Genomic DNA, 54,246 nt, shown 5'->3' with positions numbered 1-54,246 from the left:
AAGTTGGCATTTGTTTAATAGCATCGGTGAATGGAATGTTAACATAAAGTTTCCTCAAAACTTCCAAAAACTTAGCAAATTGTTCATCAAGTCTAGACCCGGCAAACCTTCCCGGAAAAGGAAGCTTTGCCACATGTAGCGGGATTTCACTCTCTTTTTTTTCCTTTTCAATTTCTTTCTTTTTGTTTTTCTCTTCTTCTTCTTCTACTCTCAACTCTCCATGGGAATCACTCATTTCAATCACTCTTTCATTTGACTTCTCACCTTCTAAGTCATGTTGCATTCCCTTCCCTTGAACTTCCCCCAAGCTTTTTCCACTTCTAGTTACAATGGCATTGGCTTGCTCTCTAGGATCTAGACCTTGGCTAGGCAATGAGGTACTAGACTTGCCTTTAAGGGCACTAGCTATTTGGGCCATTTGATTTTCCAACATTTTATTGTGGGTTTGCATTTGCTTTAAGCTTTCCTCTAAGTCATTTGTCTTTTTAGTTTGGGAGTTCATGAATTGTTCCAACATGCTTTCTAGATTAGACTTAGGAGGAGGAGGAGCTTGAATTTGAAGTGGTGGTCGAGGGACAGGAGCTATGGTTGGTCTTACTCCTCCATTAAAACCGGGTGGGTTGTGAGTGGAAGAGTATTGGCCTTTTTGTTGGTATTTATTGTCATTTCTATAATTCCGTTGATTATTAGACACATAATTACCACTACCACTAGCTTGACCTTGACCACTACCTTGCCCTTGGTTCTGGCCACTTCTCCAACCAAAATTAGGGTGATGTTTCCATCCCTCGTTGTAGGTGTTGGAATAGGGGTCAAACCTAGGATTAGCATTCACGTTATTGACTTGTTCCATGGAAGGGGAAGGGGAACATTGCTCATTCAACAAATAACAATCGGAAGACGCATGTTCTTCACCACCACATACATCACAAGACATCAATTGCATAGACACATTATCATTCGAAGAATTAGATGCACGTGAATTAGGGAGGGGGGAGATAGGAGGGGGAGAAGATTGCATTTGGTCAAATTTAGAAGACAAGGCATCCAATTTTGAACTAAGCATGTTAATAGCATTTACCTCATACTTTCCCCCTCTCCTAGAGGTGCTTCTTTCATCGGGGCTCCAATCGGTGTAGTTTTGGACTACATCCTCTATGATCTTTAATGCCTCCGCGGGTGGTTTGTTCATGAGTGGCCCACCCGAAGCTCCATCTAAGAGTATGCGGTCCGATCTCAAGAGACCCCTATAGAATCCATGAAGCAAGAGCCAATCTTCCATCCCATGGTGGGGACATTGTTGTTGATAGCTTTTGAATCTCTCCCAAGCATCGTAGAGAGACTCATCGGGCTCTTGTTGGAAGTTTGAAATCTTGGACCTCAACTCCGCCGTTTTCCCAAGAGGAATGAACCTCCCAAGGAATGCTGAAGTTACCTCATTCCAAGTTGTCAATGAATTCGGAGTCAACCTATCGAGCCAATCACTTGCACTCCCCGAAAGAGAAAATTTGAACATGCTTAGAAGAATGTACTCCGGAGTCACCCCATTTGCCTTCACGGGTGCTACAATACCGTGTGAATTGCCTTAGATGCGCAATGGGGTCCTCATGCTTTGTCCCGGAGAATTGATGACCCTCAATCAAAGTGATAAGGGCAGGCCTTATCTCGAAATTATTTGCTTCGGTAGTGGGAGTAACAATCCCACTTGATTCTCGATACGGAGGAGGAACACCAAATTCTCTCAAAGTCTTATTTGGAAGAGCCATCTCAAATTGGTGAAGAGGTGGAGAAGTTGGAGAATCTGTCCTTGGTGACTCTAGTGGAATGGTTTCTCCACTAGTCTCACTAGAACTAGATTGATCGGACTCAACTACCACTTGTGGCTCACTTGATGTGGCACCACTAGCCTTCGCCCTCTTTTCTCTTCGATTTGCCCTTACTACCTTTTCAAGCTCGAGATTCAACGGCACAAGAGGAAGTGTCCTATTGCTGCGTTTGGGCATAAACAAAGAAGACTAGAAGGGAGATTAGTAGGTTAGTCAAAGAAAACAGAGAAAAATAAAACTATACAAATGAACTAGTCTCACATATCTCATAAGTAACTCAATGCTTAACGCCAGTCCCCGGCAACGGCGCCATTTTGGTAAAGGGATATTCGGTCGTTGGACGATCACCCTAAAACCAACAATATTTCTACCTAAACCAACCTAAAACAAGTCTAGGGTAAGTAGAGGATCGTATCCACAGGGAATGGGTAAGTACACCGAGAGTATGAAACGATTGCAATCTAGTTCGGTCACAAATTGGGTTTTGAATGGTAAGCTACTATATAAAAGAACGCTAGGGGAAACGGGATTCAACACCAACCAAAGCCAAGGAATCAATAACAGGGACAAATCATGAATACACATAGAGGATAGAAAAGGAACTTAACATTGCCTTCTTTCAAAGTCACAACATAAGTACTCCCTAGATTAAGCACTAACACGATAAGGATTAAGTCTCAAGGATAGGAAGTGGGTTTCTAGCTCGAGTTTGTCTCTCGATCGCTCCGAACTAGCATGAAGCTCGGATAATTGGGATTTCTCACCTAATTACCATACTAAAGCAACCTAGTCAATGAAACCAAACATCCAAAATCATGAAAGTAGCATAATCTAATTACACAAGAAAAGACTCACTCCGAAGCCCCATCTTTCGATGTGAGAAAAGGGATGAACACATGGGCATAATGTGGCCAACAAAATACACATGCAATAATCAATTCAAGCATAAACAACTATCAATCCAAGGTAGCACATGAATAATTCCAAGTCAATTAACCATAGCTTGGTTGGGTCTTTACCCAACCCCTAACTAAAAGACTACTCACTAAACATGGTGGAAATTACTCTAACAATTAAATCTAGGGTTTTCATGAATTCAAATAAGCTAGGAAAGAGATGAAACAAGGATGGATTAAACATGCAAGAACAAATAAACAAGATTAAGGGAGAAATTATCAACTCAAAGCAATTAAAATTAAAAATTAAGAGCAAGAGATAGAGGAAAGAGATTACTTAATAAACTTCAAAGTTGGGAAAATTGTTGAAATTGATGGAACAAACTTCCAATAATTCTACTACAATGATTGAGTTTGAGAAGATCTAAGCTAATTAATGAGGGTTGAGAAGAACTAAGGGCCTAGGAAAACTAAGAGGGAAAAAAAAGATCCAAAACTGAAGCTAAGTCGTCCTATTTATATGCCCAGAAATTACATCGTAAAATCCGTCAAAATTAGTCTTCAGAACAGGAGGAGCACCCGCTCCAGTAAGTAGGAGCGCCCGCTCCTGGGTGTGGAGCGCCCGCTCCTGGGCTCTCTGCACGCCCTCTCCTCTTGCACCAGTTTGAGGCAGTTTGTAGAGGATCGGGGAGGAGCGCCCGCTCCTTGGAGGCTGCACGCCCGCTCCTATATGTGCAGGGGGAGGCAGAATGTGGTGCTGGGATGAGGAGCGGCCGCTCCTCTAAGGGTGCACGCCCGCTCCTGCCTGATATTGCTCCCTCGAGAAAGTCTTCATGCTCACGCTACTTAACCATAATCTCATTGAACCTACAAACACGAGCACACACATAAAAAGAAACGGGAAACCCAAAAGATGCAAGTATGCACAAAAAGAGTTAAAAAAAAGGGATTGAAGTAGGGGAAAGAGTACAAAATTGTGTTTTAAAAAGCCATGATAAGTGGACAAATAAAACACTTATCAAAAATATTTGTGAAAGATTAAATAAACGCAATCAAAATTTTGTATTAGCTTTATTTTTGTGTTTAATTGAAAATATCATAGTTGAAACTAACGCTTGAACATCACTATATAAAATGTACACGACTATGCATATTAGACTATAATTATGAGCTTACAACATTGGAGATACATGTGTTGAAAGGTCTTCCAAACCATATCACATATTTCCACATAAATTGACTTATTAAGACTTGGACCAAAATATTGACCATTATAAGATTACAGTTCTATATGCTCTACTTGGAAAGAATGCCAAAATCATTTTCCAAATATCATTGTTATATCCTGAAAGTTTTGGCCAATATCGCAACTTATTTTCATACAGATATAGAAACAAAAATACTATTTCTAAAATTTCAATTCAACATACCTCTTACAACTTTGACCCTGAATTTCTTGGGTAGAAGTATTAAAACTAACTGTACAATTCATCTCTACAACAACATTTTTAAAGTCAATAACCAACACTTTTATTCTTCCAGGAACTCTGCTGTAGGTATCCATAATAAGCAGGCCAGAACTTAGATCACTAACTAGGCTCGAAGCCTTAAACATCCGTTCTGTAATGATTTCCACAGTTACGTTCATCCTCAAGGTATGCCGGCCCCGGGCCCGGCCGGGTGGTCCATGAGCCTCTCCCACCATGATCCCCTTGCAGTAAATGCTTGTGGTGGTGTTACTGAACCTAAAGGTAGCCCGGTTCAAGTTCTCGACAGAGATGTCAGCAGTCATTGAGATGTTGGACCCTGGCTGGATAACCAAGTTGTTATCGTTGGTGAGGGAGATCTTGTTGAATGTCATGATTGGATCCTTTACCTTAAAAAGTGTGAAATGAAGGACTATGATGGTTATGATCATTACCACTAATGTCCCTAGGGAACATAATATGTAGCGGGTGCAAGTGCAACCCCTTTTTTTGGTGGTTCGGATCGGATTTGGATCAGTGATCGGACTCGCTAGTGGTCGGGTCCGATCCTCCATCATGGCAGGGGAATTTGAGGGGTATGTTTAGGGGAGAATTGGCAAGTTTAGTGCTAAATAAGAAGGTGATGTTGACGTATTGAAATGGGTATTGCTTATTTTATATTTTTGCCTATTAATTTTTAGGTTTTTTCTTGTTTTAGGCTTAGGATATTTTTTTTGTTAGTTGTCATGAGTTTTATCTTTTAAGTTGTTACTTTAAGTTCTGTCAAAAGAAAAAAATTGTTACTTTAAGATAGAGTTCTTTTTAAGAGTTTTTATTAGGATAGAATTATAATTAAGATAGGATATCTTTTTAGATTTTATTAGTTTATTTATAGTCGATGTTTAGAGTTCAGTTTATTGTTTGGAGAGATTATTAATAAAATTTTGATTTATTGCGAATTATTGAAACTTGTGTCTATTAGGCGTAAGAAATGGGGGTGAATTATGAAAGTCAAACCACGTTGTTAGCACGTTTATTAGAAGAAAAAAAAAAGGACAAAATAATAAAAGCTACAGGATGATAACTGCAGAATGATTAAAAATGTAAATATGGAGATGCGGGGTATCGATCCCCGTACCTCTCGCATGCTAAGCGAGCGCTCTACCATCTGAGCTACATCCCCGTTGTCGATAAATTTTGTTTGTGATTTAAATATGACTTGTTTAATAGATTCTGTAACTCGTTCAAACTTGGTTGGGGTGTGCATACTTACATGAGCTTCAAGTGTTGATCAATAGGCAATTTCAATTTTTTTTTTTTTTTTTTTTTTTTTTTTTTGGGGTACTTCACATCGATCATACAATGATGATACAACAAAGAAACCAACTAGTAGGCAACTACAGTACTTATGAACCAACTAAGTTAATTAACCGTTAACTAGTTCGCTGCTCATCTATTATAGAGTAAGTCCTAGGGCAATTAATATGAAGTTTAACTTTAATCACTATCCAACACACTTAGGCTTTTGACAATGATTTTGAGGGATTAATGAAGTAATAAACCATTAGCAATATCTTGAAGCGATTAAGCACTATGTCATATATAACTAAGGCCCTCAATTTTTATGGGCTTTATGCAAACTCCAATATTGCACTGCCTAATTTAAGTACTGATGATGATTTCTGATCAAGCCCAATGTTCCCAACTCTTTGCCAGTAATTCAGTAAATCCAACTAACAATTGTGTATACAATTCAATTCAGAGACATCTACTCATATATATGAAACTATGAAAGCAGAGTTATTCTAACTGAAGTTCGTGGCTTATCTGATGTCAGAGGCAAGAAGCTTAGGCATATCATATATGTTAGCAAGGGGAATAAATCTAAAGACCACAATAGACAGTTTCTCGTATCTGCAGATGCAATGGATTAAGGTGCATGATGATAGACTTGGTAGTTCAGTACGCGAATTCCTACAATGTTTTTATCAATTTCCAATTTAAAGATCCTAGATATGCCACAATAATTAGCTAAAAAATCAACATTGATGACCTCAATTTTTTAGAGGAAACGGTTTATAGGGATAGGCGGATAGCCCACTGAAATGTTGATAACATATAGCACGTAAAAGAACCAATGCGTTTATAAGTACAAGAACTCTAGTACCAAAACAAGCAAAATTCTGGTGATAACACGAAATGTTCCTGTAAGATATACTAGTACAAGGGAGACCCCAAGAGTGAGTTTCCTAAATATAACCAACATGAAACTATGAAATGAGGCATAAAAAAAGGCAGTATGTTTTTTTTCTTTCAAACATCATGAGGTTTATTCCTTCTTTTCCTCCTCTTCTTCTCCTCCACCAAAGAAGTCTCTGATGGACGGAAGCTTGATCTCTCCCTTAGAAGAAAGGGGAATGGTAAAGTTGCCAATGATAGGGAGGTCGATAACAAGACCCAACTGAAGTTCATAATCAATGTCCCAGTCCCTAAAGATATCCCTTGCCAAGCTCACTATGATACTATGTGGCACCTTCATTGGCACGTCAAGCATTGTAGTCTCTTTTCCTCTAATTGATCCTGGGTCTGCAATGGTACCAGATAGTATCTCCCTGCAAAAATTGACTCCATTTCATTAGTTCATCATTCAAACCACGGAATGATTCTCAATCATCGTTCCTCAACTAATGACACCAATACTAATAAAAATGATCTGTGAAACTTAATGTGAGACTAGGGTAACATTTGTTTAATTTCGGAATGACTAATAGCTTTGTGATGGATAGCCTTTAACGTCTCATACGAACTAATGCAGGACAGTATCAACCTAAGACTTGCTCGTACAAGAATAGCATCAATAAAGACGTGGAAAGGGACTTAGCCTGAGATCTGACATATTTTATTCATTCTTCTTTTTCCTGAATCCTTTCTTAAGAATATGTTATCTCTGGCTCTCTACTAGTTGCGTACAAGATTGCAAGTGGAATGGTATTAAGAATATGCCAAATCATGGAGCCCAAATAACCATATTCAAATTGACTTTTCATTGTTTCCCTCCATTTTATAAAATTTGGCATCTTCATAATATAATACCTCCACTGTACTACATAATAGAAGTCTTTGGTAGTACTAATTCTGATCCCTCTATGATTACGCGTTAAACAAGTTTATGCACACTTTTGTTAGTGACTCTAAGTATAATAATTAAAGTGCAAGAGAATAACAGAAACAAAATCTCAAAATCTAGTAGCAAGCTAGCGGCCTAACTAGTGTTAGAGATCGAATGCATAACATTCATGATCATAACGATGATACTTATATATAAGTGTTAATCACTTGTAAATTAAGAACATGTCTAAAATTTTCTGCGCATAATTGCATAAATAACATCGGTGTGCAGCAGCTAGTTTTTCAATAAATCATCAAAATTTTCGGATATTGGCCTTTATAAAATTGATAAGTCTGATTACTCTGATATATCAAACAAAAAAAATATTGACAAATCTTACATAAAAGCACTATGACTCTATGAGCACCTAAGCTACATTATCATTATCAGCGATTACTTTATTTTCCAAATCTTCCCCTGAATTAAAGGCTTTGGCAAATTAAAGTCATGATAGTAAGGAATTATGCCCTTTCTACCTTCTAATATAATCTACCTCAACAACTTTCCAATATTTTCTTAGCAATTCAAATAACTTTAGTGCTTTATTGATTAAAATGTTGATCATATAAACATTAGAGAAATAAAAAGAACATCATACTTTCAAAAAAGAGGGAAAAAAAAGAGGAAATGAGCATCATTAATCCATAATAAATAGGGTATGGAATATGGAATACGACTGTCCGAGTATATCATTTCCTAATATATCCCCAAATAGCCCCATATTATACCTTTATAATGTCCCCGATATACCCTCAAAATCATTTTTAAATTACCAAAAATACCCTTAGTCATTTACGAAGTTGGATTTAGATGCATATCTAGGAGTTAACCGGATGCACCTCAATACAACAATAAAAAAAAAAGTCTTGTTAGGTAAAGGGCATAAAAGATTAATTAAGGAGTCAAACCATCTAAGAAACATGAAATCTATTAACTACTTTGACTAGCAAAATCAAAAGGTTCATATTCAAACAAATCATCAGAAACAATTACACTTCAAACAGGATAAATCAATCAAAAAAAAAAAAAACCAGCGGAGAACAATCAAATATAAAAAAAAAAAAAAATCCAAGAAATAATACAATTACATATATATCACATTGATCAAACGATTGACAAAGTAGAATTTTTTTTCAAAAAAAAATTAAAAACGCAAAAAAAGGGTGTAAAAAGATGTACAAACCTGCCATCACATCTAAGGAGGTAAGTGATCTCACAAATAGGAATAGATTGAGAATAAGGGTTCATAACACCAACTTTAGCGCTGTAAGTAACACCCTCTTTGTTAACTCCTTTCAGATCAAAATCTTCAATGTTTGCTTCTGGTTTTGGCATATCTGCGATCTTCTCTGCTACAAAGTTTTTTGCTTTGTCTATTAATCCTGCCATTTTTTTATTTTATTTTTTTTTTTTTTTTTTGTTCTTTTCAAATTTCTCTCTTCAAATCAATAATATGATCGAGATTAAGGAATATGATTTGCTATTGATCTTGTTTTAGCGATGGCTCTTGTTTTGGGATTGGTCAAGCGTTTATATAGAAAGAGGTTGAGAGGGCTCTCTTGCCTCAAGATGTATAAAGGTGTCACACGTATACCACTTTTATTGCATTTTGATGTGATTTTCTTACAATAATAATATTAAAAATGTTTCCTTTGAAGGCGATTATTGTACTAATATTTAACTCCCTCTTTCCTCAAAACTTCAACCCTTTTGGGTTAATTTCGTGGTTATTAAAAAACTTAAATAAAAAGAAACAAAAATATATTGGAAACATAAATTTACATGGGATTTGTAAAAAAAGTAGAGAGATAAAAAAAAGTATTAAAAATACATGAAAAAATAAAATTTTATATGAAAAAGCTAATTTTGCACAAATATTATTGTAAATTGATGGGTATTTTTAATATAAATTGGTGATCATTTTGAGACTAAAATTAGACCAAAAGGATCGAAGTTTTGAGGATGGAGGGAGTATTACTCTTGACTTTCATTTTTTATATTTAGTTTTTCGTATAAGGAATAACTTTAAACATTTTAAAAAATAAATAGTATAAACATTACCCATTATTTGATTACTCATTTAACTTTTCTTGCTCCATAAACAACTTGATTTGCGTTCTTGTACTTAAAAAAAAGTTAAGGTTGGTGCATAGACCACACACATTAGGAAATGGGTATAAATAAAAGACAATTATGAGTATATCACAAATCACAAGGGAGGTTTATTCCTCGTTATCTTCTCCTTTGCGAAAGAAGTCTTTGATGGAGGGAAGTCTGATCTCTCCCTTTTTCCGAACAGGAATAGAAAAGTTTCCAATGATAGGGATGTCGATAACGAGACCTATCTCAAGCTCATAATCAATGTCCCAATCCTTAAAGATGTCCCTTGCCAGGCTAACAATCACGCTATGTGGTACCTTCATTAGCACTTCTAGATTTGTCTTATCATTTCCTTTAATTGAACCTGGGTCTGGAATAGTTCCGGATATTATTTGCCTGTAAACATGCCATTAGTTTACCTCAAACTTGAACTAACATATTGTCAATCTCAAACTTATCTTAATCTAAAAATTGCATAAAAAAAATTTATACATTACTGTTTTTTGTCCTTAAAATACCCCCATAAATTTAAATTACCAAAATACCTTTCATATTAGTCTTTTAGATACATCTAGGAAATTAACAAAGATGTATAATAATCCTATTATCAAACCATCCAAACAAATGTGACATCATATCAATTTAACCACCTCGACTATCAAATGCAACATATAAATTTAACAACTAAAAGTCTAAAACAACAAGGCCAGGTTCATAATTCAACAAACCATCATAAAACCAATTCAAACAGGGGAATCATTTCTATTAAATAAAACCAAATCTCCATTTATATGTACTTCCTTGACAGTTGACCTACATTTTTTAGTTGTTCCCCCATGAACATATTAATTGTTAATATGAGTACATGAACTAAATTAAATCTAGTGGCGGCCTAAAGGTTATATCATTCCTAACATATCTTAATAGTTCCCTCTATTTGTACATGTTATCCTTGAAAACACCATTTAAATCTCCTACTTACCCAAAAAAAAAAAAAAAATGCACTTGATCTGTCCTAAAAAATGCCCCAGAAGTATTAATCGGGTAAAGGGCATTAGGGGCAGCAAGATCTAACTTACAATTTAAGCAAAATGTGAAGTGAACTAACTTGCTAAACCATCTTGACTAGCAATATATTTATTAAAAAAAAAAAAGGCAACATTTCAAGTACTCCATTTTTCATTAAATCATCCCAATTCATTAACATTTGCACTAAACACGAGTAAAAATTAAATCAAATAATAAAAATAAAATAAAAACAGAGGAATCAATCAGAATTTCCCAAGATCCAAGATTTACAATTTGAAAACTATTATTATTCCTTTTTTCAAAACAAAAACCAAAAAAAAAAAAAAAAAAAAAATGCAAATTATAAAATTACAAACCTGCCATCACATTTAAGATGAAATGTGATCTCACAAATAGGAATGGAATGAGAATAAGGATTGGTAACACCAACATTAGCACAATATGTAACACCTTCTCTGTTGACTCCTTTTAGATCAACATCATCTATGCTTGCTTCTGGCTTTCTCATATTTGCGATTTTCTCTGATACAAAGTTCTTTGCTTTGTCTCTTAATCTTGACATTATTTTGCTAATCTCTCTGCTTTATATAAAATAATTGTATGAGATAAGGAAGATGATTAGCCCTTAATCATGTTGGTCATTGGCTAAATTTAATATTAATGCTTTTAAAGTGGTTGAGGCCTTGAGGGGTTTTAATATTGTCTTATTGGTGCTACACATATATGACTTTAATTACATTGTGATTTTCTTACCTAAGTATTAGAATTGTTTCCTTTTAAACAGATTTTTGCAATGTATTTAAAGATTTTGGGCATTTATTTTTTTCTCAAGAACAAATTATTAATATTACCTAAGAATTATAGCTTTTATTTTTTTTTAATAAAACTAGACTAAGTCCTGTGCCACACACGGGTTTAACAAAATTTTATAATTAATTATAATGTTAATTCAAAATCTACCAAAAAATAATCCACATATTTTAAAATGAAATTGAAAAGGTTTGAATCTTAGGATCTATTCTCTTCAACTTAATTTCAGTTCAGTTCAGTTCAGCTCTAATCAGTTCCTAATTTCCTTCTCTCATAAAATATTCATTTCAATTCAGTTCAATTCCATTCAGTTCAGCTCAGTTCAGTAAATCAGAACATGCCCTTAATTAATACTCGAAATTGAGCCTAAAATCCGAATTAGACCAAAGGTAGAACACTAAAAATAAAGTAAAAAAGATGTAGAATAATATTTTATACTCCATCCGTCCCTTATTGATAGTCTCTTATGTCCATTTTTAAGACCCAAACTGATAGTTCCTTTTGCTTTTCTCAAGTACCATTAATATTAAATTTTTATCAAAATTTCCTTCAATTTGCAATAATATTTGTGCAAATTTAACTTACCCATGTAAATTTTGTTTTTTCATTACTTTAATTACTTCCTCTTTCTACTTTTTTGCATACCCAATGTAATTTTATCTTTTCAATGTACTTTTACTATTTATTATTATGTTTATTAATTTCCGTGAAAATTGCCCATAAGGGACTATTATTAAAGGACGGAGAGAGTAAAATAAAGTATATGAAAAATATGTGAATATTTTATTAGGAAGTGAATCACAGTTATAGAAGTGAATCAATATTATATAAAGAAATGAATATTTTTTTTAGGAAGTTAAAAAATAAAAAAATAAAAAAATAAAAAAAAAAGAGAGAAAAAAAGTTTTGGAAGGAGAAAAACAGCACCAAGAAGTGACACGTGTCATTCTTGATATCTGTTTTAGTAATGTACTAGTTTAGTCCCATGCGTTGCATGAATTAAATAACTATTATTTGTTTAAAATAGTTGTTAATATTCTTTATATGAAAAATAATGTAATCATAATTTCATTAATTTATTTTGAAAGAAGTATTGTATTTATTTAATCATGAAAATTTGAAGAAAAAAAAAAGGGATGATGTCAAAAATAGTTTAGGCGGGAAAATTTTTCATAGAAAGTTGACATGTGTCTTTTAATGATGTCAACATGTTTTGTTTTAGTAATAGTTAATAGATAGATAGATTATGTTATTGATTATTGTACCTTTTTAGGTCATTGGATAATTGTATTGACTTTTTTTCCCCTAAAATCAATTTATTTAAAACTTTGATTCACTATTACTAGTACTAGTTCGTTTAAAATTATAACTAATGTTTAAGTTTTAGCATCACTCACAATCTATGAAGGTGGGTGAACAAACCGCACATATTTATATGTACTTCCTCTATTCCACAAATATTGTAAAAAGGATGAAATTACATATCTTAAATCACATTTTATAAATTAAATATCTATAGTTATATAAGAGTAAAAATTTATCAAAGGTTGATATTGTGAAAGTATTTTATGAGTCGAATTTAACAAGACCTAAATGACTATATTTTACCTTATGTATTAATTATAATATATGGTCAAACAAGCGTAAATAGTGTAATAGTGAAGTTTTTTTTAAAACAATGCTTTGATAAAATGGTTATACGTTGCCATTGTAATACTTCGTATTTTGTAGGCCTAACGAGTGGAAGGATTTGTTATCAAAGTGGGATAGACGTGTAAAATTTGACTTTTCATATGGAGCAGTAGTCATCAAAGTGTAAGTCATTTTTTTGAAAATAAAAAAAGCAATCCTCGTCGATTCTTTACAATTGTTGCCGTACCAAAAAGCAAATCATATTCCCGTGGAATAGACGAGGAAACTTTCAAAAACTCAATAATACACAATATAGTATACTTTATCCTTATTTTAAGGTTGTTTTCACCTTGAGTTACATGTTTATTTATGCTTTATTTAGAATTTTAATAGCGAATTTTTTTTAATCCTCTTCTAGTACTGTATGATAAGAAGAAGGGTCCTACTGAATAAAAATCTCTCACAAATCCTTCTGGTCCGTATCAGCGGGTTAGGAACTTTGAGAGTAGGAGAAAGCATAAGGGAATTTCCATCCCAAAATACCTTTAATGGAGTTTAATCCCACAGCTTCAAGTTATGAGATGCAAATTTTATCACTAGACTAAACTATTTATGCATGATGAAGTTAAATTGTAGTATTAGGGTACGTATATACTGTAAAAAAAATAAAAAAGTATTAGCTCATTTAATAAAAGAAAAATGATAAACGTAACCCTAAGGGCTATGTTTAAGAAATTAAAAAGGGAAATATTGAAGAAAAATTAACATTAATTATACTAATTTATGTATGATTTTGTCATAAATTTTCAAATTAATTCCATTATAGAAAGTATATTTAATTCTTATATAATCCTAAGAGCTACATATAAGACTACTATTATAAAAATATTTTAAAAATTTTAATTCAAATTCTACCAAGTGACTATTTGCTTATAAATAAATAAATAATTAAAAAAGGGAGTATAAGCGGTGGGACACGTGAAAAAACGTGTATACCGGCCGACCCGCGTAAAAGGCGTAACGTAACTACGTAAGATCTCACCTGGAGGACCCATCTCCGTACTATTTATAAGGTGGCCAGGTCAGCTGTACACGTGTACTTTAAGAATGCCGGATCCGTCCGTAAATGTTGAAGGTTTGACCGTTTGAAGGATGTGGGGTTATTAATTATGGATCAGAATGATGGGCCAGTAAATAAGTATTTCGTGTCAATTAAAATGAGGTTTTAGGTATCTATCATAATACAGAAGTGAAGCTAAGTAAGTGTTTTATTGGATCTTGGCCCAATTCTAGATTAGCTTCATTAGTCACCCCAAATTTGAAGTCATAATTCATGAACAAGTGGTGTGTTGGCTATGGTCTTTAGCCTTCACCAAGGCAATGAGTCATTATTAAGGAACGAAGAGAATAATATCTATGTTATCTATCCCAAACTTTTTATCGCATTGTGTCTTGATGGCTGGTTTCACTCTCATATCACCGTTGGTCATGCTACACGGTTTCCATAAACGAGTAGGCATTAAAATCTTATTGAATGTTGAATGGGTGTAGGACCACTAATTTTGATTGAATGAGGCCGTGAACAAAAACATTGGTTAGCCATGCATTCAATGTTAACTTATGGATGGAATAGAACCTATGAAAGATTGAAAATGCCATGCATTGCCGCATAGGTCCCATACTTGCACCCATAAAGTATGAAAAATGTTGGATGATCACTAATAAATTTAAGTGACATTTGATAAAGTATATAAACCATTAAATTGAACATGAAGTTCAATCATTAACTTAATCTTTTAGTTGAAATGAACTATTAACAAAATTATCATTTAAAAATCAATTAAATGCGAAATATGGTGTAAGTAGTGATTCTTGATGATCAATTAAACAAAGACAAAATTTACAAGATCTCATTTTAGCAATGGACTATTTAGTTGTGCGAAACATATTATATATGGGACTCATCACTGGAGCACATATCCAACTAATTCAGGATGATGATCCAAATAAAAAATCACACATGGATCACAATATGATATTCATTTGAAGTAATTTTTTATTAAGAAAAAAGTAAATATTAAAACCCTAATTAAAGATGTTACAATTTAGCTTCATAAATTAAATTGGCCTAACAATTGTTGAATTAACCTCAAGTAAGATAAATTTTTTGACATTATTACGTGTACAACAAAAACTGAGAATGTATTCGATCTAACTTTTAACTTTAAGAAATAACCAGCTACAAGCTTACAAATATACTATTATGTATATATACGTTCATTGATACATGTATATGTGCATTTACATTTTATAGTTAGATTTTGTTTGGGAAAGCTTAGAATAATATGTAGTTAAATAATTCATGAATTAGGGATACTTAGGTTAAACTAGATAGAAATTGCATTTGGTTAAGTAGAGGAGAAAGGGCTTCCATCAACTTCTCGCAAGGATGATTGTGAACTCCCTCATATGTTGTTACGACAATGCTAGAGTCCTTGGACAGTCTCTGCACTTGTTTCTTCACATTACATGTCAAATGAGTGCACCGATAATAGCTCCTGTATGATAACCATAATTTGTTTAGCCTTTGATCATTAATCCAACATGAAAATTAAAACCTAATTAATATAGAAATATCGATCATGAAATTAGAAAATGAAGGGGAACTAGTCAAAGTTCGTTCATGAAGACCTCAAGGAAAAAAAAAAAGGAAGAATAAGAATGACCATAGAGAACAAATATTGATTTTTTTGTAATATTTAATTGCATTAATTATCGTTCCCTAAAAAGCGAAAATTAGTTGTTTGTACACCAAAAACGAACTAGACATGTACGTACCTTGGATAGATGTTATTCTTGACGGATTTCTGTCCATATTTTCTCCATCGATACCCATCATCAAGAATGTCCTCAGAGCTCTTCGTTTGGAATGCAAATCGAGGAACCACCTTGGCCTTCCTCGATCTTGTACTGCCACTACTAATAATACTACAGCTACTTATTCTCTTGCTGCTTTCCAACCTATGATCAATACTTCCTCTATTTTCTTCCACATTATTGCTTAGAGTACTATTGTTTCTACCACTTATAAAATCTGAACCATTGCTCTGACGATCATTTTCAAACTCAGCACAATCAAGTCGTTTATTATTATCATTATTATGACAATATTCATAACTACTAGCTGCCTTAACAGTTGGTGAATCGACCAAAAAGCTAGACCAATCAACGTTATCTGAGACAGTCGCGGCCTCAAAATCATTTGATGAAAACAACAACGGAGGTGAAAATTCCTTCTGCTGAACCTCAACACGTGGGACATTTTGCTGCTCTTCCATTTGATGATGAGATCGAGTATAGATGAAGAGGCTCGGGGTGAATATAAAACGTGTATGGGTGTATATATGATGAGATGGATGGAAGGTAAGAACGTTGGCCAGATATATGAAAAATAAAGAGTTAGAGAAATAGAGGTGGAGAGGATGTTACGTTTGAAGGAGTTTAGAGAGAAATAAAAGATAAAAAAAGGCCAACAAAATTGCACCTACTTTGTTGGTTCAACTACTGGTGCTATATTACGTTTGTGAAAGGTTTTTCCTACAAATATCCAATACATATGTTTGCATTTTATATTGGTTGTGTAGTATTTATTCTGTCGTTTTCTCTAATATGTGTACGTTATCAATGGTGAAAGGCGAATACGTCGACACTATGACGCATATATACAGATAGCAAGGTAGCTTCTTGCAGGAATTTTTAGTGTGTTAATTTGTTAAGTCACCAACCCATATAGTCAATTACTTACCTGGTTTACTACTAATATGGTGATTTCTAATGTGAGAAGGGATTTATTATCAGTCTCTCAATGAAAGTCACTATGAAGCATTAAGGGATTCGTGTCCAAGACCCCTGGTAATTAAAACTTTAATTCAGCCCATACAAACATCTTTACGAATACAGATACAAACTCACCCTTGGAAAGAACACCAAGGGGGAAAGCACTCTGCTGGCCCGACAGAAAGGTGGAACCGGGTAAATTTTACACGAAAACAATTTCGACTAGATTTTGTAAAAAAAAACATGCCATGCTGTTATTCTTATTTCTGAGTATCATAAACTAAAATTATTACATTCTATGAAAATCATCAAAATTCAGACCTAACCCTCTCTCTAATAGCAAGACCACTCTATCATGGTCCTGCGCTTATGAACTCGCTGAAACATGTTACAATCCGCCAATCTGTATATCGATAATAGAAAGAAAAAAGGCTAGCAGTATTTATTAGGTAAAGACATATCTTAAGACTGGAAAATATTCAGAACAAGGGCCTCTTCCCATTCAACATCTCCATCAGATGATCAAAGACGTGACTTCCACCGTCCCGTAAACCAGAATGCATGTATTCATTAGTTATCCACAGCCTAATTCCGGAAATATGTTCAGCAGTTTTCATGGCCAGATTGAAGTTCACAAACATGTCCTCATAGTAGAGCGCAGCTGCTACAGGAACCTATAAGCATTGTCATGCAATATGCAATGTTAGATGAAAAGGCACAGCATTATCTGAAACCGAGGGAGCACAACATGACAGAAACATGTATTCACATAAAACTAGCGAGTAGCGACACAAAAAGAAGTCTAAAATATCAGCAGTATAAGCAAAGAAACAAGCCCCAAATTATGAATCCTGCTTTTCTGCCATTCAAACATCAGCAATACATATCACCAAGGAAGGCTAAGAATCCAGGGAAGACAGAGAAACATTCAGGATACAATCACATGTACAAGGCAGGGTATCAGACCTTGTTGTTCTCCAGTGCTGCTACATCATATAATGGAGGCCAATCTTTTTTCTCTGAAAGTATGTGGGCAACCTCCTTGAGATGTTTCAAGGCAGAAATTTCATCAAACATCCATGGGAATACCATCTGTACAAGTAGAGTGTCAAGTCAGATTAGATCAAATGAGCAGACATTCACTGCAGCCTACTGCAGATTCCAAAATGCAAGAAACACAATGAAAAACAAAGATTGTGGATCAGTCGTTAAATTATTTCTATTGTCAATGACCAACAAAGAAAGCAAATCCTTTACTAAAGAAAGCAAGTATTCTTTGGCCGTACGTAACCAAATAAAACTTCGTTACAGACTTTTTGCAGTTATACTCTCAATACAGCAAAATTCACCGACTTCACTCAGAATTATTGTATGAGTAACTTCTGTGTGAGAAGGTTGTAAGGCAAGGCAAGGGTTACAAGATGAGCTTTATAATTAACTTGGGTATTATGGGGCAACTTTTATAAAGAAATGGATAGACATTTTCTTCTCAAGGCATAATTAAGAAGCTCTCATGCTAGAATTTACCATATTGTAAATTTAACAAGAACTTCATAGGAAGAGACTTGCTGACCCAAAGGAGAAGAAAAAGAGGGTTTCTAGAATAGGAGGGTTTAACACTTGAAAATAAAGTTCAACACTTAACAGCATAAGCAAGAATTTAGCCCATTACACCAATGAAAAAAATAACTAGATGATACTAAGAAAACAATATCAAGGAAATTAAAGATACCTGTCCTGTGAAGTATACAGGACGCCCTTCTTTTGCTGCCCTGATTGCGTCAAACTTGCTTCCATTGGCCTCCCTTACTCTGTGAGCAGCCCACTGTGATGGAGCACCCTGCAGATTTAAAATAACTTACCATTTTTTTACATGGAAAACTTTGCTAGACAAACAGCAGCAAGTTCATTTGCCCTAAAACATAAAGGAAAAAAAAGAGAGAGACTAAACTTACTTGGCAGTAAATCAACTCATGAAGTATCACATACAGCGGGTTCGTACTGAAAGCCCCCCAATTACCAAACTGCCATCCAGAAAAGTTTCAAGCCATCAATTGTCATACCAAGTTGTTGTGTTTTTTTTTTTTTTTTTTTTTTTTTTTTCCTCTCAAGAAATGTAAGTCATTGTACAAAAAAAAAAACTTGTATATTGAATTACTTACGGCATTCAAAAAGTAGTAACTGAGTTGCTTTTGTGCACCTGGAATTATAACAGGATCCCAGGCTCTCTCAAGCCTGTGGAGAACAAAGGATAAGAAGAAAAAGGTAAAAAGAAAGGAAGAGATAGAATGACTAAAAGAGTAATTCTTTAATCTCATATTAAGTAAAGCGAGATGTTGACTAACTACTTACATGAAATGCAACCTCTCAAACCCAGCACTAGCCCCTAGACCAGAAAGACCAAGAGTTTGAAGTCCCCTTGGGGTTAACATTCCACCAGATGGTAGAGGCACCTTCATTCAAGGAAACAAGAAAAGATACATTAACGCCAAATTAAGTTTTCAACAAAAAGCAACTCAAAAATTGAAAAGTAAACTCAAATGTTGTAGAATGTCGCACCCCGCCTCATTCAGAATTTGCCAAGAATTTAACAATATCTTGAACAACTTCAACATCCTGAGGAAATCTTTCATAGTATTTCTCTGTTTGGCGTGAAATCTTTTCAAAGCATGCATGATACACGGCATCTGCAGTACAACCATCTGCGACAGGAGGAATTCCGCCTGTTACAAGGACTTGCTTTAACCCTTGAGGGGCAAAACTTAGATATGTAACAGCACAAAAACCACCGTAGCTCTAGAAAACAAAGGGAAAGAAAAAGTCGTGAATTATAAGAGCTACATGAGTTCACTTTTGGGGAAATACATACTTAGTGAAGCTGAGGAGTAAATGGAACACTATACAAATGTCTGTGAGCTCACAAGCTATAAGTGCAACAAAATCAAGAGATAAGCACTAAAATCAACTTATACCTGTCCCAAGATAGTCCAAGGGCTAGCTTCAGGAACAATGCATTTTCTAATGAATTCAGCATCATTTACAATATTGTCTGCACGGAAGTGTTTCAAGTATTCAGCCAGATCTTCTGCAGATTTCATTTGCCGCATAGAAGATGTGGTTAAAGGAGTTGACAAGCCTGTTCCACGCTGTATAAATACTGCATTAGGTAACTCCAAGAAGAAGCTAAGAACCATAACCTAATCATAATAACGGGATTTGCAAATGAAACTTCCAATAAATCATGCCTGATCCAACAACACAATACGATAGCCTTCACATGCTTTACCAATCCAACCATTTGATTCTGTAGGACGTGGAGACTCAAAGCCAGGTCCACCTTGCAGATATAGAAGATATGGCAGTGGTTGATCCTCCTTACCAGCTGACAGAAATAGGAGAAATATGTATTTGTGAACCTCAAATTGGCAAAAGACAATAAAGCCATTAATGCATTAACATCCATAACCAAGCAATACATATCACATTATTCAAAGCCAGACAGAATAAAAAGAGTATTGATTTTGCCAAAGTTTGTTAGTTTCACTTTGTATACTTATAAGTTATAATCCCTTTAATAGTTTTCCTGTTCTAAGAAGGATCAAATGAGTGAACATGCCAAAAGTGTGGAACTCCAATCTGTATAGTTGCGTGCTTAAGTTAACATCACTCATCTTAACTTATAAGACCTTATTCCTATAGACAAATTATCATAACTTATAAACCCTTAAATTAAATATACACTCCACTCGACTTGAAACTTCTTTTTCGATATGAAAAGAACAGGGCTTTAATAAGTTTTAAAATCCTGCACCTAGAACTACACCACCATGTAGCTTCAACTCGAAACATGCACACATGCAATAGTTGATTGTATGAGAGGTTGTGATCAGTGTGCATACGTCACATGCCGGGTATCGGCCACGTGCACCATAAACACATTGACACAGACCCGTGGTAGTGGGCAGTGGTACCAAGATATAGAGTGGGCATCATTTCCCTAGTTGTTTAAGTCAATATTCTTTCTACAAAGTACTATTTAGTAAAGCAAAGGATATTAACACACTTGTAGTCAATCGAATGTCTTTTTTATAAACAATTGTAATGGTAAGTATAAAGTACTACCCCACCACCAAAACGAATTATCAAAATTCCCTCGTACAATCTAGATTCTTGAGTGAAATCAAAAGCTAATTACGATAATCAACTAGCATATAATCCAACAAATTAAACTGTTAGTGGAATCCAACCAGGCAACCACACTCATTACATACACAATTTACACACCCAGAAAAAACAATACCAAGTATTAGAATAAATCTTAAAGTTCATCCCCTTTCTACGCCCTTTTTCACTTTATCAAAACTCTTTCCATCAAAAGCTACATCAATTTTTCATATAATACAAATTTGTTCAAAATAACTTCAATTGATTAGGATATGATAAATTCACAATCAAGTTCGACAATGCAATGACGAATATCTAAAATTGATGAAATAGATTGAATTAAAAAAGTACCGGCAACAACTTCGCGAGCAAAAACGCTGATTTTAGGGCATGATGAATCAGAAACGCGAGAATAATCAAGAGGAACAGTGAAATAATGATCACGAAGTCGGAGTTCCGGCACCGAGATCCAGTTTCCGGCGACATGGTCAGCCGGAGAATAGCCGTTGGCGGATGTCATGGCGGCGGAGAAAGTCGTGAGTTGACGGCGGCGAGGAGAGAGAAAGTATGTGCGTAAAGTGAATGGAGCAGTTGTTGAAGAAGAAGATGAAGTGAAGCGATAAAGAAGTAGAAACGGAGGTGTCAACAAACTACAAGTAGTGAATGTAGATGGTATTCGTGTTGACCACATTATTCGTCACGCCGAAAAAAAAAGCAGTTTTTTTTATGGTGTGATTGGTTCATAATATTTGTCAAATACTTCCATGGTTTGAAGCTAACCACTTCAACCTTTCTGTTTTTAGCATTATTACTTTAGTACATTGTTTTGATTATTGACCCACATGACATGAGACGGCGGCACTTCATTCTTAGGCCCTGACTCAATCTGCTTTGCTAACACCTACTCTACTGTCTAGAAACTCAAAGAAATAAAAACTTATTCGTTTAGGCTTTAAAGGACTGATGCTCAAAATCTCAGATACAAAAGGCTCTGTTTGGTAATTGTGGTTAGTTGGTTATATTAGCTGATTGTATTAGTTATTTTTTACTAGCTGATTGGTAAGAGTTGATTATGTAGAGTTGTTTGTTAAAATTAGCTTATGTAGTTGTTTGTTAGTTGGATACATGAAATGACAATATTGGACATTGACAATTTATTTTTACTTAACTAGGGTAAGAAAAGTGGGAGGGCAAGAATGTATATTAGAGTAACTTTTTACAATAATAGTGTCATTTTATATTCATTACTCAATCAACTAATCTAAAAAGCTCTATTTTTTTGTTTTTTACAAATTAGCTGATTTGCCTCAATTAGCTCGTTTAAAAAGCATTTTTACCAAACAACCAAATTAGATGATTTATGTAGTCAAACCTCTAATTTGGTCAAATAAGCTCAATTTTTAATTTGTCAAAACTCTACTTACCAAATAACCAAATTAGATGATTTATGTAATGTAAGTGATTAGGTGACATTCTATGGTGTTAACAAGAAATACTATAAAGAATTAAAATGTTACGTGTCAACTACAAAGTCTTATACAATGCAAAATTAGTCACTTGTGATGTAATATTAAATTTTTCAATAGCTTTATCACTCGTGGTAATTGAGCATATTTATTAATGGTTGTTTTAAAAAATTGAAGGTTGAAAAAAAATATTATTGTAAATACAAGTGGTTTTCTAGACAAAGTGGATATCCAAATTTGACAATTCACTTACCAACTTAACACAAGAACTTCTAAATTGTTTGCTTTAGGAAAGTCAACAATGAAATTAAGATATATTTTCTTTTTATGTTACCAACAAGATATTGAAAAGTATGTTTGGTACAACTTGAACATATTAACAATATAAAAATAGTTTGTTTATGGAATAACACCTAAAACCTCAATATTAATTTCGAAGATGTAAAAGGTGGTTTGAAACTTATAAATAATGCATTTGATCTTTCAAAAATAAAAAAAAAAGTAATGATGCAACTATGTAAAGCATCATAGGGTAAAGTCAAAGCCGTATAGATGGCTTCTTGGTTTGTGCATCAAGTTGAAGGCTAAATAAATTTCAGGATTATTGTTAAGTGACAAAGGTGAGGACTTGAGGTAGCTATGTTACAAGCGCATTGTATATGATTAGAAAATAGAATGTGACCTTTAAATTGAGATAAATCAAGTTTTTTTTTTTTCTTTTTTTTTCAAATTAATATATGCAACTAAAAACTAGAGACAATCAAACTAAAAACTAGAGACAATCAAAACTCCATCTCTTAATCTACTTTTTATTTTATTTATTTTATTTTATTTTTATTTTTTATCAGAGCAAGATTAGCCCTGTCTGGTCTTAAGATTTTAATCCATTGTCACATCAAATTTTATATTAAATTTAATTATTTTTTTTATTTTTAATTATGTTAAGACTGTTTAAGAGTCAATCGGATTTATCTCTTCATTCTTCAGACTTATTTTAGATTTCTTTAAAATATTTATTAATTTTTTTTATTCATATATATTTCAATATTGTACGTTCTTTATATTTTTTGTAGGCTTTTAAAGAAGACAAATAAATGATAATAAAATCAATAGGATATTTAGTTTTTATAATACATATATAGAGTATTTTTATTATGACTAGGTACATACATGATAAATATTAAAAACCAACAAACAATAACAAAAAAAAAAAAAAAAAAGATAGTTAAAATACAAGATGATTTAAATTGATAATTATTGTTAAATCATGATTAGTGTGTATTTTATTTTATTTGAAACAAGTTAGGTACATAATTAAGGTAAAATAAAACAAACAATATGATTTTTGTATATAAAAAATTATAAACAACGTACATATCTATAAAAATTTTGAAACAACGTACATACATTTTTTTTAGAAACAACTTACATAGAATATTTTTATTTTGAAGAAATGTACATAGATTTTAATGTATTTAAATTTATTTATTTATTTTTATCAAAACACTGTGTTTTGATGTATATATAGGGAAAATACTGTGAATAGTGTGTAGAGTTGAGTCCTGAGTTTTCAAGACTCCACTTCAGATTTTGTTAAGACTCTGCTTTTTAAATACATTAAAAAAATAAAGTCTTGTCTTAAGACCAAAAATTTTAAAAATGATGATGTCATCCTTAAGACTTAGGATTAATTTTGCTCTCATCCAACACAGAGTTGATTCACGTTATTCACAAGATTAGACGCATTGAAACTCCGATAATATTGTATAAGAAAATAATTTACTTGTAGAACCGAGAAACCAGAGAGTAACATTCATAAGAATCATAACCCTTTTTTTTTTTTTTTTTTTTTTTTTTTTTTTTTTTAACTTTTAGGGGGAGAATCATAACATAGTTTCTGTTTCAAAAGAATGAATTTATTTTTTTTTTTTTCTTTAAGAGCAAAAAATAACGAAGAATATTATTGATTTAGCACTTTGGTAGGCCAACCGCCAACAACCCCATCACGATCCAAGCACGCACTACTCACTTCCACCCTTCCTTGTCTTTTTCAATGGCGGTCTTCAGCAATCTCCTAAGACACGCCGCCGTCCTCCGCCACCGCTTCACCCTCCGCAACATGAGCAACATCCCGGAAAACACCGTATACGGCGGTCCAAAACCCCAAAACACAGAACAAAGGGTAACATTAGCTCACCTTAAGCAGAAACACAAGAAGGGAATTCCCATAACAATGGTGACCGCCTACGATTACCCTTCCGCCGTACACCTCGACACCGCCGGAATTGACATTTGCCTCGTCGGAGACTCCGCCGCCATGGTTGTTCACGGGTATGATACTACTTTGCCGATTACTCTTGATGAAATGCTTGTTCATTGTCGTGCGGTGGCGCGTGGTGCTAATCGACCCCTTCTTGTTGGGGACCTCCCTTTTGGTACTTATGAGTCCAGCTCTCAGCAGGTATAAATAAAAAATTATGTTTTTTGATGTTTTTAGGATGAATTGTGAATTGGGTCATTGTTTTGTGGTTTTTTGCTTGATGGGTTGTTCTTGTTGAGTAAGTAGGGAAAGGAATCTACAATTGTATAATTGATGTAATAATTAGATGATAATTAAGGTGGTTTTGATTAAGTGGGATTATTAAGAACGTATTAGATTAGATTAGACATTTGGGAAAATGGGGCTGAAGTATGTTAGATTAGATTAGACATTTGTTCTGTAAGTGCTTTATTGTATCATAATCGAAAGTGTAAGCCCTAAGGTGAGTGTATGTGATTGTTATACTGAGTATTGGCCACTGGAAAGGACGATTATTGCTCTCTTCAGCGAGTGGTTTTTCATCGTGCTCTTGAAAAAATCCAAAGCTTGCATACCCTATTTCCGAGTAGTCCAATAATCCCAATTCCTTATAACTCATGTAGTTGGCTTGGGATCTCTTTACAGCGAGGCATAGAATAATCTCTTAGAAACAAAATGCCTAATTGCCTATAAGCTTTAGAGGGTATAAACTGATTTATCTCATTGGTGTACAAGTGTATAATCAATAGCTCAATATAATTTAGAGAGTATATACTCATTGTAATAAGATGCCTTAATTGATACAAGTATTATGTTTGTGAATGTATTAGTGTGATGGTTCATGATATGGCATTGTAAAATTAAAACAGGCAGTTGATTCAGCTGTCAGAATTTTGAAAGAGGGAGGAATGGATGCAATAAAATTGGAGGGAGCATCACCTTCTAGAATTACAGCAGCAAAAGCTATTGTTGAAGCTGGAATTGCAGTGATTGGGCATGTAGGATTGACACCGCAGGCCATTAGTGTTCTTGGAGGATTTAGGCCTCAGGGGAGAAACATTTCCAGTGCTGTTAAGGTATCTTCTGATAGACTCCTCAGTCCTCACCCCATGTGACCATACACTTGATATATGTTAGCGCTGAATGTGGTACTGTGAAGGTTGTAGAGACTGCACTTTCTTTGCAAGAAGCTGGGTGTTTTGCTGTTGTATTGGAATGTGTTCCTGCACCAGTGGCTGCAGCAGCAACATCCATTTTAGGAATTCCTACTATCGGTATTGGAGCTGGACCATTTTGCAGTGGGCAGGTTTGTTTTCTTATAATTGAAAGGTCAATGAGTTGACATTTTATCTTTATGCATAGTGTTTTAGTTTGAAGAAGTTTAGAGTTCATCATCTTGCTTTTTGCTTTGTAAATCTTGAAAATTCATGCATTTGTTACTCGACATCTTTTCAAATGCCATTGCCTACTATTACTATAAAATGTACACTCTTGTGCTAATTACAAGCCTGGTTTTAGTCGACCTATGGTTCTTTCCAGTTAGTTTGTCTTCCACACTGCACATAACTCTTTTCATTCCTCAACTCTCTTAATTCATCTGCAGTGTCCCTTCAATACTAAAGAATAGTAGTGTACCCCTTTTTTGTTGACTTTATGCTCCTTTCCTCCCCTTGAATTTAAATCAGACTCGTTTACTGACCCACTGTTTAAGAAGGCATGAGCCTGCACTGAGGGCCTGAGGCAATGGGTTGCCTGGTGACCTGGTGTGTATGTGCAAGGTGCACCAAGGTATTAGGGTTCTTGAAGTGCTGGCATAAGACAAGAAGCCTGTGCTCGAACCTAGCTGGAGTCCAGCACACATGTCATGATTAGAAAGGTGGTCATTTCCACGAGACTAACCTAAATTATTGAAAACAATGGAAATTTCAGCACAATTTCTACTGTTGTGATTTTAGGTTGCCCTTTTTGTTTTCACAATTGTAATTAACTGATTTTCCCAGCATACGTCATTATTACCTTACTTATAAATTGAATGAGAGATTCATGACATTTGTTTAAAACATCAAAGCCTCTATAAATTACTTCAACTGAATTTGGCACCTAAAAGTAGGCCACTAGGCCTTGTGCACTGCAAGTGCCTCTACTCCACTTCAGCAAAAATCCTCATCATGCACCTCTTTTATTAGATTAATAAATCGGCTCAGTTGCTTCACCTCTCTTGCAGACTGCAAAAGTAAGTGTTTCCTCTTAAAGCACTGATGTGGACTCATGGATGCCCTTATGTTAGTTATGGTCCCTCTGATTTGCATCAAAAATTAGAAAACTATACAATCAATTCTTGGCTACTTGTAGGAAGCCTACCATTCTATAATGCAGAAAGCTGTTTTCCTTCTTCATTCTCCCCATGCTTCAAACAATTTCATCAAAAAGATGCAGAATTCTGCAGCCAAGTTTGTTTAGTATGATGCACTCTTTCTGTGGTCCCATAAAATTTACCGTTTTCGGACTAAATTCAGATAAACTTACTCAATTGCCTATGCTCTTGTTTTTACACCAGGATTTTTTTCAAGTCCAATTGATTCACTTGATATTATCCTAATATTGTCATGCTTAATCATTAAAAAGCTTAAATGATTCTGTAAGAAATTTATTTCAATCTTAGACGTCATTTCTAAGATTCGACTAAAAAAAAGGAACTGTGGCATTGACTCCTCTTCACCACCCCTGCCCTTCAAATTATTTGCCCTGTCTGTCATTCAAAGAAAGAAAAAAAAAAAAGGCTGAATGAGATTTCATTAATTTTATTGTAGACTAGATATGCAAAATGCATCCAATCATATATGATCTCTTTTACCAAATGCTTCTTAAATTTCAGGTATTAGTGTATCATGATCTTCTGGGAATGCTGCAACACCCTCACCATGCAAAGGTTAGATAGTGCTACTCGAACATTCTGCCACCGCCACCCCTAAAATGAAATAGAAGTAGAATAGATGGTTTATTGCCATTTTTTTTCAATCAATAATTGCAGGTTACTCCTAAATTCTGCAAGCAATATGCACACGTCGGAGATGTGATCAACAAAGCCCTTGTGGAGTACAAGGATGAAGTGACAAGTGGTTCATTCCCTGGACCTAACCACAGCCCATATAAAATCAGTGCTTCAGAAGTTGGTGGCTTCTTGGATGAGCTAAAACAGATGGGATTGGATAAAGCTGCCTCTGCTGCAGCCGAAGCTGTTGAAAAAGTGGAGAAAAACAAAATCCCCTCGTAGATTGCTACGACTAACAAAATGTATTCGACAATCCGACAAAAAAATTATAATGGCTCCTCATATTGACAAGAGTTTTCCCCTAATTCCTATTGATAGTAGAATTTGGATGTTATATCAGTTTGCTCTGGCTAGTAAAAGTGAGCATGTTTCAGCTATGACATTGAAGCACCCTGCCAGAAACAGAGTATAGTGTTTTCTTTAAGCTTGTAGGTCTGTAAGTCGTTTGGTGCTGTAATTTTGCTAAGAGGCATAACAGAAACTGTATTTCGGCTGAAGAAACCTTATGTAGATTTGATCATGGAGATTCTTATTTTGTATTCGACTTTCACTTCATTCTTCTAAATAGGCTCATGCTCTGTATGAATATATTAGAAGCATCAAATCAGCCAATCAGGAGTTTCCTAAAAAAATAATATTTTTGTTTCTACGTGTAGTATCTGCAGTTTCTTTCCGTAAGATGAGGTCTAAGCTCCAGTACATTTCAGAGTATCATTTAAAAGTAGGCTAAATCAATATTGAATGTTTATTTTACTATTTGAATGTTTATTTGAAAGTTTCCTGTAATCTCTAAAGAATCTGATGAGAATGACTTGCTAACAATAACAAAGGACAGTGCAATCATGGGCGACCTTGAAGTTATTTGGCACTTTGAGAAATTCCACTTCAACTTTAATCAAATTTTGAGATTCCTCCAGAAAAAAGTGTCATGGACATGACTTTTGACCTTTGCTGTGACAACATTTGACAAGGGTCGTGAGTGATTTTGACATTGCTACTGTTGGCACAATGGCATCTACAGAGTCTTAGAATTGACAATTATGATGTCCAATAATTATACGGTTTTGTATGATGTATCCTTTAATTAATTTTTATGATCTTCAAAGCCAAAAATCAAAATGAATGTCTTAATGATTTATTATATTTGCTTCTATTAGGAACTTTTCTCTGCATTGTATCAAGAAATAACTCGAATCTTCAACAAAGTTCACACCTATATTAACTTAGCGCCTATGTTAAGGTTTAAGTAATTATGGTTCGAATTGTTTGATGTTACTCGTGCAGTTGGCTATCTCAAGTTCTCAACCACAAAAGTGGTGCACCTGAGTTTATATCATTGTACTGTTACATGTCCGGAATAGTTGGTATATTAATCTCTGACATGACAAATAAAATATATATTGCTCTTTATACTCCGTAATAGTTACTAGTGAATCTTAACAGAAAAAATGTAATGAGTGCAATCTAACTCAGCTACATTCATATATTTTAATCGGAAAATAACAAATAACTCACTAACATTCCTCAATATGTAATTATGTATCGCCCTTAGGCCTTACTCACCTTAGCTACCGAGTGTATCGTGCACGCCTTAGCAAGTGTATACCCGACCATAACCGCACCGCAACCTCTCAGCAACCATTGTGGGTGTAAGCAGACCGTTTTATGTAGAGTCTTCAAAGTTCAAATTTGACTTCCCCCCAAAATTTATTTCCTTCTTCCCCAGAGAAAGAAAAAAAAAAAAAAAAACAGAGAAAGATGAGCATCATATCAAGAGCACCAATCTGCTCAAAACTCCTTAGATTACTCAAACACCAAAACCCTAAAATTCACGCCTCTTTCCTTCACTCATCCATCGAACAACCCTCCAATGCTGAACCACCTAAAGTAGACCCTTCATCATCATCTTCAATCGTAACCCAAATCGTCGAAATCCTCAAATCCAGCGACAATGAAAGCTGGAAGACAAACCAACAGCTTTCTAATCTTCTCTTCTCAGATTCTAATTCTCTCTCCTCCAATCACATCCTCCAAATCACTCGTCGTTTGGGCGATTCTTCAACTGCCCTCAGTTTCGTCGAACACCTTCGCTCCAATTCTCCTTGCTTAGATGATAATCTGCTTTCTTCTGCATTTCAAGCTGTTTTTGAGCTTGCTTCTCGAAAACCCAGTTGGAAAGAGAAGCTCTTCGACCTTCTTAACACTTCCAAAGAGATGGGTGTTCCTTTGACGGTTAATTCTGTTATTCTTTTCATTCAATGTTTAGGGCGGGCTGGAATGATTGAGGAATTGATGATTATTTATGATGAATTAGAATCCCAGAAGAAGAATACCCAAGTTCGGAATGTGGTGATTGATCAGCTTCTTAGAAATGGGCGTTTTGATGATGCACTCCAGGTGCTCGACGATATGCTCCAACCAAATGCGAATTTCCCGCCAAATTCAAACTCTGCTGCGATTGTTTTTTCGGTGATGTTGGAAGCTAGGAAGCATGGAAAGGGGTTGTCTTGGGAGGAACTTGTGGAGCTAGCGTTAAAGTTTGGCCGACACCGTGTGTTTCCTGATACTGTTCTGTTGACGCGATGGATTACTGAACTCTGTAGGACTAGAAGGATTGACATGGCTTGGAAGCTTTTGTATGCTTTCATGGAATTGGATGGACCTGTTGAAGTTGCACCATATAATGCTTTGTTGACAGGTTTGGCAAAAGACCGCCAATTTAAAAGAATGGAAGTATTATTGGAAGAGATGCTGGCGAAAGGCATAAGTGCTAATGTTGTGACTCTTGGGAGTAGTATCAATCACCTTTGCAAGTCTTTTAAGATTGATGAAGCGATCAATTTGTTTGAGAAAATGAGGAGCGGGAAGATAGGTGATTACATTGAGCCGGATGTAATAATCTATAATACTCTTATCAACGGGCTATGTAAAGCTGGTCGTGCAGAAGAAGGTTTAGCTATGATGAGAAAGATGATCTCAGAAGGTAAATGCTCCCCAATAAGTAGCACTTATAATTGTTTGATTGATGGATTTTGTAAAGTTGATGAGCTTGAGAGATCTCTTGAATTGTTTGATGAGATGGAGAAGCAAGGAGTTCAACCAAATGCTGTTACTATAAATACTTTAGTGGGTGGTATGTGCAGAGATGGTAAAGCTGGTAATGCGCTCAAGTTCTACCGTCAGATGGAAGGAAAAGGGTTAAAAGGAAACAAAGTAACTTATACTACGTTAATTAGTGGTTTCTGTGGTGTAAATAATATCAATAAAGCAATGGAGTTGTTCAAAGAAATAAGACAAACATGTGCATTAGATGCCATTGTGTACTATAGCCTGATCTCTGGTTTGTCCCAAGCAGGGCTTATGGATGATGTTGAGTCAGTATTATTCGAGATGAAAAGCGCTGGATTTCTCCCTGACATTCGGTGTTATAATGTGATGATCAACGGCTTTTGCAAAAAGAATAAGTTGGATAAAGCTCATCAGTTGATGGAGGAAATGAAAGAGGTTGGACTTGAACCTGATAGTATCACCTACAATACTTTGATATCATATTTCAGCAGAACCGGGGACCTGAAACCAGCTCGTAGACTGCTTATACAAATGGTTGAAAACAAGATTGCTCCTACAGTTGTCACATTTGGAGCACTAATCCATGCATGTTGCAGGGCAGGAGAGCTTGATGAAGCCATGAAAATTTTTAGGAAAATGAGTTCATCCACCAGGACTCCTCCCAACACTGTAGTATACAATGTCTTAATAGATGCTCTTTGCCAGAAGAATGAGTTGGGGGAAGCACTCTCTCTTTTTGAGGACATGATAGCCAAAGGCGTGGGCCCAGATTCAAGCACCTTCAATGCTTTATTCAAAGGCCTACGAGACGAGAATAAGCTTGATAAAGCTTTAGAGCTTATGGGTAAAATGACTGAATTGGCTTGTCATCCTGACTATATAACCATGGAGGTACTCACAGAGTGGCTTCCTGCAGCAGGCGAAGATGATAAACTTAAACAGTTTGTTGAAGGATACAGGTGACTGCATAAAGAGTGGTTTTCTGGCAATGAAAGGTTCTACTTCCCATCTTGTAAAGGAAGTTGCTTAATTAGTCCCTCTTTAAACAAGTGGAACTTCAATTTTTCTATTTACATCTAACCAAAAGACCTCTCCGGATTACAATTTACAGTGTTAGTAAGCTGTATGAAGCCAAGGTACATGGTACGCAGAGAAAAAAGATGCTGCAATGTCGCTATTAGCTGCTTGTTCAACCCACCACAAATTACTGAAAGTTGCATTTCAAGCTCAGCTGATTTAGGGAGCTGAAAGCCAGAGCTCAAAGTCCCCTTTTTTCTGAGAGGACAAAGTGATGTTATACCAACATTTCCGTTGGGTTGATTGTCAATCATTCAGCAAAGATGCAGACACAGTAGGGGAAACCCTTGTCTGCAATGAGCACAATTTAGATGTATCGGTTTTTATTTTATATGAAAAGGACTATTTTTGTGCTGCAATCCAATAACCTTAGCCTTAAATGCTTTCTTCAACATAATACTCGTATTATGTAGGGAATTTTGTTCGGTTTTATTACATGGTACTGAGTATGTAATTTTACTTTATACTTCTTATTCATTTCCCTTACGACTACATATAGCACATTCCATTCCGATCCTCCTCAGTCAATTCCCACATTTAAAAGCTACTAGACAAAAGATTATGGTAGTTTCAAAAGAGGAATATGGAATGTTCACATCAAGTTGAAGGTAGGGAATTTCAGAAATTAAAACCCTATTGAATTACAGAACTGGTATGCTGTATTTGAAAAGTTACTGCTTGTTTATAGTTTCATTCACCAAAATTGGTACTGTAATGTCTGTAAATGGTCTCTGCTCTGCTCTAAAAATAAGGTCTACTAAATTTTAAAAATGTGCAGAGTTTTCAGTTAAAATTAGGCAGTAATTAGGGTTGTCCTACCAATTTATCCCCCAAAACTAAAGAGGAAAAAGATGGTGACTTTCATTGGAGATTGAGAACCGACAGCTGTGAACCATGTGTTTCCACAGATTCCATTCGATGGTCCCAAAACTAGCAATTTTTACATTAAACTATCACCATCCCTCTTAAAGCATTTGATAAACTAATAAATTTATTTACAGTAGAATACATAAATAAATAAAATGCCCGTTTGACAATGAACTCCAAAGATAAAAAGCAACTTATCTTTATTTCTCGCTCCGTTCACAAATAATAATCCTCTATAATATGTTCCTTGACTCACAATCTTTTAATGGGTTTACATAACTCTAAAAGTCAACATTCAATAGCAAAAAATCAAGTTAGTAAGCTGCTAGCAAAGTTTCGAGCTAGTTTTGTATGAGTCAAACACTAATTTAATCTTAATAAGAGGAAAAAGCGTAAGAATATATTTTTTGAAAGAGCACCAGGCAAATAAATTATCATAGTCAATTATAAATATAAACGCACCATAACGAGAAGTAAGACGATCATTTCAAAATGAAAGGAGTATATATACCGAATTAATTAACTTTACGAGTTTTATTGCTAATAACTACCACTATACTACTATTCCTCTTCCCTTTTTTTTTTCCTTCACAAAAACAAAAGAATAACTATAAGCATATGCACCCCATCCCTCTTTTTTCCTCTACAAGGTTCTTTCTTCTCTTGCTAACTTTCAATGAACCATTCCCATTACATTCCCATTACATTCACTTAAAAAAAAAAAAAAAAAAAAAAAAAAAAACACTTTAGTTGAGAATAGAGATTCTACCAACTAAAAGTGTTTTCTAAAATTTCTCTCTCCTCCTTATCTCTCTAACTTTTGGATTACTGTTAAATCTCCACTACCTTACAAATCCACAATGCCATTGTGGCCTTACATAGATTCTGACAAATAGTGAGAGCATTTTTCCCACCTTCCCCTCCAAAAAAGCACAAAAAAAGTAAAAATAATAAATTAAAAATAAAATAAAATAAAAGTTGACCAAATTAAAGTGGGAAGGCATCATGTCAATGAACCAAAAGTCAATCCCACCATCATCAACAACCACTAGAATTCCTCCCACCGGAAAAAACTAAAAAAAGTCAACGTCTACCGGAAAAGTCAACTCCCCCCGGCAGCTGCTGCCGTACTACTACTATTACTTAACCAAGGAAACTCCGACGACGACGGTGAAAAATGATCTGAAAAACAATCACTACCATCTGAGCCACCGTCGATTTGCTCAAATCCCACATAGAAATCATCATTAAGCATTAAATCAGATAGAGCCATCTCGCTTGTATCTTCTTCCTCTTTGATCAATTCATCTCCTTCAGTCTTTGACTCTGACTTCTCGGTCAAAGGAGAGAGACTTGCGGCCGAGGGTGACGAGCAAGTGGGCTGCTCCGGCGGTGTTCCGTTGGTAGTAAGTGGTTTTTGGCGAGTACTTCCGGCGAGAGAGTTTCTGTGAGTTGGCATAGGATGATTGTGTTCCGAAGTGTAGGTGACTATGAACATTTTAGGGTCTGATCTGTTGCGCTCTACTTGTTTTCTGGCTAAACATCCCTTTGAGCTGCTACATCTGTAGTATCCCCTGTTGTATTTATTTTTGGAAAGAAAATTCATTAGTAAAAATTAAGATAAAATTGTAGCAAAAAATTGAAAATCAGAAAAATGATTTTTGGTTGGTGAATTTCTATTAATGGTTGGTTTCATTGAACAAGGACTACTTTTCTGGTTTCACCTTTAAAAGTAAAGATTTTTGGAAATGAGCTGAGATTTGATGAGATTCTTGGAGTTGTGTGTTGAGGAATTTGCTTTGCTTTTAAAAGCAAATAAAGAGTTTGAACACAAATTCTTTAGCTTATCACAACATGTTATCATTATAGGTGCTTTAGCATATGCTTAACGGAACACTTTGTAAATTAATTGAACGAAAGCGGAAAAGTGTGTAAAACTCGAGCTACCCGAGGAGGGGGGAGTTCTGACTTTTTTTTTCCTTTTTTTTTTTTTTGAAAAATGAAGCAATATAGAAAGAAACAAAAAGAAAAACCACCTTGGATATGGAGAGCCTTTGATGGGTTTCTGACCATATTTTCTCCAAGCCCACATATCAGAGGAAAGACCTTCTGCTGGAACATGACACACCTTCTTCATCAAATTCTTCCTGTATTACAAAAATCAAAACAGAACCCATTAAAATTGACACCAATCTACAAAATGGGTACTCCTCAAAATCATATTTTTCTCATGAGAAATTAATCCAAATTAAACCAACCTTTTCTTAGTTCTCTGAGTTTGAGAAGCATTATTTCCAGCAATAGAAGGAGAAGAAGTTCCAAAAATGACATGAGAAGGCTTAATTAATCCTCGAAGCTGCGTTTGTTGTTGATGTTGTTGTTGCTGTTGTTCGACAATTCCAAAAGATCTTCCAGTGATGACTGAAGAAGGCGAAGATACCGGAGATGCCAAAGAAGCCGAGGAGAGAGACTGAAAACTATTATTGTTATGAATAGTAACGGAACTATTTGCAGTAGTTGCAGTGGTGCAAATCAACGGTTTACAAATATCCTGCAACTCAAACGACGTCGTTGAGGTGCAAGGCTCAAAGGGGTTTGAAAATTGAAAAAGAACACCACCACTCGTTGTTGAACAAGGCGATGTAGAAAAATACGGCTCTTGCTTTGCCGGTTGTTGTTGCTGCTGCTGGTGGTTAGGTGGTTGAGGAAGAGGGATAAATTGCGAAGACGATGACGACGGAGGTGGCGGCGGAAGTGGTGGAGAAGGTTCTAGATCTGCCGTGGTGGTGGTGGTTGTAGTGGTGGTGGAGCAGCAGCTTCTGACAACGGCGAGTAGATCCCAATCTGGAGGGGTTTCCATGGATGTAATGAGGAGAGATAAATGAAACAAACAGGGGAGGAGAGAGAAAGTGAGAATAAAGAAGGAAGGAATGAGAGAATGGAGACAAGAGAAGGCGCTGACTTTTGGAAGGGGTGGGGGGATAAGAAATCAGAAAGATAATTAAAAAGAGTGGAGGGTAGTGGGATGGGATTTATATATATAAATGAAATTTTTAGAAAAGGACATTTTCAGTTTCAGCTCTCTATTTTTTTAAGTTGCATATTTTTGACGTTTATGGGTTGAATTCTCTATTTTCTTTTAGAAGGGTGTGTATTTTTTTTATTTTTATATTGCACTATATGTGTATAAATTTTCTAGCATATTTTCTCTATTTATTTTGTTTTTTTAAGTAACTTCAGTTTAAATAAGTTCAGTTCAACTAATTTATGAAAATGAAAAAAAAAAAAAAATCTTTATCAAGAATATTTGCAATGATATATAATAAATGAAAATTACTCTCATTTAGACTAAATTATTCATGTCCTAAAAACATACACTATTAATTAGGGATGTCAATGGGGCGGGGCGGGGCGGATGTTGGCCTTCCCATCCCCATCCCCACCTATCATTTTCATCCCCATCCCCATCCCCATCCCCGCGGCGGGTCTAATATTCATCCCCATCCCCGCCCCGGCGGGTACAACTCCAAAACCATCCCCGCCCCACCCCCCACTTGGATATCCATCCCCGCCTAATCCCCACCAAATACCCGCCTAATCCCCACCCAAGACCCACCAAATTTCCGTGTCTCAAATACACAATCCTACATAATTAATACGGATTATAATATTAAAAAAAAATATTCTTAATATTACACACATTTTTGTTTATAACATAAGTGTAGTACAAAATATTATAATTAATATTTATTTCACGTAATTATTTTTATAAAATAATATAAAAGTATATGTGGGTATGAGGTGGGGATGGGGCGGGTACGAAGTGGGGCGGGTGGGGCGGGTACAACTTAAAATCCACCCCCGCCCCATCACCCATGGCGGGTATCGTTTTCATCCCCATCCCCGCCCCACCACCCACCAAACCAAGACCCATCCCCGCCCCACTGGGGCGGGGATGGGGCGGGTCTCCTACTTGACCCGCCCCACTGACATCCCTACTATTAATGATTTGCATTATACTTATCTACTCGTAGTAATAATGTATTACTATATTGTTTTCTATTTATTTTTGAAAGATAATGCATAGTATTGTATTATTGTACAGTATATAACTTGTAACAAGTTGACAAATTTTTTAAAAAAATATGAATAGAAAATTTTATTTTCGGTGTCTTGATATGTTATTAACTTATTATTTATATTGATAATCATATAAAAGGACAAAATAATAAATAGGGAGTACTCGTATATTTTTATTTTCAATACTTTTTGATCTATCATCAATTTTTATAAGAAATAAAGAATACTTGTAATAAATACGGAGTGATAATACTTGATAGTAGCATAGAAAAAAGAATATAGATTAATTAACATAATTTGGAGGAATAAATATAAATACGGTAGTAAAAAAAAAAAAAAAGAAAAGTAAAATTGAACAAGTGGTATTGTGGAGTACGTGAAAAACCAGGGTGGTAATGGGGGGGTTGACTTGAGAAAATGTCAAAGGGGGGGCTGGATTTGCGGGAAGAAAAAGGAGAAACGCGGCTCAATGTTGTTATGTTAAGTTTTGGGGTTTTTAACGTTTGCTGGGTCCTACAGATGCTCGTGACTAAGGGGCGTACCGACAAAAAAGAAAGTGAGCTGGGTCCCACTAGGGTGCTCTTGTGACCCGAGGGTGGAATAGGGCTCCCGTAACAATTAGATCCATGGATGCCAATTTTCAGACTCATAGTGGGAGTGGGGCACGCGCATTATTGGTTTTTTTTTGGTCCGGTTTTGTTTTAATATAACTAAACTTAATACGAGTAGTGTACTTGTACAAAGTAACAAACCAAACCACCAATTGTTTCACCACACGGCCCAACCCAAATCAAAAAATAAAGATGACAACAACTTTTTCTTTCAATGTCTAAATATGATTTTGACCCAAAAATTAAATAAAAATTCAGTTGAGAGGTTACGTTCGACTCAAATTAAATCAAATACTCGGTGTACTCTTATTTTAAGAGTGTTTATATAAAAAATTGTATTCGGATAATACTCGTTAATTTGAAATTAATGTTATTGTATTACATCTTATAAGTCTGAATACAGCTCATACAAATAATATTAATGCTATCTCATTACATCTTATAAGTTTGGATACAATCATACAAGTAATATTTTATATGGAAATTAGATTATACCAGATTATAAATTTTCATATATAATTCGGTGAATTGAACTTTTACACTAAAGTGCATTTTTACCGGATGTTAACTTGTTAGATGTATTTCATTATTATTTAATTATCCATTCATCTAGTGGATATCTCTAAAAAATAAATCTATGTAGGAAATAAAGGATCGATATCTTGGTGGGTATTAATGAGATTGGCCTTGTTGTTTAACTATATGATAACACTCTATAGCTCTTTGACTCTTTGAATTGAAGACATAATGAGATTGTGAGGATTCAGAACGAATAAGGTGAGCTGTTTGTGAATGTCATTCATGAGTACGTGGATCATCCAAGGGCAATGTATTGCAAGATATTAATAACCGTTATTTACCTTTATTTGTTTTCAAAATTTATTCTTATGTTGATCGCATTATTGTTGATTAGGAGCCTGTTCTGATTGACTGAAATGAACTGAACTGAATATTTTATGAGAGAAGGAAATTAAGAACTGAATTGAACTAAAATAAAATAATCTGAAAAGAATAGATCCTAGTTGTTATATGATACTCCTACATATTTAAATTGCATGTATTGGTACATTTTTAATTTTATATACAAATTAAGTATGTTTTTACGTTATTCATGTTAAGTCAAAGACAACTTAAATTTCAAATCGTGCCACGAATTTTGACTACTCAAAATAACATGGCAAATAACCAAATTCAACCCCATACGTTCTATACTTCTATACTTTAAACAATCATATTTAAAAGAAAAAATCATGAGAGGTTATAATAACAAACTTGTTGGGTTAATCTCTCCAAATCACATATTAGTAGTATTATTGTTTTATTCTATTGTAAAAAAAAATGAAAAAAAATAAAAAGAACGATGAAAAGTGATGTGTATTTTTACCTTGGCTTTCAAGGTGAAATCTTGGCCTCTAAGGTGTTAAGCTAGGAAAATAAGCCTTGACTTTTTGGTACTAGCATTAATGCAGAGACTTGGAGGGCAAGTATCTTTTGCCTATATAATTGGCAATTGACGTATGTGCACAAGAGGGGAGAAGTCAAGAAAACTTGGAGTGAAAAGAAGTATTAGTGTGAGTGTATTAGTGTTGAAGAATACACAAACACTAGTGTGAGAGCGAGGGAGTAATTGGTGTGAGTTAAACACAATATTAGTGTGAGGGTGTTTAGGATTAATAAGTGGAAGTACCATTGTAAAGGGTACTAAGTAGCACTTTATCCTAAACACATATTGTCTAATATTGTAGTTATAGTGGTATCTTTTGTACTCCCAAAAATATATCAGTGCCGTTTCGTCCCTTGAAATTGGGACCGTGGTTTTTCCCTAGTTCAAAAGGGTTTTCCACGTAAAATATTATGTCTTATTTTTCTATATTTTCGCACTTTATTTTCTTTCCGTCATTATTTTTATCTGTTACTCGAGTCCCAACAAAACTATCTTCACATAGCTTGACGACGTGCCAATCGTTTTTGAACTATTTCATTTGTAGATTTATTATATTACAAACCTAACAGAAAATAATAAAAAGTATAGATATTTTTGGATAAACCCAATATTTAAAAACTACTCAAAGCATCTTAAGTGGCATTTTCCGTGACACTTGAAGTTCAATAAAAGCCAAAGGACATTATTAATAATCTTAATAATTTATATATATTTTATATTTTATTATTGTGTAGCCAATCCCCTCCACCTACCAAAACACGTAAACTTGTAAAATATGGTAATTATCGGCCCTTTTTCCATGCGATCCATATATTTTAATGTGAAATGTGCTACCCTGGCAATTGTTGCCATGGTCAATGTTTTTGAACTAATTTTCCCAATATTTTATTTTTCCATAATAAGAAAGTTTTATTTATAAAAGGATTAATTGTCCTTATCATTAAAACGAAGAACGATTACTAACAGCCTTACATTTTAAGTTATTGTACTGCGTAAGCAACTAGCATCATAATGAAAGTATGATTTTTCTTTTTCTTAAATAAAAAAATGATTTATAGGAGTAAATATTATGAAATTAGTAGTTATTGCGTGCGTATATATATAATACTCATAATAATTTGACATGCTTATAATTTTTTTAATTAACTTAATCCGAATTATTTAAGCTATTCTTACATTGCTTGTCATAAGTAATAAATTTTATGATTATGACTTGAACATAATGAGATTTTACGTGAACTTGATCGAAACTAACACACTAACCAATGAAGGAATGAAGATTTTCTTTCATCTAACATCAACTTTAATTTTGATTTCATTGTAATTTTAAATCTATCACCATGCCTCATTTTCATTTAAAAATACGTGAAACCCATATATCTAGTAGTACAATAACATATGCTGAGTAATTATATTTCTACTTCGTACTCCATAGTGTGTAGATAACTGTACTATCATAGTTTTAATAATTAGGTTAGTAGATTTGTGTTGTATACTTGTACAGCTATATATTATTTTTTAAAAAGAAAATGAATGAGGACCAAATTTCCTTAGTATTACTTCGAATTTCATAGAATAAAGTTGGGTTTTCACAAGTTGCTTGACTTTTCGGAATAATCTAGTCACAATCGAGTATCACATGCATGGTGCATGATCAGCTCATCCATCTTCTCTTATTGGCCCATGATAGAATGCTTTTTTTTTTTTCCCTTTTTTTTTTGGGGCAAACTAGCTGGCAATAAGCCAATAACAAAGTAGCAAACTAAACTTTTTTTCGCCATGCGTTCAAATTTATCACAAAAAATAAAAAAAATAAATAAAAAAAATTTGTCCATTTTATCTTCACTAAAATTGCCAGCAAAAAACAACTTTACTAGTCTATTTATACCAATGTTGACAATTTTTGTGTGTGTATATGTAGAGAGGTAATAGTCTTTAACAAATTAAGTTCTACGGAGTAGTAATTTTCATACGACTTAATTAGTCTAGTTAGTTTATTTTAGGTCAATTTATGTACGTTTTAGCATTTTGCCATTTTTTCACCAAGTTAATATCGTGATACATGATAATATACCTTACCCTTGTTGAATAAAATACAAGAAGTTGGATTGATAATTGGTTAAATGAGTTTTATGATATAGTTAACATTGACATTTGCAATTGTCTATGCATATAGGCCTTATTCAATAACGAATTTTCAAGTAAAGCATTAAGATAAAAGTGAAATGTTTAATTGGAAATATAGATTGTGTTATGTTTATATAAGTTGCTTATTTTAATTAACCACTAGCAATAGGTATTTTTCTCTTAGCTCCCATTCATATTGACTTGTCATATCTTATTTTGCCTAAATTTTAGATTCAGCTTGTTTTATTTGAAATGAGTCAAAATAAATTGAGGAGGTTATAGCCCCTAACCTTGCATTGTTCAAAAGTGAAAGTAAATGATCAAACTTCATGAATATGGAGTATAACTTTTTTTTCTTTTTTTTTTTTCTTTTTTTTTTTCCTAGAGAGTGAACACTAGAATATCTGAAATTAGAAATGATCAACCTTTTTGAATCGAAAAGTTATAACAAATTAACCACATTAAAAATTCAAGGATACTTGAATTTAAGTTATCGTTTTTTATACTACGTATATGAACATTCACGATAATGTATTAAAAATTATATAAAATATGTACAAATGGTATCATGTTTTTTGGCATAAAATATTTAAAAATACGGATTAGATTATTTTGGAATTTTCAAACATTCTTGCTTAGCCATACAACTTGATACAACCATGCAACAAACAACCACATTATAAAACTTAGTCGAACACGTACAACTGTACAACCATAAGCATAACTGCATAAGTTAAGCCTCTATCGATCGTTGTATGCCTGCATCGCATTTTTATTAAACAAACACATCTGCATCTGCTATAAAGTTGAAAGTTTTATGGGATAAACACGAAAAAATGGTGGATCACTCAAAAGAAATGCGCGTGGTATAAGGGAGTTGGTGGGAGCTAATGTTAGGGTGTGACCCCCAAAAAACGAGGGATGCATGAATTTAAAAACTGACACATGGCGGTGCAGATATTTATGGGCCCACGCTAGGCCTGTACAAAACTATCCGAGAATCCGAAAATCCGATAATCCGATCCGCAACCGATCCGAATTTTTGGATATCCGATCCGAGTTTTCATTTCGGATCGGATATCCGATCCGAAAAAGCGGATATCGGATGCGGATTTGGATATTAATTTTCAGAATTTCGGATATCCGATATCCGAAAAATATCCGAAATATAAAGCCTAAAATAATATAATTTTTGAATTGTTCATACAAAACTAACCCTGTATTATTAACTTATTGTAATATTCTTAATATATTTGATGATAATATTAATTGCAAAAGAACTACTATTTTTGTTAAAATATTTTGTACAACTTAGAGATAAAAAAAACGGTAAAATTAGTGAAATTTAGAAAGTAATCATAACAATTTTACTTAATATTGGATAATGGATATCCGAAGCATCCGATCCGAAAATTTTGGAATATCCGAATATCGGATATCCGAATTTTTCAAATCGGATTTGGATATCAATTTTTGATATCCGAGTCTTCGGATATCCGATCCAAAATCACATTTCGGATCGGATATCCGATCCGTGAACAGGCCTAGCCCACGCGACTTGCGTTTGAGGCGTGCACAGTGCACTACCAGTAGCTAGCTATAAACTATATGGAGGAGGATCCTAAATTCCTTCCTATTCTTTCTCTTTTCTCATTTCCAGAATCCTATGGTAACCATTCTGCGGTTCTAAACGCTACTCCAACTTTTTTTTTTGTTCTATAGTGTATACATGATCATTATAGCTTCAATTGCATACACATTGTATAAGTAAAAATTCCAAATAAGTACAGAGTAGTAATAAATCAAAAGTAATAAAAATACATACGAGAAGGATTGCACTTTTCAACCTTGAGGTTGGGGGTTTAATTCCCCCTGAAGACACTTTGAGGGTGGTAATCCCTTACCCCTCATTCTCAAAGTGTTTGATCCACAAATACTAGAAAATCACCCCCCCTCGTAAAGCAAGGTTGAGATATAGTCAGGGTCTTGCTACAATTGGTCCCTTAGCAACCGTTTTTGGGTGGTTTGAAAAACGTTCACCCGTTTTTGGTGGCCATTGGGGTAGGGTTGTGGGTTTTAGGGAGGGTGGAGATTCTGGTGGTTGGGGCTGGGAACGGGGGTGTTAGGGTGGGGTAGTGGTGGCAACGTGCAACCAACGGTGGCGGAGTGGGTGTCTGGGTTAGTTTTAAGGATTTTGTTTTTTTTTAAAAAAAATATTTTTATTATTTTCGACCAATAATATGGTGACATGTCGTAAACATTGTGGCCTCACTAACGGATTCCATTCAAAAATCAGTTAAGTGGTGGTAAAATTCAATTTTGTGAATTTTTTTTATAATATTAAAATAAAACCTTTTTTTTCCATAATATTATAAACCATTTTCGTGTTTTTTATGGCAATAAAAATCAAAATTTCCAAACTAAAATGATAAATGAAAAAATAGCTAATAAATTACTCTCATCTTAAATTCATCGCCATTCAATGCAGGATTAACTCCATATAATGAATCCCTATGGTACGACATGTTCTCTTTTGAATCTAATCAAACATGCAGCCCTAGCCCTAGCCCTAACATACAAAGCCTTAGAACAAATACACTGTACTATGAGAGGGTGAAAGGCTAATGCCATCAATATATAGTTAAGCTCTCTTCCAATCACGTTATATCCATTTATTAGAAAAATAAATTTAAATAAGGATTATTAAATTCAGATAAAGACGCTTTCTAATTAAATAGTTTATAATACATGTTTAAATACGACAATTACTGAATTTGCTTCACCTGCTCACACACCCTAGCAAAATTTGGAGTAAGCATAATTGTCAATTTATTAGAGAAAATCGTTTTTCCACGGCAAAAAGAATGATATACAAATATAAAGTATGTCTTAAAGAGTAAGGGGTCACTTTTAAAAGCCATTTTTCGGCTTGATTTAACCCTTTCTATAGTTTTTATTTTAATTTTGGCAATTAGTTAATCCAAGTGGTAGATTTGTTCTTGCGCTTTACGGCTTGTTTGTCTCAATTGTCCATATTCCATTTCACACGCTATATTAATCCGTTTTAGCTAAAGTATTATCTGGGATTAAAGACATAATTATTTGACGCTTTCAGCTATGAAATCATGGGTTTCAGATTACACAACTAACTATAATTATTATAAACAGAAAAACCCAACTTTATATTCCAAATAAACAAGATTTTATGATCCTTGATTAGGACGATTAAATAAAATTAATTGCAACTATGTTGCTGATTTCACATACTATTTTTTATTTATATGGATAAATTAGTTGCATTCTGCTTCCGTACTTGTATCTCATTTTCACATTCATTTTAAAATTAAGCAATTTGATTGAAAATGCATTTAAAATTTGCATTAAAAATTTATAGGAAAATTCTACATGGTGGCCTCAAGGTTCCATGTTTTCAACATGAATGACACACTTTTTTCAAGTCTCTAAAGTGACACCCAAGTTTTGAAAAATTAACCATAGTCTATTTTTAAGTTTAAGGTTAACCATAATGAATCAAAAATATATATAAAAAAAAAAAAAAAAAAGAAGACAAACCACCTGCCAAAGTGCCAAACCCCACTGCCACCACCACCTCGCCGCCCTGAGCCCTAACCCCACAGCCCAGCCGCCGGCAACTCCCCTTCCCTTCCCGGCAAGCCACTCCCTTTCCTTTTCCCCTCCCCTGATTTGACCCTCTCCCTTACCGGAATTGCAGAACGAACTCCCAAAACCCCCAACCCAAACCTTAACAAATTGGGGTAATTTAGGTTACAGGGTTTCGGGTTTGGTTAATGGTTTTAGTTTTGGGGTCGCCGACTCGCGGTGGAGGAAGGGGAGGTCGAGTCGAGGGAGGGGGCTTGAATCGGAGGAGGGGCTCGAATCGGGGGAGGGGCTCATTGTTGTGTGGTTGGCCGGGGAAGGGAAAGGGAGTGGTTGGGGTTGGGTGGTCAGCCGGCCGGTTAGCGGGGTGGCTGGGCTGTGGGGTTAGAGTTCCGGTGAGTTGGTGGTGGTTGGGTTGGTAATTGGGTTTTTTTTTTTTTTTTTAAAAAAAAAAATTTTATATAAATTTTATTGTTTATAAAATAATTTTTTAATAAAAAATCAAAGGTTAACCATTTTAATTGTAAAGGTTAGCCAAAAATCTAAAAAAAGGACACTATGTTTAATTTTTCAAAACTTGGGTGCCACTCAAGAGACTTGAAAAAAATTGTATCTTCCATATAAAAAACATGAAATTTTAAGGCCACTATATAGAATTTTCCAAATTTATAATTAATGCAATCCGCTCGATCTTAGGCAATAAGATATACCATGCTCAAATGCTCAATGCAAGCTATAAATTAGTTGTATGTCACGTCTTTTTCTTGCAGATTTAGTTGAGAATTCAGATGGGTGAAATTACTCGACATTATTTAGTCGTAATCTGAAAAATATTGATGTCATTAGTAGTATTAGAGTATAAACATTGTGTTGGGTGCCAAAATGGCTTTTATTTTAGGCCACTCATAGCTTAATTGTCAAGGCCTCAGCTTGACAATGCCCAACCAACCTCCAATTAGGCCATAATCTATCGGCCCAATCTTGTTCTGGGCCCATTAGGTTATAAATAAGTCTTCAAAGAGTACTCCAAAGGTATCCAACACGACCAACAGTCCCCTCTTAGGCTCTCACCTATGTATTGTCCCCTAGTTAACTCTAGCATAAGAGGGGTTTCCTCGGACGCTGTCTTTTACATTGTATGTTTGTACTCATATCATACCCTATTTGACAAATGTGGTGTTATTCACTTATTCTAGCGAGTGAGGAGGATAAAGGATCTCATCCTAAAAGTATCTCTAGTGGGGATTGAATTCTCAACCTCAAAGTTTAAAAGTGTAATCTTTACCATTAAATCAAACTTTAGCTTGGTGACTTGGTGTCATTCTTAGTAATAAGGGTATCAATCTCTTAATTCTTGTTTGCAAAGTATAGTGTATATTACTATGAGATATGCACTATGTTGTAATAATAAAAGTAATAAACTTTCAAAACTTCAAAGCTGTTTATGTACATCTAGTCAATGACCCACTTTGACTCGAAGTGATCCTACTAAATTTTTTGATATGGCATAAAGAGGTATTTTAAAGGTTCATGAGTTGTACATGTACATTAATTTACAATTTGAATACGATCATTTTAGACAAACCCATTTATCCGTAATCACTTAACATTCTATTTGCATAACACGACACATGTGTCAGGTTATGTATTGTAGTTGTTATGAAAATGAGCTGAAACATAAGGCCTGTTAGTTCTTTAGACTAGCAAGTGCCCAACTTTTGTCCTAACCACATTGGTCAAGGAGGGTAATCTAATACGAAATACGGAGTATTTATTTACAAGTATTTATACTCCGTATCACATTACTTACCGTAATTGGCAATTTCACTATGAATAATGCACATTGCCAGAACTGAATTTTTTTAATCCACAAAATCCCAAATCTGAAAAAATGTTCCCGCCCAGAAAACAAATTCCCCCGCACAATCAAAAATGAAAATTTCAATTTCATACTCACCTCCATTTTCCTACGGTGATTGTGATTTCAACCCAGAATCCAAATCTAAAACCAGAAATCCCCCAATTTCATTCTCTCTCTTCAGACTTAAACCCTCCATTATTTCACCTTCTTCTTCTTCCTCATCATTCAGGGAATGGTGGGATCTTCGTGTAATAATAGCTTCGCTAAAACAATATGTTCAATTTGTTACGAAGATCTAAAACCCATTGTTGAAGACCTTCAAGCTATCTCCATTTGCGGCCATGTCTTCCATGAACTCTGGTACTTCTGCATTTCATTTCAATTCATTAGTTTTTTTGATTTTTTGTAGTTTTTAATTAGATTAATTGAAATATGAAAACCCTAGTTTACAGCAATGGTTCGAGTATTGCAAGAACTCGAAGAAACAGTCATGTCCAGTTTGCAAGCAGGGTTGTACCCAGAAAAGTGTGGGTCGTCTTTATTTTCAATCAATTGGGGATCCGATTTGTTCTCAATCTCAAATTGATACCCAGAAACATATCAAAATTGGCGACGATGAATCCCCGGAATTGTTGCGTATGGAGGTTAAACGATTGGAAGCTAAGGTTGCGGGGCTTAGTTCTGCTTTAGATTTGAATCAGAAGGACCTTAAACAACTCAATGATCAGGTAATTTCATTAATGGGTTTGTATATTTGGGGCAAATTTATATGATTATGGAATATAATTTAGCTTAACAATTATATTTGAATTGCTCAATGTGGGTTATTTAGGTTAGATTTCTGACTTTTCTTGAATGTTATATTATTAGCAACTATAAAGTTTAGTTCTTTTGGATTTTTTTGTGTGCAAAAGTGTGAGGTTTACATAATGTTATTGTATAAACAATAATGGAGTAACAATAAGTATTTGTACTGCTTTACATTTTGGTTGCAATAATGTGAGGTTAACAAGTTTTGTGGTTGTGGACTTGCTTTCATGTTGCTCTCTATCTTAATGTTTTTTTTAGGGGATTATAGTACAATTTTGATCTAATCTGGAGTACTTTTATTTTGCTAAGATGGATGTTTCTAGCTTTGTGTGATTGAAGTTATTTGGAGTACTTTTCAGAAATGTTTTTTGGATCTTTTTTTTTTTTTTTTTTTTTTTTTTTTTTTTTTTGTCTTGGAAAATCTGTTGATGCTACTGGTTTTCATGTGTTTCAGCTACAAACATGCAATGCACAGCTATCCAAAGAAGTAGTGTTAAAGAATGAGGCCTTGAGGAACAAGGAGTGCATCCAAGCAATGCTTCAAACAAAATCTAGTGTGAGTTTTATCATCAATTTTCTACTGATACTGTCTTATACATCTGCTTTTTGATTAGCATCTGGCTAAAGCATTGCTGATGTAGGATCTAGTCAAATCGAATTTGGAATGCTCAAGGTTGCAAGAGAAGAATTTGGCATTAGTCAAAGAGATTGCTGCCCTGAAACTGTTAGTAGAAGTGTTGTGTCAACATCCCATTAATTTCTGTTCCAATGTTAGTCTTAGCATGATTGTGTTAATATGTTTTTCTGGCTTTGTCTTTTGTGCTTAGGGTGTCAGATTGTAACTTGGAGGAAGAAGAGATCGTGAAACTTGCTACAATTGGTCATGAAAGTAATAACCAAGATGCAATTGATGTACTCAAGAAGTCATTGGTTATTCGTAACAAGTGAGTGATGAGTGTTGGTTTATTTTTTTTCTGTAATATATGCTGATATGGATGTCTATGCCTTTGTTATATAATAAAGCCTCTCATTTGCACTTTGTGTTTGATGGTTTGGCCAAGTCTTGACATATGCTGAATGAACTGTATACTACTCTCTTCTTTATTTGCACCAGTAGATATTAGTAGATTTCATGTTGAGGCATGGGTGCATAAAGATCCTAGATGATGCTTCCTGGAGGTTAGGAAGTGCAAGTGTAATTCTTCAGGGATATGCTGGAATTTGAAATTTTGACTACATCATTGATTTTGGATACTGAACATATATCTGCTGATGAATGTTTCTTATATAGTTATATTGTTACAATCCTTGCCTTTTGTAGTGTGTTTGCATTATACACTGCAAATATTTAGAATTCAGAACCAACTTATAAATCTTGTGACGGCACTGTAAGCTTGGGAAATATACAAAGTCATTTGGCACCAATGTGGTTTGAATTTTACTGCATATTTTCAAGAACCCTTTACTGGCTTCAAGAGGATTGTAGGAGAACCGTACCAACTTTTGATTCTTTCCACAGGTTATCTTCTGTTTCTTTGTGTAGTTAGTTACAAATGTACAATGGCAACCCATTATAAGGGACACTGCTATTTGTTATTCTCACCTATATTTTTATTACCTTTTCCCTTACCTACAAGTTAAAAATCTGAATCTTTTTTTAAAGGTTTGTTTGGTGTAAAGGTACAAATTGATTTTAGCTCTTGGTAGTATTGTTTTCGATATTGCTGTTTTCTCTTGGACTGTCTCTTCATCTTGAAGTATATATGATATAATTCGGGTAGAGATTTTTCAAAGGCATAATTTATTACTGCCTAGGAAAAAATTGAAGAGTGATATAATTTTACCGAGTACAAAAGCCTTGGCAATTGTCTTTGATGAGTTTCTGCCCATGAATCAGTAAAAAATTGTCATGTTCTTCTTTTGAATCCAGAATATAAGTGTAGATGCAGTGACTTTATTTTGTGTGTGTGTGTGTTTTCCCCGTTCCACTAGTTTTGAATAGATAATTAATCCTTTGTCCAGCATACTGAATAAACATATTGAAATTTCATTTCCTCCAAGGAGCTACAAAGAATTGATGGCTAAGTGCAACTCTTTGGGGAGGGGAGAAGCTCGTTCACTGAGAAAGCTTGAGAAGGCAAAAGAAAAGATAGTAAAGCTCAAGGTAGTCCAATTGATCCTATTAGTGCTTTTGTTACAATCAGCAATAGTTGACTATTATCTGATTTTTTGCTATTATTCCATTGCTACTAGACAAGAGTTCAGGAACTGGAGATAGCCATTGAAGCAAAAGATAATGAAATATTAAGGTCCTTAAAAGCTTCCAAGAAAAGAAATTGCAATGATGTAATCTTGCCAAGCGTCAGTAAAAGCACAGAGCCTTCATATGCTTTCGAGCATCCAACTGCTGAGCAAAAGGGAAAATCCCCAACTTCAGTGATTGATTTGGATGGAGAGGAAAATGATGATCCATTTGTGGTTAAGGAAACAAATAGAGATGATTGTACTTTCCCCTGCAAGGATGAACTGCAGAAATTGAAAACTGTGGATTCCCATTCGAAGGCTGATAATCAGAAGAGTAAATCGTTGGGGCTTGTTGATTGTGACAGTAATGAGGACTGGATGCAGCAACCAGATCACCAATTTGGGTTCTCATGTTCGGCTGGTCTAAGGAATGAAGTGCCTAATGATCATTCTGGTACAAAGGGGTTGCTTCTTCAGGATATAAGACAAGTTCAACCTTCATTTAAGTCCAAAGCAGATACCACTGCTCCAATTCCTCTTGCTGAGCCAGGCATGTGGTATTTCTTTTTGCATATTATTAATCCAAATGCAATTATGACTTGAAGTTTTATTAATTTGCCAAAAGACTACAGTCAAATTATATTTTTGCAGCGTGAATCATATCATTACATAACTTTTTATACTCATGTACTATTATCATTTCCTTTTTTTATTTCCAGGAGATCGATGTTTTACTGGAGGGTTACTTGGACCAGATGGAGCAAACAGGTATCTGGGAAAATGGTGCAAGCGGCCACAGAACAAGTCATCTCTGGGATTACATAGTAATACTGATACCTTAATTTCTGAAGGAGCAGACGGAAGGGGTGGTAGGGTTAAAGTTCTGAGATCTCTTAATCAGGCTTCTATGGTAGGTTATCTTCCTTATGATTGAATCCTTGCATAGACTTGTTTTTACCTGGAAATCTAGAATAGCCTGCCATCAACTTTCTTATCTCTTTTTCATATCTGATTGGATTTTTTATAAAATTCTTTGGTAGGGTTTATCATAAATAACTTGAGAGCATAGAGTGGTAATATGATAGCTTCTTCCTTAGACACTACTTAGCAATGCATTCAAAATTTACCCCTTTAAAGTTGTGAAGATAGGATTGCTACAGTCAACTTTCTGCATGAATTCTAGGTTCATTTACAAAGATACTTGTGTAATGATCTAAATTATCTGTAGAGTTCCTAGCATATCTACATGATGTACATATAAATAATTTCCCTTGCTATTGGAATTAATAGTCTCATTATCCCAAAGATCGAATCTTCTATAATTAAGGTTCAAGTGGCTGTCTTTTTTTCATTCTCTGTCATATATGTTTGGGTAAAGTAAGCCATTATCTATCAAGAATCAAAGTGTATGTGACTATTGTTTTACATCTCAAAAAAGTATAAATGACTAACTGACTATATATTAGACTAAAGGATAAGCACAAATTAAAAGCTATAAAGAAGCAATGTGACTGAATCTTACAAAGATAAACGTTTAATTAATGATTAAAAAAAAGTTAGTCATATACGAAGTAGAAATTAGGGTGCATTCAAGTCCCAACCATAAAATAGGTTGGCAATAGCAGAAATGGTTGAGCAAGATTCATATGATGTCCTCCCTTTAGTTAATGTTTCTGAATTCATATTCCTTCTTCAGAAGACAATCCAATTTGCTGTCCATAGCTGATCATCTGATCTTCTATATTGGATTCGAGTAATTTCATTTCCATTTTTTTTTTTTTTATTATTTATTTGGAAAATAACAAAGTTAAGAATTTTCATGTATAGAATCTCAAATCCGAATGCATTTTATCCTGTCCTGTGAATGCAGGATGCAAGAGACAGCATTACTTCAGCAAAGAGACTCAAATCTGTAACGAAATCAAGTGGTATGCAGTCTCAAGGGTGTCTGCAAATGGAACATTTCTTTCAGAAGGCTAACAAATAAAGTCTCAACTCAAAAGTATTCTATCAGCATCAGGAAAGAAGTTACTTGGTCAAGCCACAAGGTAGGTTCAACCCACCTGATCCTTGTATAATATTTGAAAGAATCAAACAAGCAAAGGTAGGGCAGATGTATTAGGTCATTAATGTATACCAGGTAGTTTAGTATTTTTTTTTTGTCTAGCCATTCCAAGGCGTGCTTAAAATTCCCAAGGAGGACTGGAAGATTGGAGGGTGATTTATTGTCATTTTTATGCTTCCATTGGTGTGGCCTGCTGGGTATCTTGGGCATTTTGTTGGGATGTTGTAATGTGAATATTCATTTAGATCGACTTTTGTAAAAACAAATACTAATAGGTCATTTTGGAAAATTTGATGGCATTATCAATTATGACGGATTGTGACAATGTGACAAACTGTCAATAACTTATTGGACTTGTTGAGTACGTCATATTATTTCCATGAAATAGCGGCATGTGAAAATTAAGAAGAGGTCAATAGGGTTGTAGTTGCTTGTTTTACATTGTCTCCTAACATGTGCAATATGGAAAATGAAGGATTCAAAATTCTATAGTCAATCTTATAGTTCACTTTTCCAGCAGTAGATGCTGAATAACCATAACCCTTGTGTAAGAAGGCTTATTTTATTCTTAAGAACAGAATTTTAGAAAATACATAAAATTGAATTGAATTGAATGTTCTGTAATTAGAAGAGATCAAGACTATGGAGGGCAGCAAGTGGTCCAAAAAAGTACAGAGATACAGATGAAAAATCTCTTTTTAATTGGTAGATTACGATTGTCATTTGACCATGTATCCTACAAGTAAAAATGCAAGGTTCAATAAGATTGACTTCACAACTTATCATGCAAATTCGTGCGAAATTTCGACAAGAAAAGTAGATTTTGTGAAGTCAATCTTATTTTATACGTTTTGATTACGTGTAGTCTAATAGATTAATACCCCTTTATACTACATTCATTTCTAAATATTCTTAGCACTTCGTAGTTATCATGAACTTTAATGTTATATTTAACTATTAACACCATTGCCCATTGGTTTCGTGTGCGAAAAATTACAAAGAGTTGGTAATGTTTTGATGTATGTAATAAGAAAACTGTCTAACTTTTTAAATGATGGGTACAATGTAAAAATAACATGACAAGTGTAGAGAACATCAAGTAATTAACAAAGGTACTACTAGATTTTGTTGATTTAAATACATTACTGGTGTATTTGTGAAGCAGTTACCAATTAAAAATGAGCTTTTATTTAGTAACACTAATTTTTGAAAGCACAAATAAAAGCGTCTTAATTTGTTCTTAAAAAGAATGCAGTCTTGTATGACTAAATTAATTGACGTTCACAACTTATAATAATGAAGATATAAAAAATATCTTTTTGTCGACCTCTCTTTTTTCAAGTCAGCTAATATTTGCATATTATTGTGTATAACTTAAAAATTCACACTTTGTATCTTGTAATTTTGATCTAAATTTGAAACAAAGTCGTCAATAATAATTGGCCTCTTTCAAACTTTCAGTATCCATTTTCTTTATACTTGTCGGTTTTGTCTGCCATATTATGAGTTGATTGAGTTCTACTGTTCTAGCTATTAATGAGAGTGACAAAACTAATAAATGTATGCCTTTACTCTAATCTTTGTTAAAACTTATGATATTGTCCTAATAAAATCTAAATAAGCAGAAATGAACTTCTAGATTTGCATACAATGGTATTGTAATATTGTCATATTGATTAGTTGGTATGTCAATTACATACATTTCAATTGAGAGGTTGTGAGTTCAAGTATTAAAAATCTAGATTTGCAAGAGAAAAGTTAGATCCAGGTGTTGGCTACATAATTAGATCATATTTACAAGTGATCATATGATAGAAACAATTAATTAGCGTTCCGTACTTAACTAATAATCATGAAAATGAAAATGAAAGCCACTTTCAAAAAGAAGACACTTTTAAAATAGGTAGTTGTATAATATAAGAGCTTATCTTGCTTGCCAGCTATTCACTTGGATTTGGGAGTCTTAATACTCTTCAACAGTTCAACTTCATATCTTCAACTGTTATGAGGCAGATATGATTCTTTTAGATAGGGGAAAAAAAATTCTGCATGTTCTTGTTGTTAGTATGATTACATAGAGGTAAGCTAGCTTAAATCATATCCATGTCATTTGTGACTCGAATAAATAACAATAACAAAATTTAGAATTATTTATTTGGTTATTGAATTCATCTCTGTAATGGTAAGGCTATTATAGTTTCAAACAAACTTTTTATTAACCTTGAGAGACACCCCCTATGTCCATCAACTTTTGGAATTTATTTTCGAAAGTGATTTACGTGTATTACAATATTTTTTTATTTTTTCAAATCCAGAAATAATAGGGGAAAAGGTGCTTCCTATGAACTCTATATGAGACTACTTGAGTGGTTGAGATTTTCTACTTTGTATCTTAACTACTCCGTATTAGTTTAGCCAATTACAACATATCTTTCGTGATTGATGACTCAATGCCATTTCAAACCTTTATTTATATGAACAATCAGTGGACTTATATAGTTACTAACATTTTTTTATCTCAAAATGCATCCTCACAATGACTTGCTAGCTATTAAGAGATTTGAGAGAAATAATTTAAAGAAAATTAAATAGAAAATAAATGAAACAAAAACTCAAAAAGTAAAGCA

General features: G+C 34.4%; 7 protein-coding genes, 2 non-coding genes and 1 pseudogene across 10 annotated transcripts; 4 read left to right on the top strand and 6 right to left on the bottom strand.

The window, feature by feature from the left end:
- The first annotated feature begins 1,280 nt into the window (after positions 1-1,280).
- On the top strand, positions 1,281-1,387 carry LOC145587054 (small nucleolar RNA R71). Its single transcript, XR_014101105.1, has one exon. It is a non-coding gene; the product is annotated as a small nucleolar RNA R71 (small nucleolar RNA).
- A 3,911-nt stretch (positions 1,388-5,298) lies between these two features.
- Positions 5,299-5,371, bottom strand: TRNAA-AGC (transfer RNA alanine (anticodon AGC)). The gene has a single exon. It is a non-coding gene; the product is annotated as a tRNA-Ala (tRNA).
- A 936-nt stretch (positions 5,372-6,307) lies between these two features.
- On the bottom strand, positions 6,308-9,080 carry LOC145585752 (desiccation protectant protein Lea14 homolog). Its single transcript, XM_081642464.1, has 2 exons — positions 8,541-9,080; positions 6,308-6,800 (listed from the first exon to the last, which is right to left on the bottom strand). The coding sequence occupies exons 1-2, from the start codon at positions 8,744-8,746 to the stop codon at positions 6,518-6,520; spliced, it is 489 nt and encodes a 162-aa protein (XP_081498590.1). The 5' UTR covers positions 8,747-9,080; the 3' UTR covers positions 6,308-6,517.
- Positions 9,081-9,520: 440 nt separating this feature from the next.
- Positions 9,521-11,237, bottom strand: LOC145585751 (desiccation protectant protein Lea14 homolog). The gene is made up of 2 exons (XM_081642463.1): positions 10,843-11,237; positions 9,521-9,853 (listed from the first exon to the last, which is right to left on the bottom strand). Exons 1-2 carry the CDS (start codon positions 11,046-11,048, stop codon positions 9,580-9,582), a joined length of 480 nt encoding a protein of 159 aa, XP_081498589.1. The 5' UTR covers positions 11,049-11,237; the 3' UTR covers positions 9,521-9,579.
- A 3,975-nt stretch (positions 11,238-15,212) lies between these two features.
- LOC145584473 (uncharacterized) lies at positions 15,213-16,266 on the bottom strand. Its single transcript, XM_081641310.1, has 2 exons — positions 15,767-16,266; positions 15,213-15,486 (listed from the first exon to the last, which is right to left on the bottom strand). The coding sequence occupies exons 1-2, from the start codon at positions 16,264-16,266 to the stop codon at positions 15,306-15,308; spliced, it is 681 nt and encodes a 226-aa protein (XP_081497436.1). The 3' UTR covers positions 15,213-15,305.
- Positions 16,267-16,965: 699 nt separating this feature from the next.
- On the bottom strand, positions 16,966-21,482 carry LOC145585750 (uncharacterized; annotated as a pseudogene). Its single transcript, XR_014100719.1, has 10 exons — positions 21,281-21,482; positions 20,011-20,147; positions 19,738-19,911; positions 19,325-19,561; positions 19,118-19,218; positions 18,928-19,000; positions 18,721-18,789; positions 18,498-18,605; positions 17,732-17,857; positions 16,966-17,439 (listed from the first exon to the last, which is right to left on the bottom strand). The product of XR_014100719.1 is annotated as an uncharacterized LOC145585750 (transcript).
- A 2,870-nt stretch (positions 21,483-24,352) lies between these two features.
- On the top strand, positions 24,353-28,285 carry LOC145585749 (3-methyl-2-oxobutanoate hydroxymethyltransferase 1, mitochondrial-like). The gene is made up of 5 exons (XM_081642462.1): positions 24,353-24,856; positions 25,564-25,770; positions 25,854-26,000; positions 27,570-27,623; positions 27,726-28,285. The coding sequence occupies exons 1-5, from the start codon at positions 24,449-24,451 to the stop codon at positions 27,966-27,968; spliced, it is 1,059 nt and encodes a 352-aa protein (XP_081498588.1). The 5' UTR covers positions 24,353-24,448; the 3' UTR covers positions 27,969-28,285.
- Positions 28,286-29,504: 1,219 nt separating this feature from the next.
- Positions 29,505-32,212, top strand: LOC145585748 (uncharacterized). Its single transcript, XM_081642461.1, has one exon. The coding sequence runs from the start codon at positions 29,505-29,507 to the stop codon at positions 31,776-31,778; it is 2,274 nt and encodes a 757-aa protein (XP_081498587.1). The 3' UTR covers positions 31,779-32,212.
- A 1,049-nt stretch (positions 32,213-33,261) lies between these two features.
- On the bottom strand, positions 33,262-35,719 carry LOC145585747 (WRKY transcription factor 22-like). Its single transcript, XM_081642460.1, has 3 exons — positions 35,018-35,719; positions 34,796-34,906; positions 33,262-34,333 (listed from the first exon to the last, which is right to left on the bottom strand). Exons 1-3 carry the CDS (start codon positions 35,617-35,619, stop codon positions 33,862-33,864), a joined length of 1,185 nt encoding a protein of 394 aa, XP_081498586.1. The 5' UTR covers positions 35,620-35,719; the 3' UTR covers positions 33,262-33,861.
- Positions 35,720-46,529: 10,810 nt separating this feature from the next.
- On the top strand, positions 46,530-51,972 carry LOC145585746 (uncharacterized). Its single transcript, XM_081642459.1, has 9 exons — positions 46,530-46,860; positions 46,946-47,228; positions 47,765-47,866; positions 47,952-48,034; positions 48,138-48,254; positions 49,372-49,474; positions 49,564-50,104; positions 50,274-50,464; positions 51,425-51,972. Exons 1-9 carry the CDS (start codon positions 46,733-46,735, stop codon positions 51,539-51,541), a joined length of 1,665 nt encoding a protein of 554 aa, XP_081498585.1. The 5' UTR covers positions 46,530-46,732; the 3' UTR covers positions 51,542-51,972.
- The last annotated feature ends 2,274 nt before the right edge of the window (positions 51,973-54,246 follow it).

The sequence above is a fragment of the Chenopodium album genome, chromosome 16 (genome assembly GCF_948465745.1).
Source record: "Chenopodium album chromosome 16, dcCheAlbu1.1, whole genome shotgun sequence".
NCBI classification, from domain to species: domain Eukaryota; kingdom Viridiplantae; phylum Streptophyta; class Magnoliopsida; order Caryophyllales; family Amaranthaceae; genus Chenopodium; species Chenopodium album.
The sequence above is the reverse complement of the archived record's forward strand: the minus strand, read 5'-3'. Positions and strand labels throughout refer to the sequence as shown.

Excerpts from the sequence above, each read along its gene's own strand:
- LOC145585752 (XM_081642464.1), bottom strand. The coding sequence starts at position 8,746 with ATGGCAGGATTAATAGACAAAGCAAAAAACTTTGTAGCAGAGAAGATC. Across the intron at positions 6,801-8,540 it reads CTCCTTAGATGTGATGGCAG|GGAGATACTATCTGGTACCA; the intron begins GTTTGTACATCT and ends CAATTTTTGCAG.
- LOC145585751 (XM_081642463.1), bottom strand. The coding sequence starts at position 11,048 with ATGTCAAGATTAAGAGACAAAGCAAAGAACTTTGTATCAGAGAAAATC. Across the intron at positions 9,854-10,842 it reads CATCTTAAATGTGATGGCAG|GCAAATAATATCCGGAACTA; the intron begins GTTTGTAATTTT and ends GCATGTTTACAG.
- LOC145584473 (XM_081641310.1), bottom strand. The coding sequence starts at position 16,266 with ATGGAAGAGCAGCAAAATGTCCCACGTGTTGAGGTTCAGCAGAAGGAA. Across the intron at positions 15,487-15,766 it reads AAGAATAACATCTATCCAAG|GAGCTATTATCGGTGCACTC; the intron begins GTACGTACATGT and ends GTTATCATACAG.
- LOC145585749 (XM_081642462.1), top strand. The coding sequence starts at position 24,449 with ATGGCGGTCTTCAGCAATCTCCTAAGACACGCCGCCGTCCTCCGCCAC. Across the intron at positions 25,771-25,853 it reads ACATTTCCAGTGCTGTTAAG|GTTGTAGAGACTGCACTTTC; the intron begins GTATCTTCTGAT and ends GGTACTGTGAAG. Across the intron at positions 26,001-27,569 it reads GACCATTTTGCAGTGGGCAG|GTATTAGTGTATCATGATCT; the intron begins GTTTGTTTTCTT and ends CTTAAATTTCAG.
- LOC145585748 (XM_081642461.1), top strand. The coding sequence starts at position 29,505 with ATGAGCATCATATCAAGAGCACCAATCTGCTCAAAACTCCTTAGATTA.
- LOC145585747 (XM_081642460.1), bottom strand. The coding sequence starts at position 35,619 with ATGGAAACCCCTCCAGATTGGGATCTACTCGCCGTTGTCAGAAGCTGC. Across the intron at positions 34,907-35,017 it reads ACTCAGAGAACTAAGAAAAG|GAAGAATTTGATGAAGAAGG; the intron begins GTTGGTTTAATT and ends TTTGTAATACAG. Across the intron at positions 34,334-34,795 it reads AAAGGCTCTCCATATCCAAG|GGGATACTACAGATGTAGCA; the intron begins GTGGTTTTTCTT and ends TAAATACAACAG.
- LOC145585746 (XM_081642459.1), top strand. The coding sequence starts at position 46,733 with ATGGTGGGATCTTCGTGTAATAATAGCTTCGCTAAAACAATATGTTCA. Across the intron at positions 46,861-46,945 it reads CATGTCTTCCATGAACTCTG|TTTACAGCAATGGTTCGAGT; the intron begins GTACTTCTGCAT and ends TGAAAACCCTAG. Across the intron at positions 48,035-48,137 it reads GAGATTGCTGCCCTGAAACT|GGTGTCAGATTGTAACTTGG; the intron begins GTTAGTAGAAGT and ends TTTTGTGCTTAG.